The sequence below is a fragment of the Microcebus murinus genome, unplaced genomic scaffold (assembly GCF_040939455.1).
Source record: "Microcebus murinus isolate Inina unplaced genomic scaffold, M.murinus_Inina_mat1.0 scaf064_hap2_Mmur4.0, whole genome shotgun sequence".
Classification (NCBI taxonomy): domain Eukaryota; kingdom Metazoa; phylum Chordata; class Mammalia; order Primates; family Cheirogaleidae; genus Microcebus; species Microcebus murinus.
Genome location: NW_027439010.1, coordinates 2335 through 69758, shown reverse-complemented (window position 1 = coordinate 69758; position 67424 = coordinate 2335). Strand labels below are relative to the sequence as shown.

The 67424-nt window shown below is 63.7% G+C and overlaps 19 pseudogenes; all 19 read left to right on the top strand.

The window, feature by feature from the left end:
* Nucleotides 1-1294: 1294 nt before the first annotated feature.
* Nucleotides 1295-1413, top strand: LOC142869222 (uncharacterized; annotated as a pseudogene).
* A 3420-nt stretch (nt 1414-4833) lies between these two features.
* Nucleotides 4834-4952, top strand: LOC142869229 (uncharacterized; annotated as a pseudogene).
* Nucleotides 4953-8371: 3419 nt separating this feature from the next.
* On the top strand, nt 8372-8490 carry LOC142869221 (uncharacterized; annotated as a pseudogene).
* Nucleotides 8491-11911: 3421 nt separating this feature from the next.
* LOC142869220 (uncharacterized) lies at nt 11912-12030 on the top strand (annotated as a pseudogene).
* Nucleotides 12031-15427: 3397 nt separating this feature from the next.
* Nucleotides 15428-15546, top strand: LOC142869219 (uncharacterized; annotated as a pseudogene).
* Nucleotides 15547-18966: 3420 nt separating this feature from the next.
* Nucleotides 18967-19085, top strand: LOC142869228 (uncharacterized; annotated as a pseudogene).
* A 3397-nt stretch (nt 19086-22482) lies between these two features.
* Nucleotides 22483-22601, top strand: LOC142869232 (uncharacterized; annotated as a pseudogene).
* Nucleotides 22602-25999: 3398 nt separating this feature from the next.
* Nucleotides 26000-26118, top strand: LOC142869218 (uncharacterized; annotated as a pseudogene).
* A 3402-nt stretch (nt 26119-29520) lies between these two features.
* On the top strand, nt 29521-29639 carry LOC142869227 (uncharacterized; annotated as a pseudogene).
* A 3397-nt stretch (nt 29640-33036) lies between these two features.
* LOC142869231 (uncharacterized) lies at nt 33037-33155 on the top strand (annotated as a pseudogene).
* A 3419-nt stretch (nt 33156-36574) lies between these two features.
* LOC142869217 (uncharacterized) lies at nt 36575-36693 on the top strand (annotated as a pseudogene).
* A 3421-nt stretch (nt 36694-40114) lies between these two features.
* LOC142869216 (uncharacterized) lies at nt 40115-40233 on the top strand (annotated as a pseudogene).
* A 3397-nt stretch (nt 40234-43630) lies between these two features.
* On the top strand, nt 43631-43749 carry LOC142869235 (uncharacterized; annotated as a pseudogene).
* A 3418-nt stretch (nt 43750-47167) lies between these two features.
* Nucleotides 47168-47286, top strand: LOC142869225 (uncharacterized; annotated as a pseudogene).
* A 3423-nt stretch (nt 47287-50709) lies between these two features.
* On the top strand, nt 50710-50828 carry LOC142869234 (uncharacterized; annotated as a pseudogene).
* Nucleotides 50829-54225: 3397 nt separating this feature from the next.
* LOC142869233 (uncharacterized) lies at nt 54226-54344 on the top strand (annotated as a pseudogene).
* Nucleotides 54345-57764: 3420 nt separating this feature from the next.
* On the top strand, nt 57765-57883 carry LOC142869224 (uncharacterized; annotated as a pseudogene).
* Nucleotides 57884-61280: 3397 nt separating this feature from the next.
* Nucleotides 61281-61399, top strand: LOC142869230 (uncharacterized; annotated as a pseudogene).
* A 3398-nt stretch (nt 61400-64797) lies between these two features.
* LOC142869226 (uncharacterized) lies at nt 64798-64916 on the top strand (annotated as a pseudogene).
* Nucleotides 64917-67424: the final 2508 nt, after the last annotated feature.

The following is a 67424-nucleotide window of genomic DNA, read 5'->3' as shown; positions in this document are numbered from 1 at the left end:
GTAGAGGAGCAGGAAGGGGAAGGGGGTGGCCAGGCGAGGGGACACTTTGAGGCCAAGTCCAAGCTTCAGCCTGATCCTCCTGGGAACCCCGGGGTGTACATCACACCTCCTGGTTGTCCTGCTCTGAGACCGGGACCCGGGCTTCGCATTTTCACAGCAGCCAGTCGTGGGCTGAGGACACCTGGGGCGTTGGGAACTCCCTGGCTTCTCCTTGGTTTAACATCTGAGCTGCTTGTGAATCGTGCTGCCACACACGCCCGAGTGCAGGTGTCTTCTGCACAGACTGCGGGCCTCGCTCTTCTGAATGCCGCTAGCTCGCCACCCACCCACGGGTGAACCTGGTCAGGGTACTTTCTCTAAGGAGCAGACTCTGACCCCGGCGGGCTACCGGTGTTTTCATTTGCTCCTTTCTTTCTTCCATTTCGGGAAAGGCTTCCTTACTGGGTTTGGAAATCTCCTGTGCCTTTCCTCGCCTATTCTGTCAGCTTTAAATTTCTCTTTCAGTTGCCACCCTCACAGATGTATTAGGAAACTCTTTTCGGAGCATTCATTAGTGAAATGACCCAGATGAAGCTCGAATCCAATAGCTCATCGCCGATTTTTAGCAAGTCCACACCCCGGGGTGGTTGGGGTCCAATCCACCCCGGGCCAGGCCCAGGCCCCTTGGACCGGGCCAGAGAAGGACACAGAGCAGGGTCCGGCCCCCACGGTAGCGGTGCCCGCAGTTCTCCAAGGGCTTGGGGGTTTTCCAGAGGGAGGAGACAGAGGGGATTGATTTCTTCAGAGCCCCCCAAACCACCCCACCCCACCCCACCCCACCCCACCCCACCCCACCCATGGGACACATCCCGAGAGACGCCCCTACACTCGCTCCCCTCCCCCATGCGCTGTGCCCCAGCCCTGGCCCTGGGGAATAGGCGGCAGCCCACGCACAGGGCGGGGGGCACAGCTGAAAGGGTTTGTGGGGGAGGGCGGCCCCTGGCTGGGGGCAAAGGTCGAGCGCCCCGCGCGCGCGTGCGCAGTCAGCAGCGGCGGCGCGCTGGGGGTGGGGGGCGGGTAGGTGAAGGAGGCGAGGCGAGGAGAGGAGGGGGGCTGGAAGGTCTCCACCTTGGCGGGTCCACCCGTGGAGGCCCATCTCGCGCGCGCGCGCACGCGTGTGTGTGTGTGTGTGTGTGGACAGCCCCCCACGCCGCCCCGCCCCTCTCCCCAGTCCCGCGGAGCCCGCCGGACCCGGCCGGCGAGGGGAAGCGCAGAGAGGCTCGGCTTCTTGAGCGGGGCAGGGGCGCCCTCCACCGTCTCCGGCCAAGCCGGCCTGAACGCGCCCGGTCTCGTCTGATCTCCGAAGCTAAGCAGGGTCGGGCCTGGTTAGTACTTGGATGGGAGACCGCCCGGGAATACCGGGTGCCGTAGGCTTTTGTTTTTTTTGTTTTTTGCCTCTTGTTCTGTCCCCTTTCTGGGAGCGCGGCGGCGGTCCGGGGGATCACCCCCACCCTCAGCGCCCGTCGCGGTGCCTGGCGCCCCAGCCCGCACCGTGGGGCCTCCTCTTGTCCCGAGCCGTGACACCGCCGCCACGCGGCAGCATGCGTGGCATCTGGACTGTCAGGTGTCAGACCAAAGGTCTGGTCTGTGGGAACCGACACGCTGGAGGAAACCTTGAGAGGCTGAGAGGGGAGGGAGTTCCAGGAGAATTCCAGGACGTCATTTTGAGCGAGTATGTGACCAGAACTCGTCCCGTTGCTTTTGGGGTTCTACGGGCTACACGTAGGAATCTTTGGTGGTGGCACTGGATGTTGGGGGATCCGGAGTCACACGCAGACCTGCTCCACAGGCCTCATTTTACTTTTCTTTTCGGATTCATTTTCTGAAAAGGTGTCTCTTATCTCTATGATTACATTTCCTTTTCTCTCTCTCTCCGAGCAGATCATGGGAGTCCACGTATTGAGGTGACATGTATTGCCCGTGCCCCCCTCCCCCCCGTTTTCTGATTCATTTATTTCTCATTTTCTCCCAGCGTATGGTGGGGGTACCAATGTTAAGGTCAGCTGCATCGCCCTGTCCCCGCCTCCCCCCTCGGGTCAGAGCTTCAAGTGCGCCCATGCCCCGGTTGGTGCGCACCCACCCCATTCCTAATGGATGTGCACGCCCATCCCCTCCCCACGCCCGCCCGACACCCACCCGATGAAGGCGATTCCTCTGTGTCCACTTAGGTGTCCATCGGTTCCTACCAATCTGCCGGCGAGCGCGCGCACGTGGCGCTCTTGTGTCCGTTCTTGGGACACTTGGCTTACTGGAACGGGTTCCAGCTCTGGCCGGGAGAACACGAGAGGTGCCCTCTCACCGCTGTTCCTCATAGCTGAACGGCACTCCGTGGTGTCCACGCGCCACATTTCATTAATGCACCCGTGGATCGATGGGCACTCGGGGCGCTTCCACATCTTTGCGATTGTGAATGGCGCCCTAACTGTAACCCTGACCCCTACCCAGCCCAGTCTCCTCTGCCCCAGCCTGAGGCGCTCCTCCCCCGCCAGGCCCGTCACTGTCCTGGTCCCCTGCCTGACCGGCTCCTTCCCGCCCGGCCTGTCACCGTCCTCTGCCCCTGCGTGACACGCTCCTCCCCGCCCGGCCCATCACCTTGGCCCCTGCCTGACTCGCTCCTCCCCACCTCGGGCTCCTCCGTCGCCTGGGCCTTCCAAGGGCTTGGTGTGGACGCTGCTTCCAGGAAGCCCTCCAGGAACCCGGCAGCAGGGCGGCCGCAGCAGTCTCGCGCGGGGCACGTGCCCCCACTGTGCCGCGGGGGCCCAGCCTGGTGTCTTCTCTGAGGCCCTGCGGCTGCCGCTCCCCGCGAGGGGAGAGCCGTGGAGGTGGGGACCGCCTCCTGGTGGGGACGTACACCCAGCTCTCCGCCGCGTCGGATTCCGGGGCTCTCTGTCCTGCCTGCCCGGAGGCCCAGCTGGCCTGCGGGTCCTTAGAGTGGCAGAAACGTCCTCAAGCTGATATTGCCAGTCAGGTGGGTGTCTGCACTTTTGTGCCGGGCACCCCGGGGAGGCCCAGGGGCTGGCTGGACAACGCGGCCTGCTGGGGGTCGGGGGTGCGCTTTGGAGGAGCAACCGATGCCCTTTGGACTTTGCTAGCAGCGTCTGAGGTGTCTCTGAGCCCTGCTCCATGTCGGGGAGAGGAGGAGGAGCAGGAGGAGGAGGAGGAGGAGGAGGAGGTGGCAGGGGCCGTGACCTACAGTCGTGTTCCCGGGGTGGCACGGCATGTGGCTTCTTCCACAGGCTGCTTGGCCTGGGCTCCCTGCACCTGGGCCTTTGGAGGACTGGCCCTGTTCTTGCCGACACTTCCTGCAGGGACCCAGAGCTGGGAGGTTGCATCTCCCAGACCTGGGTCGGGCAGAGCCCCAGCGGGCCATGCCCACAACCTCTCTCAGCACGGGTCCCCCAGAAGGCTTCTTTGGGACCAGGATTCTCTTGCGGGTGACTGTTTAAGGTCTGGCCCCTGGGTGGAGGGGCACCAGGAGTAGAGGAGCAGGAAGGGGAAGGGGGTGGCCAGGCGAGGGGACACTTTGAGGCCAAGTCCAAGCTTCAGCCTGATCCTCCTGGGAACCCCGGGGTGTACATCACACCTCCTGGTTGTCCTGCTCTGAGACCGGGACCCGGGCTTCGCATTTTCACAGCAGCCAGTCGTGGGCTGAGGACACCTGGGGCGTTGGGAACTCCCTGGCTTCTCCTTGGTTTAACATCTGAGCTGCTTGTGAATCGAGCCGCCACACACGCCCGAGTGCAGGTGTCTTCTGCACAGACTGTGGGCCTCGCTCTTCTGAATGCCGCTAGCTCGCCACCCACCCACGGGTGAACCTGGTCAGGGTACTTTCTCTAATGAGCAGACTCTGACCCCGGCGGGCTACCGGTGTTTTCATTTGCTCCTTTCTTTCTTCCATTTCGGGAAAGGCTTCCTTACTGGGTTTGGAAATCTCCTGTGCCTTTCCTCGCCTATTCTGTCAGCTTTAAATTTCTCTTTCAGTTGCCACCCTCACAGATGTATTAGGAAACTCTTTTCGGTGCATTCATTAGTGAAATGACCCAGATGAAGCTCGAATCCAATAGCTAATCGCCGATTTTTAGCAAGTCCACACCCCGGGGTGGTTGGGGTCCAATCCACCCCGGGCCAGGCCCAGGCCCCTTGGACCGGGCCAGAGAAGGACACAGAGCAGGGTCCGGCCCCCACGGTAGCGGTGCCCGCAGTTCTCCAAGGGCTTGGGGGTTTTCCAGAGGGAGGAGACAGAGGGGATTGATTTCTTCAGAGCCCCCCAAACCACCCCACCCCACCCCACCCCACCCCACCCCACCCATGGGACACATCCCGAGAGACGCCCCTACACTCGCTCCCCTCCCCCATGCGCTGTGCCCCAGCCCTGGCCCTGGGGAATAGGCGGCAGCCCACGCACAGGGCGGGGGGCACAGCTGAAAGGGTTTGTGGGGGAGGGCGGCCCCTGGCTGGGGGCAAAGGTCGAGCGCCCCGCGCGCGCGCGCGCGCGCGCGCGCGCGTGCGCAGTCAGCAGCGGCGGCGCGCTGGGGGTGGGGGGCGGGTAGGTGAAGGAGGCGAGGCGAGGAGAGGAGGGGGGCTGGAAGGTCTCCACCTTGGCGGGTCCACCCGTGGAGGCCCATCTCGCGCGCGCGCGCACGCGTGTGTGTGTGTGTGTGTGTGTGTGTGTGTGGACAGCCCCCCACGCCGCCCCGCCCCTCTCCCCAGTCCCGCGTTGCCCGCCGGACCCGGCCGGCGAGGGGAAGCGCAGAGAGGCTCGGCTTCTTGAGCGGGGCAGGGGCGCCCTCCACCGTCTCCGGCCAAGCCGGCCTGAACGCGCCCGGTCTCGTCTGATCTCCGAAGCTAAGCAGGGTCGGGCCTGGTTAGTACTTGGATGGGAGCCCGCCCGGGAATACCGGGTGCCGTAGGCTTTTGTTTTTTTTGTTTTTTGCCTCTTGTTCTGTCCCCTTTCTGGGAGCGCGGCGGCGGTCCGGGGGATCACCCCCACCCTCAGCGCCCGTCGCGGTGCCTGGCGCCCCAGCCCGCACCGTGGGGCCTCCTCTTGTCCCGAGCCGTGACACCGCCGCCACGCGGCAGCATGCGTGGCATCTGGACTGTCAGGTGTCAGACCAAAGGTCTGGTCTGTGGGAACCGACACGCTGGAGGAAACCTTGAGAGGCTGAGAGGGGAGGGAGTTCCAGGAGAATTCCAGGACGTCATTTTGAGCGAGTATGTGACCAGAACTCGTCCCGTTGCTTTTGGGGTTCTACGGGCTACACGTAGGAATCTTTGGTGGTGGCACTGGATGTTGGGGGATCCGGAGTCACACGCAGACCTGCTCCACAGGCCTCATTTTACTTTTCTTTTCGGATTCATTTTCTGAAAAGGTGTCTCTTATCTCTATGATTACATTTCCTTTTCTCTCTCTCTCCGAGCAGATCATGGGAGTCCACGTATTGAGGTGACATGTATTGCCCGTGCCCCCCTCCCCCCCGTTTTCTGATTCATTTATTTCTCATTTTCTCCCAGCGTATGGTGGGGGTACCAATGTTAAGGTCAGCTGCATCGCCCTGTCCCCGCCTCCCCCCTCGGGTCAGAGCTTCAAGTGCGCCCATGCCCCGGTTGGTGCGCACCCACCCCATTCCTAATGGATGTGCACGCCCATCCCCTCCCCACGCCCGCCCGACACCCACCCGATGAAGGCGATTCCTCTGTGTCCACTTAGGTGTCCATCGGTTCCTACCAATCTGCCGGCGAGCGCGCGCACGTGGCGCTCTTGTGTCCGTTCTTGGGACACTTGGCTTACTGGAACGGGTTCCAGCTCTGGCCGGGAGAACACGAGAGGTGCCCTCTCACCGCTGTTCCTCATAGCTGAACGGCACTCCGTGGTGTCCACGCGCCACATTTCATTAATGCACCCGTGGATCGATGGGCACTCGGGGCGCTTCCACATCTTTGCGATTGTGAATGGCGCCCTAACTGTAACCCTGACCCCTACCCAGCCCAGTCTCCTCTGCCCCAGCCTGAGGCGCTCCTCCCCCGCCAGGCCCGTCACTGTCCTGGTCCCCTGCCTGACCGGCTCCTTCCCGCCCGGCCTGTCACCGTCCTCTGCCCCTGCGTGACACGCTCCTCCCCGCCCGGCCCATCACCTTGGCCCCTGCCTGACTCGCTCCTCCCCACCTCGGGCTCCTCCGTCGCCTGGGCCTTCCAAGGGCTTGGTGTGGACGCTGCTTCCAGGAAGCCCTCCAGGAACCCGGCAGCAGGGCGGCCGCAGCAGTCTCGCGCGGGGCACGTGCCCCCACTGTGCCGCGGGGGCCCAGCCTGGTGTCTTCTCTGAGGCCCTGCGGCTGCCGCTCCCCGCGAGGGGAGAGCCGTGGAGGTGGGGACCGCCTCCTGGTGGGGACGTACACCCAGCTCTCCGCCGCGTCGGATTCCGGGGCTCTCTGTCCTGCCTGCCCGGAGGCCCAGCTGGCCTGCGGGTCCTTAGAGTGGCAGAAACGTCCTCAAGCTGATATTGCCAGTCAGGTGGGTGTCTGCACTTTTGTGCCGGGCACCCCGGGGAGGCCCAGGGGCTGGCTGGACAACGCGGCCTGCTGGGGGTCGGGGGTGCGCTTTGGAGGAGCAACCGATGCCCTTTGGACTTTGCTAGCAGCGTCTGAGGTGTCTCTGAGCCCTGCTCCATGTCGGGGAGAGGAGGAGGAGCAGGAGGAGGAGGAGGAGGAGGAGGAGGTGGCAGGGGCCGTGACCTACAGTCGTGTTCCCGGGGTGGCACGGCATGTGGCTTCTTCCACAGGCTGCTTGGCCTGGGCTCCCTGCACCTGGGCCTTTGGAGGACTGGCCCTGTTCTTGCCGACACTTCCTGCAGGGACCCAGAGCTGGGAGGTTGCATCTCCCAGACCTGGGTCGGGCAGAGCCCCAGCGGGCCATGCCCACAACCTCTCTCAGCACGGGTCCCCCAGAAGGCTTCTTTGGGACCAGGATTCTCTTGCGGGTGACTGTTTAAGGTCTGGCCCCTGGGTGGAGGGGCACCAGGAGTAGAGGAGCAGGAAGGGGAAGGGGGTGGCCAGGCGAGGGGACACTTTGAGGCCAAGTCCAAGCTTCAGCCTGATCCTCCTGGGAACCCCGGGGTGTACATCACACCTCCTGGTTGTCCTGCTCTGAGACCGGGACCCGGGCTTCGCATTTTCACAGCAGCCAGTCGTGGGCTGAGGACACCTGGGGCGTTGGGAACTCCCTGGCTTCTCCTTGGTTTAACATCTGAGCTGCTTGTGAATCGTGCCGCCACACACGCCCGAGTGCAGGTGTCTTCTGCACAGACTGCGGGCCTCGCTCTTCTGAATGCCGCTAGCTCGCCACCCACCCACGGGTGAACCTGGTCAGGGTACTTTCTCTAAGGAGCAGACTCTGACCCCGGCGGGCTACCGGTGTTTTCATTTGCTCCTTTCTTTCTTCCATTTCGGGAAAGGCTTCCTTACTGGGTTTGGAAATCTCCTGTGCCTTTCCTCGCCTATTCTGTCAGCTTTAAATTTCTCTTTCAGTTGCCACCCTCACAGATGTATTAGGAAACTCTTTTCGGAGCATTCATTAGTGAAATGACCCAGATGAAGCTCGAATCCAATAGCTCATCGCCGATTTTTAGCAAGTCCACACCCCGGGGTGGTTGGGGTCCAATCCACCCCGGGCCAGGCCCAGGCCCCTTGGACCGGGCCAGAGAAGGACACAGAGCAGGGTCCGGCCCCCACGGTAGCGGTGCCCGCAGTTCTCCAAGGGCTTGGGGGTTTTCCAGAGGGAGGAGACAGAGGGGATTGATTTCTTCAGAGCCCCCCAAACCACCCCACCCCACCCCACCCCACCCCACCCCACCCCACCCATGGGACACATCCCGAGAGACGCCCCTACACTCGCTCCCCTCCCCCATGCGCTGTGCCCCAGCCCTGGCCCTGGGGAATAGGCGGCAGCCCACGCACAGGGCGGGGGGCACAGCTGAAAGGGTTTGTGGGGGAGGGCGGCCCCTGGCTGGGGGCAAAGGTCGAGCGCCCCGCGCGCGCGTGCGCAGTCAGCAGCGGCGGCGCGCTGGGGGTGGGGGGCGGGTAGGTGAAGGAGGCGAGGCGAGGAGAGGAGGGGGGCTGGAAGGTCTCCACCTTGGCGGGTCCACCCGTGGAGGCCCATCTCGCGCGCGCGCGCACGCGTGTGTGTGTGTGTGTGTGTGTGTGTGTGTGTGTGTGTGTGTGTACAGCCCCCCACGCCGCCCCGCCCCTCTCCCCAGTCCCGCGGAGCCCGCCGGACCCGGCCGGCGAGGGGAAGCGCAGAGAGGCTCGGCTTCTTGAGCGGGGCAGGGGCGCCCTCCACCGTCTCCGGCCAAGCCGGCCTGAACGCGCCCGGTCTCGTCTGATCTCCGAAGCTAAGCAGGGTCGGGCCTGGTTAGTACTTGGATGGGAGACCGCCCGGGAATACCGGGTGCCGTAGGCTTTTGTTTTTTTTGTTTTTTGCCTCTTGTTCTGTCCCCTTTCTGGGAGCGCGGCGGCGGTCCGGGGGATCACCCCCACCCTCAGCGCCCGTCGCGGTGCCTGGCGCCCCAGCCCGCACCGTGGGGCCTCCTCTTGTCCCGAGCCGTGACACCGCCGCCACGCGGCAGCATGCGTGGCATCTGGACTGTCAGGTGTCAGACCAAAGGTCTGGTCTGTGGGAACCGACACGCTGGAGGAAACCTTGAGAGGCTGAGAGGGGAGGGAGTTCCAGGAGAATTCCAGGACGTCATTTTGAGCGAGTATGTGACCAGAACTCGTCCCGTTGCTTTTGGGGTTCTACGGGCTACACGTAGGAATCTTTGGTGGTGGCACTGGATGTTGGGGGATCCGGAGTCACACGCAGACCTGCTCCACAGGCCTCATTTTACTTTTCTTTTCGGATTCATTTTCTGAAAAGGTGTCTCTTATCTCTATGATTACATTTCCTTTTCTCTCTCTCTCCGAGCAGATCATGGGAGTCCACGTATTGAGGTGACATGTATTGCCCGTGCCCCCCTCCCCCCCGTTTTCTGATTCATTTATTTCTCATTTTCTCCCAGCGTATGGTGGGGGTACCAATGTTAAGGTCAGCTGCATCGCCCTGTCCCCGCCTCCCCCCTCGGGTCAGAGCTTCAAGTGCGCCCATGCCCCGGTTGGTGCGCACCCACCCCATTCCTAATGGATGTGCACGCCCATCCCCTCCCCACGCCCGCCCGACACCCACCCGATGAAGGCGATTCCTCTGTGTCCACTTAGGTGTCCATCGGTTCCTACCAATCTGCCGGCGAGCGCGCGCACGTGGCGCTCTTGTGTCCGTTCTTGGGACACTTGGCTTACTGGAACGGGTTCCAGCTCTGGCCGGGAGAACACGAGAGGTGCCCTCTCACCGCTGTTCCTCATAGCTGAACGGCACTCCGTGGTGTCCACGCGCCACATTTCATTAATGCACCCGTGGATCGATGGGCACTCGGGGCGCTTCCACATCTTTGCGATTGTGAATGGCGCCCTAACTGTAACCCTGACCCCTACCCAGCCCAGTCTCCTCTGCCCCAGCCTGAGGCGCTCCTCCCCCGCCAGGCCCGTCACTGTCCTGGTCCCCTGCCTGACCGGCTCCTTCCCGCCCGGCCTGTCACCGTCCTCTGCCCCTGCGTGACACGCTCCTCCCCGCCCGGCCCATCACCTTGGCCCCTGCCTGACTCGCTCCTCCCCACCTCGGGCTCCTCCGTCGCCTGGGCCTTCCAAGGGCTTGGTGTGGACGCTGCTTCCAGGAAGCCCTCCAGGAACCCGGCAGCAGGGCGGCCGCAGCAGTCTCGCGCGGGGCACGTGCCCCCACTGTGCCGCGGGGGCCCAGCCTGGTGTCTTCTCTGAGGCCCTGCGGCTGCCGCTCCCCGCGAGGGGAGAGCCGTGGAGGTGGGGACCGCCTCCTGGTGGGGACGTACACCCAGCTCTCCGCCGCGTCGGATTCCGGGGCTCTCTGTCCTGCCTGCCCGGAGGCCCAGCTGGCCTGCGGGTCCTTAGAGTGGCAGAAACGTCCTCAAGCTGATATTGCCAGTCAGGTGGGTGTCTGCACTTTTGTGCCGGGCACCCCGGGGAGGCCCAGGGGCTGGCTGGACAACGCGGCCTGCTGGGGGTCGGGGGTGCGCTTTGGAGGAGCAACCGATGCCCTTTGGACTTTGCTAGCAGCGTCTGAGGTGTCTCTGAGCCCTGCTCCATGTCGGGGAGAGGAGGAGGAGCAGGAGGAGGAGGAGGAGGAGGAGGAGGTGGCAGGGGCCGTGACCTACAGTCGTGTTCCCGGGGTGGCACGGCATGTGGCTTCTTCCACAGGCTGCTTGGCCTGGGCTCCCTGCACCTGGGCCTTTGGAGGACTGGCCCTGTTCTTGCCGACACTTCCTGCAGGGACCCAGAGCTGGGAGGTTGCATCTCCCAGACCTGGGTCGGGCAGAGCCCCAGCGGGCCATGCCCACAACCTCTCTCAGCACGGGTCCCCCAGAAGGCTTCTTTGGGACCAGGATTCTCTTGCGGGTGACTGTTTAAGGTCTGGCCCCTGGGTGGAGGGGCACCAGGAGTAGAGGAGCAGGAAGGGGAAGGGGGTGGCCAGGCGAGGGGACACTTTGAGGCCAAGTCCAAGCTTCAGCCTGATCCTCCTGGGAACCCCGGGGTGTACATCACACCTCCTGGTTGTCCTGCTCTGAGACCGGGACCCGGGCTTCGCATTTTCACAGCAGCCAGTCGTGGGCTGAGGACACCTGGGGCGTTGGGAACTCCCTGGCTTCTCCTTGGTTTAACATCTGAGCTGCTTGTGAATCGTGCCGCCACACACGCCCGAGTGCAGGTGTCTTCTGCACAGACTGCGGGCCTCGCTCTTCTGAATGCCGCTAGCTCGCCACCCACCCACGGGTGAACCTGGTCAGGGTACTTTCTCTAAGGAGCAGACTCTGACCCCGGCGGGCTACCGGTGTTTTCATTTGCTCCTTTCTTTCTTCCATTTCGGGAAAGGCTTCCTTACTGGGTTTGGAAATCTCCTGTGCCTTTCCTCGCCTATTCTGTCAGCTTTAAATTTCTCTTTCAGTTGCCACCCTCACAGATGTATTAGGAAACTCTTTTCGGAGCATTCATTAGTGAAATGACCCAGATGAAGCTCGAATCCAATAGCTCATCGCCGATTTTTAGCAAGTCCACACCCCGGGGTGGTTGGGGTCCAATCCACCCCGGGCCAGGCCCAGGCCCCTTGGACCGGGCCAGAGAAGGACACAGAGCAGGGTCCGGCCCCCACGGTAGCGGTGCCCGCAGTTCTCCAAGGGCTTGGGGGTTTTCCAGAGGGAGGAGACAGAGGGGATTGATTTCTTCAGAGCCCCCCAAACCACCCCACCCCACCCCACCCCACCCCACCCCACCCCACCCATGGGACACATCCCGAGAGACGCCCCTACACTCGCTCCCCTCCCCCATGCGCTGTGCCCCAGCCCTGGCCCTGGGGAATAGGCGGCAGCCCACGCACAGGGCGGGGGGCACAGCTGAAAGGGTTTGTGGGGGAGGGCGGCCCCTGGCTGGGGGCAAAGGTCGAGCGCCCCGCGCGCGCGTGCGCAGTCAGCAGCGGCGGCGCGCTGGGGGTGGGGGGCGGGTAGGTGAAGGAGGCGAGGCGAGGAGAGGAGGGGGGCTGGAAGGTCTCCACCTTGGCGGGTCCACCCGTGGAGGCCCATCTCGCGCGCGCGCGCACGCGTGTGTGTGTGTGTGTGTGTGTGTGTGTGTGTGTGTGTGTGTGTGTACAGCCCCCCACGCCGCCCCGCCCCTCTCCCCAGTCCCGCGGAGCCCGCCGGACCCGGCCGGCGAGGGGAAGCGCAGAGAGGCTCGGCTTCTTGAGCGGGGCAGGGGCGCCCTCCACCGTCTCCGGCCAAGCCGGCCTGAACGCGCCCGGTCTCGTCTGATCTCCGAAGCTAAGCAGGGTCGGGCCTGGTTAGTACTTGGATGGGAGACCGCCCGGGAATACCGGGTGCCGTAGGCTTTTGTTTTTTTTGTTTTTTGCCTCTTGTTCTGTCCCCTTTCTGGGAGCGCGGCGGCGGTCCGGGGGATCACCCCCACCCTCAGCGCCCGTCGCGGTGCCTGGCGCCCCAGCCCGCACCGTGGGGCCTCCTCTTGTCCCGAGCCGTGACACCGCCGCCACGCGGCAGCATGCGTGGCATCTGGACTGTCAGGTGTCAGACCAAAGGTCTGGTCTGTGGGAACCGACACGCTGGAGGAAACCTTGAGAGGCTGAGAGGGGAGGGAGTTCCAGGAGAATTCCAGGACGTCATTTTGAGCGAGTATGTGACCAGAACTCGTCCCGTTGCTTTTGGGGTTCTACGGGCTACACGTAGGAATCTTTGGTGGTGGCACTGGATGTTGGGGGATCCGGAGTCACACGCAGACCTGCTCCACAGGCCTCATTTTACTTTTCTTTTCGGATTCATTTTCTGAAAAGGTGTCTCTTATCTCTATGATTACATTTCCTTTTCTCTCTCTCTCCGAGCAGATCATGGGAGTCCACGTATTGAGGTGACATGTATTGCCCGTGCCCCCCTCCCCCCCGTTTTCTGATTCATTTATTTCTCATTTTCTCCCAGCGTATGGTGGGGGTACCAATGTTAAGGTCAGCTGCATCGCCCTGTCCCCGCCTCCCCCCTCGGGTCAGAGCTTCAAGTGCGCCCATGCCCCGGTTGGTGCGCACCCACCCCATTCCTAATGGATGTGCACGCCCATCCCCTCCCCACGCCCGCCCGACACCCACCCGATGAAGGCGATTCCTCTGTGTCCACTTAGGTGTCCATCGGTTCCTACCAATCTGCCGGCGAGCGCGCGCACGTGGCGCTCTTGTGTCCGTTCTTGGGACACTTGGCTTACTGGAACGGGTTCCAGCTCTGGCCGGGAGAACACGAGAGGTGCCCTCTCACCGCTGTTCCTCATAGCTGAACGGCACTCCGTGGTGTCCACGCGCCACATTTCATTAATGCACCCGTGGATCGATGGGCACTCGGGGCGCTTCCACATCTTTGCGATTGTGAATGGCGCCCTAACTGTAACCCTGACCCCTACCCAGCCCAGTCTCCTCTGCCCCAGCCTGAGGCGCTCCTCCCCCGCCAGGCCCGTCACTGTCCTGGTCCCCTGCCTGACCGGCTCCTTCCCGCCCGGCCTGTCACCGTCCTCTGCCCCTGCGTGACACGCTCCTCCCCGCCCGGCCCATCACCTTGGCCCCTGCCTGACTCGCTCCTCCCCACCTCGGGCTCCTCCGTCGCCTGGGCCTTCCAAGGGCTTGGTGTGGACGCTGCTTCCAGGAAGCCCTCCAGGAACCCGGCAGCAGGGCGGCCGCAGCAGTCTCGCGCGGGGCACGTGCCCCCACTGTGCCGCGGGGGCCCAGCCTGGTGTCTTCTCTGAGGCCCTGCGGCTGCCGCTCCCCGCGAGGGGAGAGCCGTGGAGGTGGGGACCGCCTCCTGGTGGGGACGTACACCCAGCTCTCCGCCGCGTCGGATTCCGGGGCTCTCTGTCCTGCCTGCCCGGAGGCCCAGCTGGCCTGCGGGTCCTTAGAGTGGCAGAAACGTCCTCAAGCTGATATTGCCAGTCAGGTGGGTGTCTGCACTTTTGTGCCGGGCACCCCGGGGAGGCCCAGGGGCTGGCTGGACAACGCGGCCTGCTGGGGGTCGGGGGTGCGCTTTGGAGGAGCAACCGATGCCCTTTGGACTTTGCTAGCAGCGTCTGAGGTGTCTCTGAGCCCTGCTCCATGTCGGGGAGAGGAGGAGGAGCAGGAGGAGGAGGAGGAGGAGGAGGAGGTGGCAGGGGCCGTGACCTACAGTCGTGTTCCCGGGGTGGCACGGCATGTGGCTTCTTCCACAGGCTGCTTGGCCTGGGCTCCCTGCACCTGGGCCTTTGGAGGACTGGCCCTGTTCTTGCCGACACTTCCTGCAGGGACCCAGAGCTGGGAGGTTGCATCTCCCAGACCTGGGTCGGGCAGAGCCCCAGCGGGCCATGCCCACAACCTCTCTCAGCACGGGTCCCCCAGAAGGCTTCTTTGGGACCAGGATTCTCTTGCGGGTGACTGTTTAAGGTCTGGCCCCTGGGTGGAGGGGCACCAGGAGTAGAGGAGCAGGAAGGGGAAGGGGGTGGCCAGGCGAGGGGACACTTTGAGGCCAAGTCCAAGCTTCAGCCTGATCCTCCTGGGAACCCCGGGGTGTACATCACACCTCCTGGTTGTCCTGCTCTGAGACCGGGACCCGGGCTTCGCATTTTCACAGCAGCCAGTCGTGGGCTGAGGACACCTGGGGCGTTGGGAACTCCCTGGCTTCTCCTTGGTTTAACATCTGAGCTGCTTGTGAATCGTGCCGCCACACACGCCCGAGTGCAGGTGTCTTCTGCACAGACTGCGGGCCTCGCTCTTCTGAATGCCGCTAGCTCGCCACCCACCCACGGGTGAACCTGGTCAGGGTACTTTCTCTAAGGAGCAGACTCTGACCCCGGCGGGCTACCGGTGTTTTCATTTGCTCCTTTCTTTCTTCCATTTCGGGAAAGGCTTCCTTACTGGGTTTGGAAATCTCCTGTGCCTTTCCTCGCCTATTCTGTCAGCTTTAAATTTCTCTTTCAGTTGCCACCCTCACAGATGTATTAGGAAACTCTTTTCGGAGCATTCATTAGTGAAATGACCCAGATGAAGCTCGAATCCAATAGCTCATCGCCGATTTTTAGCAAGTCCACACCCCGGGGTGGTTGGGGTCCAATCCACCCCGGGCCAGGCCCAGGCCCCTTGGACCGGGCCAGAGAAGGACACAGAGCAGGGTCCGGCCCCCACGGTAGCGGTGCCCGCAGTTCTCCAAGGGCTTGGGGGTTTTCCAGAGGGAGGAGACAGAGGGGATTGATTTCTTCAGAGCCCCCCAAACCACCCCACCCCACCCCACCCCACCCCACCCCACCCCACCCATGGGACACATCCCGAGAGACGCCCCTACACTCGCTCCCCTCCCCCATGCGCTGTGCCCCAGCCCTGGCCCTGGGGAATAGGCGGCAGCCCACGCACAGGGCGGGGGGCACAGCTGAAAGGGTTTGTGGGGGAGGGCGGCCCCTGGCTGGGGGCAAAGGTCGAGCGCCCCGCGCGCGCGTGCGCAGTCAGCAGCGGCGGCGCGCTGGGGGTGGGGGGCGGGTAGGTGAAGGAGGCGAGGCGAGGAGAGGAGGGGGGCTGGAAGGTCTCCACCTTGGCGGGTCCACCCGTGGAGGCCCATCTCGCGCGCGCGCGCACGCGTGTGTGTGTGTGTGTGTGTGGACAGCCCCCCACGCCGCCCCGCCCCTCTCCCCAGTCCCGCGGAGCCCGCCGGACCCGGCCGGCGAGGGGAAGCGCAGAGAGGCTCGGCTTCTTGAGCGGGGCAGGGGCGCCCTCCACCGTCTCCGGCCAAGCCGGCCTGAACGCGCCCGGTCTCGTCTGATCTCCGAAGCTAAGCAGGGTCGGGCCTGGTTAGTACTTGGATGGGAGACCGCCCGGGAATACCGGGTGCCGTAGGCTTTTGTTTTTTTTGTTTTTTGCCTCTTGTTCTGTCCCCTTTCTGGGAGCGCGGCGGCGGTCCGGGGGATCACCCCCACCCTCAGCGCCCGTCGCGGTGCCTGGCGCCCCAGCCCGCACCGTGGGGCCTCCTCTTGTCCCGAGCCGTGACACCGCCGCCACGCGGCAGCATGCGTGGCATCTGGACTGTCAGGTGTCAGACCAAAGGTCTGGTCTGTGGGAACCGACACGCTGGAGGAAACCTTGAGAGGCTGAGAGGGGAGGGAGTTCCAGGAGAATTCCAGGACGTCATTTTGAGCGAGTATGTGACCAGAACTCGTCCCGTTGCTTTTGGGGTTCTACGGGCTACACGTAGGAATCTTTGGTGGTGGCACTGGATGTTGGGGGATCCGGAGTCACACGCAGACCTGCTCCACAGGCCTCATTTTACTTTTCTTTTCGGATTCATTTTCTGAAAAGGTGTCTCTTATCTCTATGATTACATTTCCTTTTCTCTCTCTCTCCGAGCAGATCATGGGAGTCCACGTATTGAGGTGACATGTATTGCCCGTGCCCCCCTCCCCCCCGTTTTCTGATTCATTTATTTCTCATTTTCTCCCAGCGTATGGTGGGGGTACCAATGTTAAGGTCAGCTGCATCGCCCTGTCCCCGCCTCCCCCCTCGGGTCAGAGCTTCAAGTGCGCCCATGCCCCGGTTGGTGCGCACCCACCCCATTCCTAATGGATGTGCACGCCCATCCCCTCCCCACGCCCGCCCGACACCCACCCGATGAAGGCGATTCCTCTGTGTCCACTTAGGTGTCCATCGGTTCCTACCAATCTGCCGGCGAGCGCGCGCACGTGGCGCTCTTGTGTCCGTTCTTGGGACACTTGGCTTACTGGAACGGGTTCCAGCTCTGGCCGGGAGAACACGAGAGGTGCCCTCTCACCGCTGTTCCTCATAGCTGAACGGCACTCCGTGGTGTCCACGCGCCACATTTCATTAATGCACCCGTGGATCGATGGGCACTCGGGGCGCTTCCACATCTTTGCGATTGTGAATGGCGCCCTAACTGTAACCCTGACCCCTACCCAGCCCAGTCTCCTCTGCCCCAGCCTGAGGCGCTCCTCCCCCGCCAGGCCCGTCACTGTCCTGGTCCCCTGCCTGACCGGCTCCTTCCCGCCCGGCCTGTCACCGTCCTCTGCCCCTGCGTGACACGCTCCTCCCCGCCCGGCCCATCACCTTGGCCCCTGCCTGACTCGCTCCTCCCCACCTCGGGCTCCTCCGTCGCCTGGGCCTTCCAAGGGCTTGGTGTGGACGCTGCTTCCAGGAAGCCCTCCAGGAACCCGGCAGCAGGGCGGCCGCAGCAGTCTCGCGCGGGGCACGTGCCCCCACTGTGCCGCGGGGGCCCAGCCTGGTGTCTTCTCTGAGGCCCTGCGGCTGCCGCTCCCCGCGAGGGGAGAGCCGTGGAGGTGGGGACCGCCTCCTGGTGGGGACGTACACCCAGCTCTCCGCCGCGTCGGATTCCGGGGCTCTCTGTCCTGCCTGCCCGGAGGCCCAGCTGGCCTGCGGGTCCTTAGAGTGGCAGAAACGTCCTCAAGCTGATATTGCCAGTCAGGTGGGTGTCTGCACTTTTGTGCCGGGCACCCCGGGGAGGCCCAGGGGCTGGCTGGACAACGCGGCCTGCTGGGGGTCGGGGGTGCGCTTTGGAGGAGCAACCGATGCCCTTTGGACTTTGCTAGCAGCGTCTGAGGTGTCTCTGAGCCCTGCTCCATGTCGGGGAGAGGAGGAGGAGCAGGAGGAGGAGGAGGAGGAGGAGGAGGTGGCAGGGGCCGTGACCTACAGTCGTGTTCCCGGGGTGGCACGGCATGTGGCTTCTTCCACAGGCTGCTTGGCCTGGGCTCCCTGCACCTGGGCCTTTGGAGGACTGGCCCTGTTCTTGCCGACACTTCCTGCAGGGACCCAGAGCTGGGAGGTTGCATCTCCCAGACCTGGGTCGGGCAGAGCCCCAGCGGGCCATGCCCACAACCTCTCTCAGCACGGGTCCCCCAGAAGGCTTCTTTGGGACCAGGATTCTCTTGCGGGTGACTGTTTAAGGTCTGGCCCCTGGGTGGAGGGGCACCAGGAGTAGAGGAGCAGGAAGGGGAAGGGGGTGGCCAGGCGAGGGGACACTTTGAGGCCAAGTCCAAGCTTCAGCCTGATCCTCCTGGGAACCCCGGGGTGTACATCACACCTCCTGGTTGTCCTGCTCTGAGACCGGGACCCGGGCTTCGCATTTTCACAGCAGCCAGTCGTGGGCTGAGGACACCTGGGGCGTTGGGAACTCCCTGGCTTCTCCTTGGTTTAACATCTGAGCTGCTTGTGAATCGAGCCGCCACACACGCCCGAGTGCAGGTGTCTTCTGCACAGACTGTGGGCCTCGCTCTTCTGAATGCCGCTAGCTCGCCACCCACCCACGGGTGAACCTGGTCAGGGTACTTTCTCTAATGAGCAGACTCTGACCCCGGCGGGCTACCGGTGTTTTCATTTGCTCCTTTCTTTCTTCCATTTCGGGAAAGGCTTCCTTACTGGGTTTGGAAATCTCCTGTGCCTTTCCTCGCCTATTCTGTCAGCTTTAAATTTCTCTTTCAGTTGCCACCCTCACAGATGTATTAGGAAACTCTTTTCGGTGCATTCATTAGTGAAATGACCCAGATGAAGCTCGAATCCAATAGCTAATCGCCGATTTTTAGCAAGTCCACACCCCGGGGTGGTTGGGGTCCAATCCACCCCGGGCCAGGCCCAGGCCCCTTGGACCGGGCCAGAGAAGGACACAGAGCAGGGTCCGGCCCCCACGGTAGCGGTGCCCGCAGTTCTCCAAGGGCTTGGGGGTTTTCCAGAGGGAGGAGACAGAGGGGATTGATTTCTTCAGAGCCCCCCAAACCACCCCACCCCACCCCACCCCACCCCACCCCACCCATGGGACACATCCCGAGAGACGCCCCTACACTCGCTCCCCTCCCCCATGCGCTGTGCCCCAGCCCTGGCCCTGGGGAATAGGCGGCAGCCCACGCACAGGGCGGGGGGCACAGCTGAAAGGGTTTGTGGGGGAGGGCGGCCCCTGGCTGGGGGCAAAGGTCGAGCGCCCCGCGCGCGCGCGCGCGCGCGCGCGCGCGTGCGCAGTCAGCAGCGGCGGCGCGCTGGGGGTGGGGGGCGGGTAGGTGAAGGAGGCGAGGCGAGGAGAGGAGGGGGGCTGGAAGGTCTCCACCTTGGCGGGTCCACCCGTGGAGGCCCATCTCGCGCGCGCGCGCACGCGTGTGTGTGTGTGTGTGTGTGTGTGTGTGTGGACAGCCCCCCACGCCGCCCCGCCCCTCTCCCCAGTCCCGCGTTGCCCGCCGGACCCGGCCGGCGAGGGGAAGCGCAGAGAGGCTCGGCTTCTTGAGCGGGGCAGGGGCGCCCTCCACCGTCTCCGGCCAAGCCGGCCTGAACGCGCCCGGTCTCGTCTGATCTCCGAAGCTAAGCAGGGTCGGGCCTGGTTAGTACTTGGATGGGAGCCCGCCCGGGAATACCGGGTGCCGTAGGCTTTTGTTTTTTTTGTTTTTTGCCTCTTGTTCTGTCCCCTTTCTGGGAGCGCGGCGGCGGTCCGGGGGATCACCCCCACCCTCAGCGCCCGTCGCGGTGCCTGGCGCCCCAGCCCGCACCGTGGGGCCTCCTCTTGTCCCGAGCCGTGACACCGCCGCCACGCGGCAGCATGCGTGGCATCTGGACTGTCAGGTGTCAGACCAAAGGTCTGGTCTGTGGGAACCGACACGCTGGAGGAAACCTTGAGAGGCTGAGAGGGGAGGGAGTTCCAGGAGAATTCCAGGACGTCATTTTGAGCGAGTATGTGACCAGAACTCGTCCCGTTGCTTTTGGGGTTCTACGGGCTACACGTAGGAATCTTTGGTGGTGGCACTGGATGTTGGGGGATCCGGAGTCACACGCAGACCTGCTCCACAGGCCTCATTTTACTTTTCTTTTCGGATTCATTTTCTGAAAAGGTGTCTCTTATCTCTATGATTACATTTCCTTTTCTCTCTCTCTCCGAGCAGATCATGGGAGTCCACGTATTGAGGTGACATGTATTGCCCGTGCCCCCCTCCCCCCCGTTTTCTGATTCATTTATTTCTCATTTTCTCCCAGCGTATGGTGGGGGTACCAATGTTAAGGTCAGCTGCATCGCCCTGTCCCCGCCTCCCCCCTCGGGTCAGAGCTTCAAGTGCGCCCATGCCCCGGTTGGTGCGCACCCACCCCATTCCTAATGGATGTGCACGCCCATCCCCTCCCCACGCCCGCCCGACACCCACCCGATGAAGGCGATTCCTCTGTGTCCACTTAGGTGTCCATCGGTTCCTACCAATCTGCCGGCGAGCGCGCGCACGTGGCGCTCTTGTGTCCGTTCTTGGGACACTTGGCTTACTGGAACGGGTTCCAGCTCTGGCCGGGAGAACACGAGAGGTGCCCTCTCACCGCTGTTCCTCATAGCTGAACGGCACTCCGTGGTGTCCACGCGCCACATTTCATTAATGCACCCGTGGATCGATGGGCACTCGGGGCGCTTCCACATCTTTGCGATTGTGAATGGCGCCCTAACTGTAACCCTGACCCCTACCCAGCCCAGTCTCCTCTGCCCCAGCCTGAGGCGCTCCTCCCCCGCCAGGCCCGTCACTGTCCTGGTCCCCTGCCTGACCGGCTCCTTCCCGCCCGGCCTGTCACCGTCCTCTGCCCCTGCGTGACACGCTCCTCCCCGCCCGGCCCATCACCTTGGCCCCTGCCTGACTCGCTCCTCCCCACCTCGGGCTCCTCCGTCGCCTGGGCCTTCCAAGGGCTTGGTGTGGACGCTGCTTCCAGGAAGCCCTCCAGGAACCCGGCAGCAGGGCGGCCGCAGCAGTCTCGCGCGGGGCACGTGCCCCCACTGTGCCGCGGGGGCCCAGCCTGGTGTCTTCTCTGAGGCCCTGCGGCTGCCGCTCCCCGCGAGGGGAGAGCCGTGGAGGTGGGGACCGCCTCCTGGTGGGGACGTACACCCAGCTCTCCGCCGCGTCGGATTCCGGGGCTCTCTGTCCTGCCTGCCCGGAGGCCCAGCTGGCCTGCGGGTCCTTAGAGTGGCAGAAACGTCCTCAAGCTGATATTGCCAGTCAGGTGGGTGTCTGCACTTTTGTGCCGGGCACCCCGGGGAGGCCCAGGGGCTGGCTGGACAACGCGGCCTGCTGGGGGTCGGGGGTGCGCTTTGGAGGAGCAACCGATGCCCTTTGGACTTTGCTAGCAGCGTCTGAGGTGTCTCTGAGCCCTGCTCCATGTCGGGGAGAGGAGGAGGAGCAGGAGGAGGAGGAGGAGGAGGAGGAGGTGGCAGGGGCCGTGACCTACAGTCGTGTTCCCGGGGTGGCACGGCATGTGGCTTCTTCCACAGGCTGCTTGGCCTGGGCTCCCTGCACCTGGGCCTTTGGAGGACTGGCCCTGTTCTTGCCGACACTTCCTGCAGGGACCCAGAGCTGGGAGGTTGCATCTCCCAGACCTGGGTCGGGCAGAGCCCCAGCGGGCCATGCCCACAACCTCTCTCAGCACGGGTCCCCCAGAAGGCTTCTTTGGGACCAGGATTCTCTTGCGGGTGACTGTTTAAGGTCTGGCCCCTGGGTGGAGGGGCACCAGGAGTAGAGGAGCAGGAAGGGGAAGGGGGTGGCCAGGCGAGGGGACACTTTGAGGCCAAGTCCAAGCTTCAGCCTGATCCTCCTGGGAACCCCGGGGTGTACATCACACCTCCTGGTTGTCCTGCTCTGAGACCGGGACCCGGGCTTCGCATTTTCACAGCAGCCAGTCGTGGGCTGAGGACACCTGGGGCGTTGGGAACTCCCTGGCTTCTCCTTGGTTTAACATCTGAGCTGCTTGTGAATCGAGCCGCCACACACGCCCGAGTGCAGGTGTCTTCTGCACAGACTGTGGGCCTCGCTCTTCTGAATGCCGCTAGCTCGCCACCCACCCACGGGTGAACCTGGTCAGGGTACTTTCTCTAATGAGCAGACTCTGACCCCGGCGGGCTACCGGTGTTTTCATTTGCTCCTTTCTTTCTTCCATTTCGGGAAAGGCTTCCTTACTGGGTTTGGAAATCTCCTGTGCCTTTCCTCGCCTATTCTGTCAGCTTTAAATTTCTCTTTCAGTTGCCACCCTCACAGATGTATTAGGAAACTCTTTTCGGTGCATTCATTAGTGAAATGACCCAGATGAAGCTCGAATCCAATAGCTAATCGCCGATTTTTAGCAAGTCCACACCCCGGGGTGGTTGGGGTCCAATCCACCCCGGGCCAGGCCCAGGCCCCTTGGACCGGGCCAGAGAAGGACACAGAGCAGGGTCCGGCCCCCACGGTAGCGGTGCCCGCAGTTCTCCAAGGGCTTGGGGGTTTTCCAGAGGGAGGAGACAGAGGGGATTGATTTCTTCAGAGCCCCCCAAACCACCCCACCCCACCCCACCCCACCCCACCCCACCCCACCCATGGGACACATCCCGAGAGACGCCCCTACACTCGCTCCCCTCCCCCATGCGCTGTGCCCCAGCCCTGGCCCTGGGGAATAGGCGGCAGCCCACGCACAGGGCGGGGGGCACAGCTGAAAGGGTTTGTGGGGGAGGGCGGCCCCTGGCTGGGGGCAAAGGTCGAGCGCCCCGCGCGCGCGTGCGCAGTCAGCAGCGGCGGCGCGCTGGGGGTGGGGGGCGGGTAGGTGAAGGAGGCGAGGCGAGGAGAGGAGGGGGGCTGGAAGGTCTCCACCTTGGCGGGTCCACCCGTGGAGGCCCATCTCGCGCGCGCGCGCACGCGTGTGTGTGTGTGTGTGTGTGGACAGCCCCCCACGCCGCCCCGCCCCTCTCCCCAGTCCCGCGGAGCCCGCCGGACCCGGCCGGCGAGGGGAAGCGCAGAGAGGCTCGGCTTCTTGAGCGGGGCAGGGGCGCCCTCCACCGTCTCCGGCCAAGCCGGCCTGAACGCGCCCGGTCTCGTCTGATCTCCGAAGCTAAGCAGGGTGGGGCCTGGTTAGTACTTGGATGGGAGCCCGCCCGGGAATACCGGGTGCCGTAGGCTTTTGTTTTTTTTGTTTTTTGCCTCTTGTTCTGTCCCCTTTCTGGGAGCGCGGCGGCGGTCCGGGGGATCACCCCCACCCTCAGCGCCCGTCGCGGTGCCTGGCGCCCCAGCCCGCACCGTGGGGCCTCCTCTTGTCCCGAGCCGTGACACCGCCGCCACGCGGCAGCATGCGTGGCATCTGGACTGTCAGGTGTCAGACCAAAGGTCTGGTCTGTGGGAACCGACACGCTGGAGGAAACCTTGAGAGGCTGAGAGGGGAGGGAGTTCCAGGAGAATTCCAGGACGTCATTTTGAGCGAGTATGTGACCAGAACTCGTCCCGTTGCTTTTGGGGTTCTACGGGCTACACGTAGGAATCTTTGGTGGTGGCACTGGATGTTGGGGGATCCGGAGTCACACGCAGACCTGCTCCACAGGCCTCATTTTACTTTTCTTTTCGGATTCATTTTCTGAAAAGGTGTCTCTTATCTCTATGATTACATTTCCTTTTCTCTCTCTCTCCGAGCAGATCATGGGAGTCCACGTATTGAGGTGACATGTATTGCCCGTGCCCCCCTCCCCCCCGTTTTCTGATTCATTTATTTCTCATTTTCTCCCAGCGTATGGTGGGGGTACCAATGTTAAGGTCAGCTGCATCGCCCTGTCCCCGCCTCCCCCCTCGGGTCAGAGCTTCAAGTGCGCCCATGCCCCGGTTGGTGCGCACCCACCCCATTCCTAATGGATGTGCACGCCCATCCCCTCCCCACGCCCGCCCGACACCCACCCGATGAAGGCGATTCCTCTGTGTCCACTTAGGTGTCCATCGGTTCCTACCAATCTGCCGGCGAGCGCGCGCACGTGGCGCTCTTGTGTCCGTTCTTGGGACACTTGGCTTACTGGAACGGGTTCCAGCTCTGGCCGGGAGAACACGAGAGGTGCCCTCTCACCGCTGTTCCTCATAGCTGAACGGCACTCCGTGGTGTCCACGCGCCACATTTCATTAATGCACCCGTGGATCGATGGGCACTCGGGGCGCTTCCACATCTTTGCGATTGTGAATGGCGCCCTAACTGTAACCCTGACCCCTACCCAGCCCAGTCTCCTCTGCCCCAGCCTGAGGCGCTCCTCCCCCGCCAGGCCCGTCACTGTCCTGGTCCCCTGCCTGACCGGCTCCTTCCCGCCCGGCCTGTCACCGTCCTCTGCCCCTGCGTGACACGCTCCTCCCCGCCCGGCCCATCACCTTGGCCCCTGCCTGACTCGCTCCTCCCCACCTCGGGCTCCTCCGTCGCCTGGGCCTTCCAAGGGCTTGGTGTGGACGCTGCTTCCAGGAAGCCCTCCAGGAACCCGGCAGCAGGGCGGCCGCAGCAGTCTCGCGCGGGGCACGTGCCCCCACTGTGCCGCGGGGGCCCAGCCTGGTGTCTTCTCTGAGGCCCTGCGGCTGCCGCTCCCCGCGAGGGGAGAGCCGTGGAGGTGGGGACCGCCTCCTGGTGGGGACGTACACCCAGCTCTCCGCCGCGTCGGATTCCGGGGCTCTCTGTCCTGCCTGCCCGGAGGCCCAGCTGGCCTGCGGGTCCTTAGAGTGGCAGAAACGTCCTCAAGCTGATATTGCCAGTCAGGTGGGTGTCTGCACTTTTGTGCCGGGCACCCCGGGGAGGCCCAGGGGCTGGCTGGACAACGCGGCCTGCTGGGGGTCGGGGGTGCGCTTTGGAGGGAGCAACCGATGCCCTTTGGACTTTGCTAGCAGCGTCTGAGGTGTCTCTGAGCCCTGCTCCATGTCGGGGAGAGGAGGAGGAGCAGGAGGAGGAGGAGGAGGAGGAGGAGGTGGCAGGGGCCGTGACCTACAGTCGTGTTCCCGGGGTGGCACGGCATGTGGCTTCTTCCACAGGCTGCTTGGCCTGGGCTCCCTGCACCTGGGCCTTTGGAGGACTGGCCCTGTTCTTGCCGACACTTCCTGCAGGGACCCAGAGCTGGGAGGTTGCATCTCCCAGACCTGGGTCGGGCAGAGCCCCAGCGGGCCATGCCCACAACCTCTCTCAGCACGGGTCCCCCAGAAGGCTTCTTTGGGACCAGGATTCTCTTGCGGGTGACTGTTTAAGGTCTGGCCCCTGGGTGGAGGGGCACCAGGAGTAGAGGAGCAGGAAGGGGAAGGGGGTGGCCAGGCGAGGGGACACTTTGAGGCCAAGTCCAAGCTTCAGCCTGATCCTCCTGGGAACCCCGGGGTGTACATCACACCTCCTGGTTGTCCTGCTCTGAGACCGGGACCCGGGCTTCGCATTTTCACAGCAGCCAGTCGTGGGCTGAGGACACCTGGGGCGTTGGGAACTCCCTGGCTTCTCCTTGGTTTAACATCTGAGCTGCTTGTGAATCGTGCCGCCACACACGCCCGAGTGCAGGTGTCTTCTGCACAGACTGCGGGCCTCGCTCTTCTGAATGCCGCTAGCTCGCCACCCACCCACGGGTGAACCTGGTCAGGGTACTTTCTCTAAGGAGCAGACTCTGACCCCGGCGGGCTACCGGTGTTTTCATTTGCTCCTTTCTTTCTTCCATTTCGGGAAAGGCTTCCTTACTGGGTTTGGAAATCTCCTGTGCCTTTCCTCGCCTATTCTGTCAGCTTTAAATTTCTCTTTCAGTTGCCACCCTCACAGATGTATTAGGAAACTCTTTTCGGAGCATTCATTAGTGAAATGACCCAGATGAAGCTCGAATCCAATAGCTCATCGCCGATTTTTAGCAAGTCCACACCCCGGGGTGGTTGGGGTCCAATCCACCCCGGGCCAGGCCCAGGCCCCTTGGACCGGGCCAGAGAAGGACACAGAGCAGGGTCCGGCCCCCACGGTAGCGGTGCCCGCAGTTCTCCAAGGGCTTGGGGGTTTTCCAGAGGGAGGAGACAGAGGGGATTGATTTCTTCAGAGCCCCCCAAACCACCCCACCCCACCCCACCCCACCCCACCCCACCCCACCCATGGGACACATCCCGAGAGACGCCCCTACACTCGCTCCCCTCCCCCATGCGCTGTGGCCCAGCCCTGGCCCTGGGGAATAGGCGGCAGCCCACGCACAGGGCGGGGGGCACAGCTGAAAGGGTTTGTGGGGGAGGGCGGCCCCTGGCTGGGGGCAAAGGTCGAGCGCCCCGCGCGCGCGTGCGCAGTCAGCAGCGGCGGCGCGCTGGGGGTGGGGGGCGGGTAGGTGAAGGAGGCGAGGCGAGGAGAGGAGGGGGGCTGGAAGGTCTCCACCTTGGCGGGTCCACCCGTGGAGGCCCATCTCGCGCGCGCGCGCACGCGTGTGTGTGTGTGTGTGTGTGGACAGCCCCCCACGCCGCCCCGCCCCTCTCCCCAGTCCCGCGGAGCCCGCCGGACCCGGCCGGCGAGGGGAAGCGCAGAGAGGCTCGGCTTCTTGAGCGGGGCAGGGGCGCCCTCCACCGTCTCCGGCCAAGCCGGCCTGAACGCGCCCGGTCTCGTCTGATCTCCGAAGCTAAGCAGGGTCGGGCCTGGTTAGTACTTGGATGGGAGACCGCCCGGGAATACCGGGTGCCGTAGGCTTTTGTTTTTTTTGTTTTTTGCCTCTTGTTCTGTCCCCTTTCTGGGAGCGCGGCGGCGGTCCGGGGGATCACCCCCACCCTCAGCGCCCGTCGCGGTGCCTGGCGCCCCAGCCCGCACCGTGGGGCCTCCTCTTGTCCCGAGCCGTGACACCGCCGCCACGCGGCAGCATGCGTGGCATCTGGACTGTCAGGTGTCAGACCAAAGGTCTGGTCTGTGGGAACCGACACGCTGGAGGAAACCTTGAGAGGCTGAGAGGGGAGGGAGTTCCAGGAGAATTCCAGGACGTCATTTTGAGCGAGTATGTGACCAGAACTCGTCCCGTTGCTTTTGGGGTTCTACGGGCTACACGTAGGAATCTTTGGTGGTGGCACTGGATGTTGGGGGATCCGGAGTCACACGCAGACCTGCTCCACAGGCCTCATTTTACTTTTCTTTTCGGATTCATTTTCTGAAAAGGTGTCTCTTATCTCTATGATTACATTTCCTTTTCTCTCTCTCTCCGAGCAGATCATGGGAGTCCACGTATTGAGGTGACATGTATTGCCCGTGCCCCCCTCCCCCCCGTTTTCTGATTCATTTATTTCTCATTTTCTCCCAGCGTATGGTGGGGGTACCAATGTTAAGGTCAGCTGCATCGCCCTGTCCCCGCCTCCCCCCTCGGGTCAGAGCTTCAAGTGCGCCCATGCCCCGGTTGGTGCGCACCCACCCCATTCCTAATGGATGTGCACGCCCATCCCCTCCCCACGCCCGCCCGACACCCACCCGATGAAGGCGATTCCTCTGTGTCCACTTAGGTGTCCATCGGTTCCTACCAATCTGCCGGCGAGCGCGCGCACGTGGCGCTCTTGTGTCCGTTCTTGGGACACTTGGCTTACTGGAACGGGTTCCAGCTCTGGCCGGGAGAACACGAGAGGTGCCCTCTCACCGCTGTTCCTCATAGCTGAACGGCACTCCGTGGTGTCCACGCGCCACATTTCATTAATGCACCCGTGGATCGATGGGCACTCGGGGCGCTTCCACATCTTTGCGATTGTGAATGGCGCCCTAACTGTAACCCTGACCCCTACCCAGCCCAGTCTCCTCTGCCCCAGCCTGAGGCGCTCCTCCCCCGCCAGGCCCGTCACTGTCCTGGTCCCCTGCCTGACCGGCTCCTTCCCGCCCGGCCTGTCACCGTCCTCTGCCCCTGCGTGACACGCTCCTCCCCGCCCGGCCCATCACCTTGGCCCCTGCCTGACTCGCTCCTCCCCACCTCGGGCTCCTCCGTCGCCTGGGCCTTCCAAGGGCTTGGTGTGGACGCTGCTTCCAGGAAGCCCTCCAGGAACCCGGCAGCAGGGCGGCCGCAGCAGTCTCGCGCGGGGCACGTGCCCCCACTGTGCCGCGGGGGCCCAGCCTGGTGTCTTCTCTGAGGCCCTGCGGCTGCCGCTCCCCGCGAGGGGAGAGCCGTGGAGGTGGGGACCGCCTCCTGGTGGGGACGTACACCCAGCTCTCCGCCGCGTCGGATTCCGGGGCTCTCTGTCCTGCCTGCCCGGAGGCCCAGCTGGCCTGCGGGTCCTTAGAGTGGCAGAAACGTCCTCAAGCTGATATTGCCAGTCAGGTGGGTGTCTGCACTTTTGTGCCGGGCACCCCGGGGAGGCCCAGGGGCTGGCTGGACAACGCGGCCTGCTGGGGGTCGGGGGTGCGCTTTGGAGGAGCAACCGATGCCCTTTGGACTTTGCTAGCAGCGTCTGAGGTGTCTCTGAGCCCTGCTCCATGTCGGGGAGAGGAGGAGGAGCAGGAGGAGGAGGAGGAGGAGGAGGAGGTGGCAGGGGCCGTGACCTACAGTCGTGTTCCCGGGGTGGCACGGCATGTGGCTTCTTCCACAGGCTGCTTGGCCTGGGCTCCCTGCACCTGGGCCTTTGGAGGACTGGCCCTGTTCTTGCCGACACTTCCTGCAGGGACCCAGAGCTGGGAGGTTGCATCTCCCAGACCTGGGTCGGGCAGAGCCCCAGCGGGCCATGCCCACAACCTCTCTCAGCACGGGTCCCCCAGAAGGCTTCTTTGGGACCAGGATTCTCTTGCGGGTGACTGTTTAAGGTCTGGCCCCTGGGTGGAGGGGCACCAGGAGTAGAGGAGCAGGAAGGGGAAGGGGGTGGCCAGGCGAGGGGACACTTTGAGGCCAAGTCCAAGCTTCAGCCTGATCCTCCTGGGAACCCCGGGGTGTACATCACACCTCCTGGTTGTCCTGCTCTGAGACCGGGACCCGGGCTTCGCATTTTCACAGCAGCCAGTCGTGGGCTGAGGACACCTGGGGCGTTGGGAACTCCCTGGCTTCTCCTTGGTTTAACATCTGAGCTGCTTGTGAATCGAGCCGCCACACACGCCCGAGTGCAGGTGTCTTCTGCACAGACTGTGGGCCTCGCTCTTCTGAATGCCGCTAGCTCGCCACCCACCCACGGGTGAACCTGGTCAGGGTACTTTCTCTAATGAGCAGACTCTGACCCCGGCGGGCTACCGGTGTTTTCATTTGCTCCTTTCTTTCTTCCATTTCGGGAAAGGCTTCCTTACTGGGTTTGGAAATCTCCTGTGCCTTTCCTCGCCTATTCTGTCAGCTTTAAATTTCTCTTTCAGTTGCCACCCTCACAGATGTATTAGGAAACTCTTTTCGGTGCATTCATTAGTGAAATGACCCAGATGAAGCTCGAATCCAATAGCTAATCGCCGATTTTTAGCAAGTCCACACCCCGGGGTGGTTGGGGTCCAATCCACCCCGGGCCAGGCCCAGGCCCCTTGGACCGGGCCAGAGAAGGACACAGAGCAGGGTCCGGCCCCCACGGTAGCGGTGCCCGCAGTTCTCCAAGGGCTTGGGGGTTTTCCAGAGGGAGGAGACAGAGGGGATTGATTTCTTCAGAGCCCCCCAAACCACCCCACCCCACCCCACCCCACCCCACCCCACCCATGGGACACATCCCGAGAGACGCCCCTACACTCGCTCCCCTCCCCCATGCGCTGTGCCCCAGCCCTGGCCCTGGGGAATAGGCGGCAGCCCACGCACAGGGCGGGGGGCACAGCTGAAAGGGTTTGTGGGGGAGGGCGGCCCCTGGCTGGGGGCAAAGGTCGAGCGCCCCGCGCGCGCGTGCGCAGTCAGCAGCGGCGGCGCGCTGGGGGTGGGGGGCGGGTAGGTGAAGGAGGCGAGGCGAGGAGAGGAGGGGGGCTGGAAGGTCTCCACCTTGGCGGGTCCACCCGTGGAGGCCCATCTCGCGCGCGCGCGCACGCGTGTGTGTGTGTGTGTGTGTGTGTGTGTGTGGACAGCCCCCCACGCCGCCCCGCCCCTCTCCCCAGTCCCGCGTTGCCCGCCGGACCCGGCCGGCGAGGGGAAGCGCAGAGAGGCTCGGCTTCTTGAGCGGGGCAGGGGCGCCCTCCACCGTCTCCGGCCAAGCCGGCCTGAACGCGCCCGGTCTCGTCTGATCTCCGAAGCTAAGCAGGGTCGGGCCTGGTTAGTACTTGGATGGGAGCCCGCCCGGGAATACCGGGTGCCGTAGGCTTTTGTTTTTTTTGTTTTTTGCCTCTTGTTCTGTCCCCTTTCTGGGAGCGCGGCGGCGGTCCGGGGGATCACCCCCACCCTCAGCGCCCGTCGCGGTGCCTGGCGCCCCAGCCCGCACCGTGGGGCCTCCTCTTGTCCCGAGCCGTGACACCGCCGCCACGCGGCAGCATGCGTGGCATCTGGACTGTCAGGTGTCAGACCAAAGGTCTGGTCTGTGGGAACCGACACGCTGGAGGAAACCTTGAGAGGCTGAGAGGGGAGGGAGTTCCAGGAGAATTCCAGGACGTCATTTTGAGCGAGTATGTGACCAGAACTCGTCCCGTTGCTTTTGGGGTTCTACGGGCTACACGTAGGAATCTTTGGTGGTGGCACTGGATGTTGGGGGATCCGGAGTCACACGCAGACCTGCTCCACAGGCCTCATTTTACTTTTCTTTTCGGATTCATTTTCTGAAAAGGTGTCTCTTATCTCTATGATTACATTTCCTTTTCTCTCTCTCTCCGAGCAGATCATGGGAGTCCACGTATTGAGGTGACATGTATTGCCCGTGCCCCCCTCCCCCCCGTTTTCTGATTCATTTATTTCTCATTTTCTCCCAGCGTATGGTGGGGGTACCAATGTTAAGGTCAGCTGCATCGCCCTGTCCCCGCCTCCCCCCTCGGGTCAGAGCTTCAAGTGCGCCCATGCCCCGGTTGGTGCGCACCCACCCCATTCCTAATGGATGTGCACGCCCATCCCCTCCCCACGCCCGCCCGACACCCACCCGATGAAGGCGATTCCTCTGTGTCCACTTAGGTGTCCATCGGTTCCTACCAATCTGCCGGCGAGCGCGCGCACGTGGCGCTCTTGTGTCCGTTCTTGGGACACTTGGCTTACTGGAACGGGTTCCAGCTCTGGCCGGGAGAACACGAGAGGTGCCCTCTCACCGCTGTTCCTCATAGCTGAACGGCACTCCGTGGTGTCCACGCGCCACATTTCATTAATGCACCCGTGGATCGATGGGCACTCGGGGCGCTTCCACATCTTTGCGATTGTGAATGGCGCCCTAACTGTAACCCTGACCCCTACCCAGCCCAGTCTCCTCTGCCCCAGCCTGAGGCGCTCCTCCCCCGCCAGGCCCGTCACTGTCCTGGTCCCCTGCCTGACCGGCTCCTTCCCGCCCGGCCTGTCACCGTCCTCTGCCCCTGCGTGACACGCTCCTCCCCGCCCGGCCCATCACCTTGGCCCCTGCCTGACTCGCTCCTCCCCACCTCGGGCTCCTCCGTCGCCTGGGCCTTCCAAGGGCTTGGTGTGGACGCTGCTTCCAGGAAGCCCTCCAGGAACCCGGCAGCAGGGCGGCCGCAGCAGTCTCGCGCGGGGCACGTGCCCCCACTGTGCCGCGGGGGCCCAGCCTGGTGTCTTCTCTGAGGCCCTGCGGCTGCCGCTCCCCGCGAGGGGAGAGCCGTGGAGGTGGGGACCGCCTCCTGGTGGGGACGTACACCCAGCTCTCCGCCGCGTCGGATTCCGGGGCTCTCTGTCCTGCCTGCCCGGAGGCCCAGCTGGCCTGCGGGTCCTTAGAGTGGCAGAAACGTCCTCAAGCTGATATTGCCAGTCAGGTGGGTGTCTGCACTTTTGTGCCGGGCACCCCGGGGAGGCCCAGGGGCTGGCTGGACAACGCGGCCTGCTGGGGGTCGGGGGTGCGCTTTGGAGGAGCAACCGATGCCCTTTGGACTTTGCTAGCAGCGTCTGAGGTGTCTCTGAGCCCTGCTCCATGTCGGGGAGAGGAGGAGGAGCAGGAGGAGGAGGAGGAGGAGGAGGAGGTGGCAGGGGCCGTGACCTACAGTCGTGTTCCCGGGGTGGCACGGCATGTGGCTTCTTCCACAGGCTGCTTGGCCTGGGCTCCCTGCACCTGGGCCTTTGGAGGACTGGCCCTGTTCTTGCCGACACTTCCTGCAGGGACCCAGAGCTGGGAGGTTGCATCTCCCAGACCTGGGTCGGGCAGAGCCCCAGCGGGCCATGCCCACAACCTCTCTCAGCACGGGTCCCCCAGAAGGCTTCTTTGGGACCAGGATTCTCTTGCGGGTGACTGTTTAAGGTCTGGCCCCTGGGTGGAGGGGCACCAGGAGTAGAGGAGCAGGAAGGGGAAGGGGGTGGCCAGGCGAGGGGACACTTTGAGGCCAAGTCCAAGCTTCAGCCTGATCCTCCTGGGAACCCCGGGGTGTACATCACACCTCCTGGTTGTCCTGCTCTGAGACCGGGACCCGGGCTTCGCATTTTCACAGCAGCCAGTCGTGGGCTGAGGACACCTGGGGCGTTGGGAACTCCCTGGCTTCTCCTTGGTTTAACATCTGAGCTGCTTGTGAATCGTGCCGCCACACACGCCCGAGTGCAGGTGTCTTCTGCACAGACTGCGGGCCTCGCTCTTCTGAATGCCGCTAGCTCGCCACCCACCCACGGGTGAACCTGGTCAGGGTACTTTCTCTAAGGAGCAGACTCTGACCCCGGCGGGCTACCGGTGTTTTCATTTGCTCCTTTCTTTCTTCCATTTCGGGAAAGGCTTCCTTACTGGGTTTGGAAATCTCCTGTGCCTTTCCTCGCCTATTCTGTCAGCTTTAAATTTCTCTTTCAGTTGCCACCCTCACAGATGTATTAGGAAACTCTTTTCGGAGCATTCATTAGTGAAATGACCCAGATGAAGCTCGAATCCAATAGCTCATCGCCGATTTTTAGCAAGTCCACACCCCGGGGTGGTTGGGGTCCAATCCACCCCGGGCCAGGCCCAGGCCCCTTGGACCGGGCCAGAGAAGGACACAGAGCAGGGTCCGGCCCCCACGGTAGCGGTGCCCGCAGTTCTCCAAGGGCTTGGGGGTTTTCCAGAGGGAGGAGACAGAGGGGATTGATTTCTTCAGAGCCCCCCAAACCACCCCACCCCACCCCACCCCACCCCACCCCACCCCACCCATGGGACACATCCCGAGAGACGCCCCTACACTCGCTCCCCTCCCCCATGCGCTGTGCCCCAGCCCTGGCCCTGGGGAATAGGCGGCAGCCCACGCACAGGGCGGGGGGCACAGCTGAAAGGGTTTGTGGGGGAGGGCGGCCCCTGGCTGGGGGCAAAGGTCGAGCGCCCCGCGCGCGCGTGCGCAGTCAGCAGCGGCGGCGCGCTGGGGGTGGGGGGCGGGTAGGTGAAGGAGGCGAGGCGAGGAGAGGAGGGGGGCTGGAAGGTCTCCACCTTGGCGGGTCCACCCGTGGAGGCCCATCTCGCGCGCGCGCGCACGCGTGTGTGTGTGTGTGTGTGTGGACAGCCCCCCACGCCGCCCCGCCCCTCTCCCCAGTCCCGCGGAGCCCGCCGGACCCGGCCGGCGAGGGGAAGCGCAGAGAGGCTCGGCTTCTTGAGCGGGGCAGGGGCGCCCTCCACCGTCTCCGGCCAAGCCGGCCTGAACGCGCCCGGTCTCGTCTGATCTCCGAAGCTAAGCAGGGTGGGGCCTGGTTAGTACTTGGATGGGAGCCCGCCCGGGAATACCGGGTGCCGTAGGCTTTTGTTTTTTTTGTTTTTTGCCTCTTGTTCTGTCCCCTTTCTGGGAGCGCGGCGGCGGTCCGGGGGATCACCCCCACCCTCAGCGCCCGTCGCGGTGCCTGGCGCCCCAGCCCGCACCGTGGGGCCTCCTCTTGTCCCGAGCCGTGACACCGCCGCCACGCGGCAGCATGCGTGGCATCTGGACTGTCAGGTGTCAGACCAAAGGTCTGGTCTGTGGGAACCGACACGCTGGAGGAAACCTTGAGAGGCTGAGAGGGGAGGGAGTTCCAGGAGAATTCCAGGACGTCATTTTGAGCGAGTATGTGACCAGAACTCGTCCCGTTGCTTTTGGGGTTCTACGGGCTACACGTAGGAATCTTTGGTGGTGGCACTGGATGTTGGGGGATCCGGAGTCACACGCAGACCTGCTCCACAGGCCTCATTTTACTTTTCTTTTCGGATTCATTTTCTGAAAAGGTGTCTCTTATCTCTATGATTACATTTCCTTTTCTCTCTCTCTCCGAGCAGATCATGGGAGTCCACGTATTGAGGTGACATGTATTGCCCGTGCCCCCCTCCCCCCCGTTTTCTGATTCATTTATTTCTCATTTTCTCCCAGCGTATGGTGGGGGTACCAATGTTAAGGTCAGCTGCATCGCCCTGTCCCCGCCTCCCCCCTCGGGTCAGAGCTTCAAGTGCGCCCATGCCCCGGTTGGTGCGCACCCACCCCATTCCTAATGGATGTGCACGCCCATCCCCTCCCCACGCCCGCCCGACACCCACCCGATGAAGGCGATTCCTCTGTGTCCACTTAGGTGTCCATCGGTTCCTACCAATCTGCCGGCGAGCGCGCGCACGTGGCGCTCTTGTGTCCGTTCTTGGGACACTTGGCTTACTGGAACGGGTTCCAGCTCTGGCCGGGAGAACACGAGAGGTGCCCTCTCACCGCTGTTCCTCATAGCTGAACGGCACTCCGTGGTGTCCACGCGCCACATTTCATTAATGCACCCGTGGATCGATGGGCACTCGGGGCGCTTCCACATCTTTGCGATTGTGAATGGCGCCCTAACTGTAACCCTGACCCCTACCCAGCCCAGTCTCCTCTGCCCCAGCCTGAGGCGCTCCTCCCCCGCCAGGCCCGTCACTGTCCTGGTCCCCTGCCTGACCGGCTCCTTCCCGCCCGGCCTGTCACCGTCCTCTGCCCCTGCGTGACACGCTCCTCCCCGCCCGGCCCATCACCTTGGCCCCTGCCTGACTCGCTCCTCCCCACCTCGGGCTCCTCCGTCGCCTGGGCCTTCCAAGGGCTTGGTGTGGACGCTGCTTCCAGGAAGCCCTCCAGGAACCCGGCAGCAGGGCGGCCGCAGCAGTCTCGCGCGGGGCACGTGCCCCCACTGTGCCGCGGGGGCCCAGCCTGGTGTCTTCTCTGAGGCCCTGCGGCTGCCGCTCCCCGCGAGGGGAGAGCCGTGGAGGTGGGGACCGCCTCCTGGTGGGGACGTACACCCAGCTCTCCGCCGCGTCGGATTCCGGGGCTCTCTGTCCTGCCTGCCCGGAGGCCCAGCTGGCCTGCGGGTCCTTAGAGTGGCAGAAACGTCCTCAAGCTGATATTGCCAGTCAGGTGGGTGTCTGCACTTTTGTGCCGGGCACCCCGGGGAGGCCCAGGGGCTGGCTGGACAACGCGGCCTGCTGGGGGTCGGGGGTGCGCTTTGGAGGAGCAACCGATGCCCTTTGGACTTTGCTAGCAGCGTCTGAGGTGTCTCTGAGCCCTGCTCCATGTCGGGGAGAGGAGGAGGAGCAGGAGGAGGAGGAGGAGGAGGAGGAGGTGGCAGGGGCCGTGACCTACAGTCGTGTTCCCGGGGTGGCACGGCATGTGGCTTCTTCCACAGGCTGCTTGGCCTGGGCTCCCTGCACCTGGGCCTTTGGAGGACTGGCCCTGTTCTTGCCGACACTTCCTGCAGGGACCCAGAGCTGGGAGGTTGCATCTCCCAGACCTGGGTCGGGCAGAGCCCCAGCGGGCCATGCCCACAACCTCTCTCAGCACGGGTCCCCCAGAAGGCTTCTTTGGGACCAGGATTCTCTTGCGGGTGACTGTTTAAGGTCTGGCCCCTGGGTGGAGGGGCACCAGGAGTAGAGGAGCAGGAAGGGGAAGGGGGTGGCCAGGCGAGGGGACACTTTGAGGCCAAGTCCAAGCTTCAGCCTGATCCTCCTGGGAACCCCGGGGTGTACATCACACCTCCTGGTTGTCCTGCTCTGAGACCGGGACCCGGGCTTCGCATTTTCACAGCAGCCAGTCGTGGGCTGAGGACACCTGGGGCGTTGGGAACTCCCTGGCTTCTCCTTGGTTTAACATCTGAGCTGCTTGTGAATCGTGCCGCCACACACGCCCGAGTGCAGGTGTCTTCTGCACAGACTGCGGGCCTCGCTCTTCTGAATGCCGCTAGCTCGCCACCCACCCACGGGTGAACCTGGTCAGGGTACTTTCTCTAAGGAGCAGACTCTGACCCCGGCGGGCTACCGGTGTTTTCATTTGCTCCTTTCTTTCTTCCATTTCGGGAAAGGCTTCCTTACTGGGTTTGGAAATCTCCTGTGCCTTTCCTCGCCTATTCTGTCAGCTTTAAATTTCTCTTTCAGTTGCCACCCTCACAGATGTATTAGGAAACTCTTTTCGGAGCATTCATTAGTGAAATGACCCAGATGAAGCTCGAATCCAATAGCTCATCGCCGATTTTTAGCAAGTCCACACCCCGGGGTGGTTGGGGTCCAATCCACCCCGGGCCAGGCCCAGGCCCCTTGGACCGGGCCAGAGAAGGACACAGAGCAGGGTCCGGCCCCCACGGTAGCGGTGCCCGCAGTTCTCCAAGGGCTTGGGGGTTTTCCAGAGGGAGGAGACAGAGGGGATTGATTTCTTCAGAGCCCCCCAAACCACCCCACCCCACCCCACCCCACCCCACCCCACCCCACCCATGGGACACATCCCGAGAGACGCCCCTACACTCGCTCCCCTCCCCCATGCGCTGTGCCCCAGCCCTGGCCCTGGGGAATAGGCGGCAGCCCACGCACAGGGCGGGGGGCACAGCTGAAAGGGTTTGTGGGGGAGGGCGGCCCCTGGCTGGGGGCAAAGGTCGAGCGCCCCGCGCGCGCGTGCGCAGTCAGCAGCGGCGGCGCGCTGGGGGTGGGGGGCGGGTAGGTGAAGGAGGCGAGGCGAGGAGAGGAGGGGGGCTGGAAGGTCTCCACCTTGGCGGGTCCACCCGTGGAGGCCCATCTCGCGCGCGCGCGCACGCGTGTGTGTGTGTGTGTGTGTGTGTGTGTGTGTGTGTGTGTGTGTACAGCCCCCCACGCCGCCCCGCCCCTCTCCCCAGTCCCGCGGAGCCCGCCGGACCCGGCCGGCGAGGGGAAGCGCAGAGAGGCTCGGCTTCTTGAGCGGGGCAGGGGCGCCCTCCACCGTCTCCGGCCAAGCCGGCCTGAACGCGCCCGGTCTCGTCTGATCTCCGAAGCTAAGCAGGGTCGGGCCTGGTTAGTACTTGGATGGGAGACCGCCCGGGAATACCGGGTGCCGTAGGCTTTTGTTTTTTTTGTTTTTTGCCTCTTGTTCTGTCCCCTTTCTGGGAGCGCGGCGGCGGTCCGGGGGATCACCCCCACCCTCAGCGCCCGTCGCGGTGCCTGGCGCCCCAGCCCGCACCGTGGGGCCTCCTCTTGTCCCGAGCCGTGACACCGCCGCCACGCGGCAGCATGCGTGGCATCTGGACTGTCAGGTGTCAGACCAAAGGTCTGGTCTGTGGGAACCGACACGCTGGAGGAAACCTTGAGAGGCTGAGAGGGGAGGGAGTTCCAGGAGAATTCCAGGACGTCATTTTGAGCGAGTATGTGACCAGAACTCGTCCCGTTGCTTTTGGGGTTCTACGGGCTACACGTAGGAATCTTTGGTGGTGGCACTGGATGTTGGGGGATCCGGAGTCACACGCAGACCTGCTCCACAGGCCTCATTTTACTTTTCTTTTCGGATTCATTTTCTGAAAAGGTGTCTCTTATCTCTATGATTACATTTCCTTTTCTCTCTCTCTCCGAGCAGATCATGGGAGTCCACGTATTGAGGTGACATGTATTGCCCGTGCCCCCCTCCCCCCCGTTTTCTGATTCATTTATTTCTCATTTTCTCCCAGCGTATGGTGGGGGTACCAATGTTAAGGTCAGCTGCATCGCCCTGTCCCCGCCTCCCCCCTCGGGTCAGAGCTTCAAGTGCGCCCATGCCCCGGTTGGTGCGCACCCACCCCATTCCTAATGGATGTGCACGCCCATCCCCTCCCCACGCCCGCCCGACACCCACCCGATGAAGGCGATTCCTCTGTGTCCACTTAGGTGTCCATCGGTTCCTACCAATCTGCCGGCGAGCGCGCGCACGTGGCGCTCTTGTGTCCGTTCTTGGGACACTTGGCTTACTGGAACGGGTTCCAGCTCTGGCCGGGAGAACACGAGAGGTGCCCTCTCACCGCTGTTCCTCATAGCTGAACGGCACTCCGTGGTGTCCACGCGCCACATTTCATTAATGCACCCGTGGATCGATGGGCACTCGGGGCGCTTCCACATCTTTGCGATTGTGAATGGCGCCCTAACTGTAACCCTGACCCCTACCCAGCCCAGTCTCCTCTGCCCCAGCCTGAGGCGCTCCTCCCCCGCCAGGCCCGTCACTGTCCTGGTCCCCTGCCTGACCGGCTCCTTCCCGCCCGGCCTGTCACCGTCCTCTGCCCCTGCGTGACACGCTCCTCCCCGCCCGGCCCATCACCTTGGCCCCTGCCTGACTCGCTCCTCCCCACCTCGGGCTCCTCCGTCGCCTGGGCCTTCCAAGGGCTTGGTGTGGACGCTGCTTCCAGGAAGCCCTCCAGGAACCCGGCAGCAGGGCGGCCGCAGCAGTCTCGCGCGGGGCACGTGCCCCCACTGTGCCGCGGGGGCCCAGCCTGGTGTCTTCTCTGAGGCCCTGCGGCTGCCGCTCCCCGCGAGGGGAGAGCCGTGGAGGTGGGGACCGCCTCCTGGTGGGGACGTACACCCAGCTCTCCGCCGCGTCGGATTCCGGGGCTCTCTGTCCTGCCTGCCCGGAGGCCCAGCTGGCCTGCGGGTCCTTAGAGTGGCAGAAACGTCCTCAAGCTGATATTGCCAGTCAGGTGGGTGTCTGCACTTTTGTGCCGGGCACCCCGGGGAGGCCCAGGGGCTGGCTGGACAACGCGGCCTGCTGGGGGTCGGGGGTGCGCTTTGGAGGAGCAACCGATGCCCTTTGGACTTTGCTAGCAGCGTCTGAGGTGTCTCTGAGCCCTGCTCCATGTCGGGGAGAGGAGGAGGAGCAGGAGGAGGAGGAGGAGGAGGAGGAGGTGGCAGGGGCCGTGACCTACAGTCGTGTTCCCGGGGTGGCACGGCATGTGGCTTCTTCCACAGGCTGCTTGGCCTGGGCTCCCTGCACCTGGGCCTTTGGAGGACTGGCCCTGTTCTTGCCGACACTTCCTGCAGGGACCCAGAGCTGGGAGGTTGCATCTCCCAGACCTGGGTCGGGCAGAGCCCCAGCGGGCCATGCCCACAACCTCTCTCAGCACGGGTCCCCCAGAAGGCTTCTTTGGGACCAGGATTCTCTTGCGGGTGACTGTTTAAGGTCTGGCCCCTGGGTGGAGGGGCACCAGGAGTAGAGGAGCAGGAAGGGGAAGGGGGTGGCCAGGCGAGGGGACACTTTGAGGCCAAGTCCAAGCTTCAGCCTGATCCTCCTGGGAACCCCGGGGTGTACATCACACCTCCTGGTTGTCCTGCTCTGAGACCGGGACCCGGGCTTCGCATTTTCACAGCAGCCAGTCGTGGGCTGAGGACACCTGGGGCGTTGGGAACTCCCTGGCTTCTCCTTGGTTTAACATCTGAGCTGCTTGTGAATCGTGCCGCCACACACGCCCGAGTGCAGGTGTCTTCTGCACAGACTGCGGGCCTCGCTCTTCTGAATGCCGCTAGCTCGCCACCCACCCACGGGTGAACCTGGTCAGGGTACTTTCTCTAAGGAGCAGACTCTGACCCCGGCGGGCTACCGGTGTTTTCATTTGCTCCTTTCTTTCTTCCATTTCGGGAAAGGCTTCCTTACTGGGTTTGGAAATCTCCTGTGCCTTTCCTCGCCTATTCTGTCAGCTTTAAATTTCTCTTTCAGTTGCCACCCTCACAGATGTATTAGGAAACTCTTTTCGGAGCATTCATTAGTGAAATGACCCAGATGAAGCTCGAATCCAATAGCTCATCGCCGATTTTTAGCAAGTCCACACCCCGGGGTGGTTGGGGTCCAATCCACCCCGGGCCAGGCCCAGGCCCCTTGGACCGGGCCAGAGAAGGACACAGAGCAGGGTCCGGCCCCCACGGTAGCGGTGCCCGCAGTTCTCCAAGGGCTTGGGGGTTTTCCAGAGGGAGGAGACAGAGGGGATTGATTTCTTCAGAGCCCCCCAAACCACCCCACCCCACCCCACCCCACCCCACCCCACCCCACCCATGGGACACATCCCGAGAGACGCCCCTACACTCGCTCCCCTCCCCCATGCGCTGTGCCCCAGCCCTGGCCCTGGGGAATAGGCGGCAGCCCACGCACAGGGCGGGGGGCACAGCTGAAAGGGTTTGTGGGGGAGGGCGGCCCCTGGCTGGGGGCAAAGGTCGAGCGCCCCGCGCGCGCGTGCGCAGTCAGCAGCGGCGGCGCGCTGGGGGTGGGGGGCGGGTAGGTGAAGGAGGCGAGGCGAGGAGAGGAGGGGGGCTGGAAGGTCTCCACCTTGGCGGGTCCACCCGTGGAGGCCCATCTCGCGCGCGCGCGCACGCGTGTGTGTGTGTGTGTGTGTGTGTGTGTGTGTGTGTGTGTGTGTGTACAGCCCCCCACGCCGCCCCGCCCCTCTCCCCAGTCCCGCGGAGCCCGCCGGACCCGGCCGGCGAGGGGAAGCGCAGAGAGGCTCGGCTTCTTGAGCGGGGCAGGGGCGCCCTCCACCGTCTCCGGCCAAGCCGGCCTGAACGCGCCCGGTCTCGTCTGATCTCCGAAGCTAAGCAGGGTCGGGCCTGGTTAGTACTTGGATGGGAGACCGCCCGGGAATACCGGGTGCCGTAGGCTTTTGTTTTTTTTGTTTTTTGCCTCTTGTTCTGTCCCCTTTCTGGGAGCGCGGCGGCGGTCCGGGGGATCACCCCCACCCTCAGCGCCCGTCGCGGTGCCTGGCGCCCCAGCCCGCACCGTGGGGCCTCCTCTTGTCCCGAGCCGTGACACCGCCGCCACGCGGCAGCATGCGTGGCATCTGGACTGTCAGGTGTCAGACCAAAGGTCTGGTCTGTGGGAACCGACACGCTGGAGGAAACCTTGAGAGGCTGAGAGGGGAGGGAGTTCCAGGAGAATTCCAGGACGTCATTTTGAGCGAGTATGTGACCAGAACTCGTCCCGTTGCTTTTGGGGTTCTACGGGCTACACGTAGGAATCTTTGGTGGTGGCACTGGATGTTGGGGGATCCGGAGTCACACGCAGACCTGCTCCACAGGCCTCATTTTACTTTTCTTTTCGGATTCATTTTCTGAAAAGGTGTCTCTTATCTCTATGATTACATTTCCTTTTCTCTCTCTCTCCGAGCAGATCATGGGAGTCCACGTATTGAGGTGACATGTATTGCCCGTGCCCCCCTCCCCCCCGTTTTCTGATTCATTTATTTCTCATTTTCTCCCAGCGTATGGTGGGGGTACCAATGTTAAGGTCAGCTGCATCGCCCTGTCCCCGCCTCCCCCCTCGGGTCAGAGCTTCAAGTGCGCCCATGCCCCGGTTGGTGCGCACCCACCCCATTCCTAATGGATGTGCACGCCCATCCCCTCCCCACGCCCGCCCGACACCCACCCGATGAAGGCGATTCCTCTGTGTCCACTTAGGTGTCCATCGGTTCCTACCAATCTGCCGGCGAGCGCGCGCACGTGGCGCTCTTGTGTCCGTTCTTGGGACACTTGGCTTACTGGAACGGGTTCCAGCTCTGGCCGGGAGAACACGAGAGGTGCCCTCTCACCGCTGTTCCTCATAGCTGAACGGCACTCCGTGGTGTCCACGCGCCACATTTCATTAATGCACCCGTGGATCGATGGGCACTCGGGGCGCTTCCACATCTTTGCGATTGTGAATGGCGCCCTAACTGTAACCCTGACCCCTACCCAGCCCAGTCTCCTCTGCCCCAGCCTGAGGCGCTCCTCCCCCGCCAGGCCCGTCACTGTCCTGGTCCCCTGCCTGACCGGCTCCTTCCCGCCCGGCCTGTCACCGTCCTCTGCCCCTGCGTGACACGCTCCTCCCCGCCCGGCCCATCACCTTGGCCCCTGCCTGACTCGCTCCTCCCCACCTCGGGCTCCTCCGTCGCCTGGGCCTTCCAAGGGCTTGGTGTGGACGCTGCTTCCAGGAAGCCCTCCAGGAACCCGGCAGCAGGGCGGCCGCAGCAGTCTCGCGCGGGGCACGTGCCCCCACTGTGCCGCGGGGGCCCAGCCTGGTGTCTTCTCTGAGGCCCTGCGGCTGCCGCTCCCCGCGAGGGGAGAGCCGTGGAGGTGGGGACCGCCTCCTGGTGGGGACGTACACCCAGCTCTCCGCCGCGTCGGATTCCGGGGCTCTCTGTCCTGCCTGCCCGGAGGCCCAGCTGGCCTGCGGGTCCTTAGAGTGGCAGAAACGTCCTCAAGCTGATATTGCCAGTCAGGTGGGTGTCTGCACTTTTGTGCCGGGCACCCCGGGGAGGCCCAGGGGCTGGCTGGACAACGCGGCCTGCTGGGGGTCGGGGGTGCGCTTTGGAGGAGCAACCGATGCCCTTTGGACTTTGCTAGCAGCGTCTGAGGTGTCTCTGAGCCCTGCTCCATGTCGGGGAGAGGAGGAGGAGCAGGAGGAGGAGGAGGAGGAGGAGGAGGTGGCAGGGGCCGTGACCTACAGTCGTGTTCCCGGGGTGGCACGGCATGTGGCTTCTTCCACAGGCTGCTTGGCCTGGGCTCCCTGCACCTGGGCCTTTGGAGGACTGGCCCTGTTCTTGCCGACACTTCCTGCAGGGACCCAGAGCTGGGAGGTTGCATCTCCCAGACCTGGGTCGGGCAGAGCCCCAGCGGGCCATGCCCACAACCTCTCTCAGCACGGGTCCCCCAGAAGGCTTCTTTGGGACCAGGATTCTCTTGCGGGTGACTGTTTAAGGTCTGGCCCCTGGGTGGAGGGGCACCAGGAGTAGAGGAGCAGGAAGGGGAAGGGGGTGGCCAGGCGAGGGGACACTTTGAGGCCAAGTCCAAGCTTCAGCCTGATCCTCCTGGGAACCCCGGGGTGTACATCACACCTCCTGGTTGTCCTGCTCTGAGACCGGGACCCGGGCTTCGCATTTTCACAGCAGCCAGTCGTGGGCTGAGGACACCTGGGGCGTTGGGAACTCCCTGGCTTCTCCTTGGTTTAACATCTGAGCTGCTTGTGAATCGTGCCGCCACACACGCCCGAGTGCAGGTGTCTTCTGCACAGACTGCGGGCCTCGCTCTTCTGAATGCCGCTAGCTCGCCACCCACCCACGGGTGAACCTGGTCAGGGTACTTTCTCTAAGGAGCAGACTCTGACCCCGGCGGGCTACCGGTGTTTTCATTTGCTCCTTTCTTTCTTCCATTTCGGGAAAGGCTTCCTTACTGGGTTTGGAAATCTCCTGTGCCTTTCCTCGCCTATTCTGTCAGCTTTAAATTTCTCTTTCAGTTGCCACCCTCACAGATGTATTAGGAAACTCTTTTCGGAGCATTCATTAGTGAAATGACCCAGATGAAGCTCGAATCCAATAGCTCATCGCCGATTTTTAGCAAGTCCACACCCCGGGGTGGTTGGGGTCCAATCCACCCCGGGCCAGGCCCAGGCCCCTTGGACCGGGCCAGAGAAGGACACAGAGCAGGGTCCGGCCCCCACGGTAGCGGTGCCCGCAGTTCTCCAAGGGCTTGGGGGTTTTCCAGAGGGAGGAGACAGAGGGGATTGATTTCTTCAGAGCCCCCCAAACCACCCCACCCCACCCCACCCCACCCCACCCCACCCCACCCATGGGACACATCCCGAGAGACGCCCCTACACTCGCTCCCCTCCCCCATGCGCTGTGCCCCAGCCCTGGCCCTGGGGAATAGGCGGCAGCCCACGCACAGGGCGGGGGGCACAGCTGAAAGGGTTTGTGGGGGAGGGCGGCCCCTGGCTGGGGGCAAAGGTCGAGCGCCCCGCGCGCGCGTGCGCAGTCAGCAGCGGCGGCGCGCTGGGGGTGGGGGGCGGGTAGGTGAAGGAGGCGAGGCGAGGAGAGGAGGGGGGCTGGAAGGTCTCCACCTTGGCGGGTCCACCCGTGGAGGCCCATCTCGCGCGCGCGCGCACGCGTGTGTGTGTGTGTGTGTGTGGACAGCCCCCCACGCCGCCCCGCCCCTCTCCCCAGTCCCGCGGAGCCCGCCGGACCCGGCCGGCGAGGGGAAGCGCAGAGAGGCTCGGCTTCTTGAGCGGGGCAGGGGCGCCCTCCACCGTCTCCGGCCAAGCCGGCCTGAACGCGCCCGGTCTCGTCTGATCTCCGAAGCTAAGCAGGGTCGGGCCTGGTTAGTACTTGGATGGGAGACCGCCCGGGAATACCGGGTGCCGTAGGCTTTTGTTTTTTTTGTTTTTTGCCTCTTGTTCTGTCCCCTTTCTGGGAGCGCGGCGGCGGTCCGGGGGATCACCCCCACCCTCAGCGCCCGTCGCGGTGCCTGGCGCCCCAGCCCGCACCGTGGGGCCTCCTCTTGTCCCGAGCCGTGACACCGCCGCCACGCGGCAGCATGCGTGGCATCTGGACTGTCAGGTGTCAGACCAAAGGTCTGGTCTGTGGGAACCGACACGCTGGAGGAAACCTTGAGAGGCTGAGAGGGGAGGGAGTTCCAGGAGAATTCCAGGACGTCATTTTGAGCGAGTATGTGACCAGAACTCGTCCCGTTGCTTTTGGGGTTCTACGGGCTACACGTAGGAATCTTTGGTGGTGGCACTGGATGTTGGGGGATCCGGAGTCACACGCAGACCTGCTCCACAGGCCTCATTTTACTTTTCTTTTCGGATTCATTTTCTGAAAAGGTGTCTCTTATCTCTATGATTACATTTCCTTTTCTCTCTCTCTCCGAGCAGATCATGGGAGTCCACGTATTGAGGTGACATGTATTGCCCGTGCCCCCCTCCCCCCCGTTTTCTGATTCATTTATTTCTCATTTTCTCCCAGCGTATGGTGGGGGTACCAATGTTAAGGTCAGCTGCATCGCCCTGTCCCCGCCTCCCCCCTCGGGTCAGAGCTTCAAGTGCGCCCATGCCCCGGTTGGTGCGCACCCACCCCATTCCTAATGGATGTGCACGCCCATCCCCTCCCCACGCCCGCCCGACACCCACCCGATGAAGGCGATTCCTCTGTGTCCACTTAGGTGTCCATCGGTTCCTACCAATCTGCCGGCGAGCGCGCGCACGTGGCGCTCTTGTGTCCGTTCTTGGGACACTTGGCTTACTGGAACGGGTTCCAGCTCTGGCCGGGAGAACACGAGAGGTGCCCTCTCACCGCTGTTCCTCATAGCTGAACGGCACTCCGTGGTGTCCACGCGCCACATTTCATTAATGCACCCGTGGATCGATGGGCACTCGGGGCGCTTCCACATCTTTGCGATTGTGAATGGCGCCCTAACTGTAACCCTGACCCCTACCCAGCCCAGTCTCCTCTGCCCCAGCCTGAGGCGCTCCTCCCCCGCCAGGCCCGTCACTGTCCTGGTCCCCTGCCTGACCGGCTCCTTCCCGCCCGGCCTGTCACCGTCCTCTGCCCCTGCGTGACACGCTCCTCCCCGCCCGGCCCATCACCTTGGCCCCTGCCTGACTCGCTCCTCCCCACCTCGGGCTCCTCCGTCGCCTGGGCCTTCCAAGGGCTTGGTGTGGACGCTGCTTCCAGGAAGCCCTCCAGGAACCCGGCAGCAGGGCGGCCGCAGCAGTCTCGCGCGGGGCACGTGCCCCCACTGTGCCGCGGGGGCCCAGCCTGGTGTCTTCTCTGAGGCCCTGCGGCTGCCGCTCCCCGCGAGGGGAGAGCCGTGGAGGTGGGGACCGCCTCCTGGTGGGGACGTACACCCAGCTCTCCGCCGCGTCGGATTCCGGGGCTCTCTGTCCTGCCTGCCCGGAGGCCCAGCTGGCCTGCGGGTCCTTAGAGTGGCAGAAACGTCCTCAAGCTGATATTGCCAGTCAGGTGGGTGTCTGCACTTTTGTGCCGGGCACCCCGGGGAGGCCCAGGGGCTGGCTGGACAACGCGGCCTGCTGGGGGTCGGGGGTGCGCTTTGGAGGAGCAACCGATGCCCTTTGGACTTTGCTAGCAGCGTCTGAGGTGTCTCTGAGCCCTGCTCCATGTCGGGGAGAGGAGGAGGAGCAGGAGGAGGAGGAGGAGGAGGAGGAGGTGGCAGGGGCCGTGACCTACAGTCGTGTTCCCGGGGTGGCACGGCATGTGGCTTCTTCCACAGGCTGCTTGGCCTGGGCTCCCTGCACCTGGGCCTTTGGAGGACTGGCCCTGTTCTTGCCGACACTTCCTGCAGGGACCCAGAGCTGGGAGGTTGCATCTCCCAGACCTGGGTCGGGCAGAGCCCCAGCGGGCCATGCCCACAACCTCTCTCAGCACGGGTCCCCCAGAAGGCTTCTTTGGGACCAGGATTCTCTTGCGGGTGACTGTTTAAGGTCTGGCCCCTGGGTGGAGGGGCACCAGGAGTAGAGGAGCAGGAAGGGGAAGGGGGTGGCCAGGCGAGGGGACACTTTGAGGCCAAGTCCAAGCTTCAGCCTGATCCTCCTGGGAACCCCGGGGTGTACATCACACCTCCTGGTTGTCCTGCTCTGAGACCGGGACCCGGGCTTCGCATTTTCACAGCAGCCAGTCGTGGGCTGAGGACACCTGGGGCGTTGGGAACTCCCTGGCTTCTCCTTGGTTTAACATCTGAGCTGCTTGTGAATCGAGCCGCCACACACGCCCGAGTGCAGGTGTCTTCTGCACAGACTGTGGGCCTCGCTCTTCTGAATGCCGCTAGCTCGCCACCCACCCACGGGTGAACCTGGTCAGGGTACTTTCTCTAATGAGCAGACTCTGACCCCGGCGGGCTACCGGTGTTTTCATTTGCTCCTTTCTTTCTTCCATTTCGGGAAAGGCTTCCTTACTGGGTTTGGAAATCTCCTGTGCCTTTCCTCGCCTATTCTGTCAGCTTTAAATTTCTCTTTCAGTTGCCACCCTCACAGATGTATTAGGAAACTCTTTTCGGTGCATTCATTAGTGAAATGACCCAGATGAAGCTCGAATCCAATAGCTAATCGCCGATTTTTAGCAAGTCCACACCCCGGGGTGGTTGGGGTCCAATCCACCCCGGGCCAGGCCCAGGCCCCTTGGACCGGGCCAGAGAAGGACACAGAGCAGGGTCCGGCCCCCACGGTAGCGGTGCCCGCAGTTCTCCAAGGGCTTGGGGGTTTTCCAGAGGGAGGAGACAGAGGGGATTGATTTCTTCAGAGCCCCCCAAACCACCCCACCCCACCCCACCCCACCCCACCCCACCCATGGGACACATCCCGAGAGACGCCCCTACACTCGCTCCCCTCCCCCATGCGCTGTGCCCCAGCCCTGGCCCTGGGGAATAGGCGGCAGCCCACGCACAGGGCGGGGGGCACAGCTGAAAGGGTTTGTGGGGGAGGGCGGCCCCTGGCTGGGGGCAAAGGTCGAGCGCCCCGCGCGCGCGCGCGCGCGCGCGCGCGTGCGCAGTCAGCAGCGGCGGCGCGCTGGGGGTGGGGGGCGGGTAGGTGAAGGAGGCGAGGCGAGGAGAGGAGGGGGGCTGGAAGGTCTCCACCTTGGCGGGTCCACCCGTGGAGGCCCATCTCGCGCGCGCGCGCACGCGTGTGTGTGTGTGTGTGTGTGTGTGTGTGTGGACAGCCCCCCACGCCGCCCCGCCCCTCTCCCCAGTCCCGCGTTGCCCGCCGGACCCGGCCGGCGAGGGGAAGCGCAGAGAGGCTCGGCTTCTTGAGCGGGGCAGGGGCGCCCTCCACCGTCTCCGGCCAAGCCGGCCTGAACGCGCCCGGTCTCGTCTGATCTCCGAAGCTAAGCAGGGTCGGGCCTGGTTAGTACTTGGATGGGAGCCCGCCCGGGAATACCGGGTGCCGTAGGCTTTTGTTTTTTTTGTTTTTTGCCTCTTGTTCTGTCCCCTTTCTGGGAGCGCGGCGGCGGTCCGGGGGATCACCCCCACCCTCAGCGCCCGTCGCGGTGCCTGGCGCCCCAGCCCGCACCGTGGGGCCTCCTCTTGTCCCGAGCCGTGACACCGCCGCCACGCGGCAGCATGCGTGGCATCTGGACTGTCAGGTGTCAGACCAAAGGTCTGGTCTGTGGGAACCGACACGCTGGAGGAAACCTTGAGAGGCTGAGAGGGGAGGGAGTTCCAGGAGAATTCCAGGACGTCATTTTGAGCGAGTATGTGACCAGAACTCGTCCCGTTGCTTTTGGGGTTCTACGGGCTACACGTAGGAATCTTTGGTGGTGGCACTGGATGTTGGGGGATCCGGAGTCACACGCAGACCTGCTCCACAGGCCTCATTTTACTTTTCTTTTCGGATTCATTTTCTGAAAAGGTGTCTCTTATCTCTATGATTACATTTCCTTTTCTCTCTCTCTCCGAGCAGATCATGGGAGTCCACGTATTGAGGTGACATGTATTGCCCGTGCCCCCCTCCCCCCCGTTTTCTGATTCATTTATTTCTCATTTTCTCCCAGCGTATGGTGGGGGTACCAATGTTAAGGTCAGCTGCATCGCCCTGTCCCCGCCTCCCCCCTCGGGTCAGAGCTTCAAGTGCGCCCATGCCCCGGTTGGTGCGCACCCACCCCATTCCTAATGGATGTGCACGCCCATCCCCTCCCCACGCCCGCCCGACACCCACCCGATGAAGGCGATTCCTCTGTGTCCACTTAGGTGTCCATCGGTTCCTACCAATCTGCCGGCGAGCGCGCGCACGTGGCGCTCTTGTGTCCGTTCTTGGGACACTTGGCTTACTGGAACGGGTTCCAGCTCTGGCCGGGAGAACACGAGAGGTGCCCTCTCACCGCTGTTCCTCATAGCTGAACGGCACTCCGTGGTGTCCACGCGCCACATTTCATTAATGCACCCGTGGATCGATGGGCACTCGGGGCGCTTCCACATCTTTGCGATTGTGAATGGCGCCCTAACTGTAACCCTGACCCCTACCCAGCCCAGTCTCCTCTGCCCCAGCCTGAGGCGCTCCTCCCCCGCCAGGCCCGTCACTGTCCTGGTCCCCTGCCTGACCGGCTCCTTCCCGCCCGGCCTGTCACCGTCCTCTGCCCCTGCGTGACACGCTCCTCCCCGCCCGGCCCATCACCTTGGCCCCTGCCTGACTCGCTCCTCCCCACCTCGGGCTCCTCCGTCGCCTGGGCCTTCCAAGGGCTTGGTGTGGACGCTGCTTCCAGGAAGCCCTCCAGGAACCCGGCAGCAGGGCGGCCGCAGCAGTCTCGCGCGGGGCACGTGCCCCCACTGTGCCGCGGGGGCCCAGCCTGGTGTCTTCTCTGAGGCCCTGCGGCTGCCGCTCCCCGCGAGGGGAGAGCCGTGGAGGTGGGGACCGCCTCCTGGTGGGGACGTACACCCAGCTCTCCGCCGCGTCGGATTCCGGGGCTCTCTGTCCTGCCTGCCCGGAGGCCCAGCTGGCCTGCGGGTCCTTAGAGTGGCAGAAACGTCCTCAAGCTGATATTGCCAGTCAGGTGGGTGTCTGCACTTTTGTGCCGGGCACCCCGGGGAGGCCCAGGGGCTGGCTGGACAACGCGGCCTGCTGGGGGTCGGGGGTGCGCTTTGGAGGAGCAACCGATGCCCTTTGGACTTTGCTAGCAGCGTCTGAGGTGTCTCTGAGCCCTGCTCCATGTCGGGGAGAGGAGGAGGAGCAGGAGGAGGAGGAGGAGGAGGAGGAGGTGGCAGGGGCCGTGACCTACAGTCGTGTTCCCGGGGTGGCACGGCATGTGGCTTCTTCCACAGGCTGCTTGGCCTGGGCTCCCTGCACCTGGGCCTTTGGAGGACTGGCCCTGTTCTTGCCGACACTTCCTGCAGGGACCCAGAGCTGGGAGGTTGCATCTCCCAGACCTGGGTCGGGCAGAGCCCCAGCGGGCCATGCCCACAACCTCTCTCAGCACGGGTCCCCCAGAAGGCTTCTTTGGGACCAGGATTCTCTTGCGGGTGACTGTTTAAGGTCTGGCCCCTGGGTGGAGGGGCACCAGGAGTAGAGGAGCAGGAAGGGGAAGGGGGTGGCCAGGCGAGGGGACACTTTGAGGCCAAGTCCAAGCTTCAGCCTGATCCTCCTGGGAACCCCGGGGTGTACATCACACCTCCTGGTTGTCCTGCTCTGAGACCGGGACCCGGGCTTCGCATTTTCACAGCAGCCAGTCGTGGGCTGAGGACACCTGGGGCGTTGGGAACTCCCTGGCTTCTCCTTGGTTTAACATCTGAGCTGCTTGTGAATCGTGCCGCCACACACGCCCGAGTGCAGGTGTCTTCTGCACAGACTGCGGGCCTCGCTCTTCTGAATGCCGCTAGCTCGCCACCCACCCACGGGTGAACCTGGTCAGGGTACTTTCTCTAAGGAGCAGACTCTGACCCCGGCGGGCTACCGGTGTTTTCATTTGCTCCTTTCTTTCTTCCATTTCGGGAAAGGCTTCCTTACTGGGTTTGGAAATCTCCTGTGCCTTTCCTCGCCTATTCTGTCAGCTTTAAATTTCTCTTTCAGTTGCCACCCTCACAGATGTATTAGGAAACTCTTTTCGGAGCATTCATTAGTGAAATGACCCAGATGAAGCTCGAATCCAATAGCTCATCGCCGATTTTTAGCAAGTCCACACCCCGGGGTGGTTGGGGTCCAATCCACCCCGGGCCAGGCCCAGGCCCCTTGGACCGGGCCAGAGAAGGACACAGAGCAGGGTCCGGCCCCCACGGTAGCGGTGCCCGCAGTTCTCCAAGGGCTTGGGGGTTTTCCAGAGGGAGGAGACAGAGGGGATTGATTTCTTCAGAGCCCCCCAAACCACCCCACCCCACCCCACCCCACCCCACCCCACCCCACCCATGGGACACATCCCGAGAGACGCCCCTACACTCGCTCCCCTCCCCCATGCGCTGTGCCCCAGCCCTGGCCCTGGGGAATAGGCGGCAGCCCACGCACAGGGCGGGGGGCACAGCTGAAAGGGTTTGTGGGGGAGGGCGGCCCCTGGCTGGGGGCAAAGGTCGAGCGCCCCGCGCGCGCGTGCGCAGTCAGCAGCGGCGGCGCGCTGGGGGTGGGGGGCGGGTAGGTGAAGGAGGCGAGGCGAGGAGAGGAGGGGGGCTGGAAGGTCTCCACCTTGGCGGGTCCACCCGTGGAGGCCCATCTCGCGCGCGCGCGCACGCGTGTGTGTGTGTGTGTGTGTGTGTGTGTGTGTGTGTGTGTGTGTGTGTACAGCCCCCCACGCCGCCCCGCCCCTCTCCCCAGTCCCGCGGAGCCCGCCGGACCCGGCCGGCGAGGGGAAGCGCAGAGAGGCTCGGCTTCTTGAGCGGGGCAGGGGCGCCCTCCACCGTCTCCGGCCAAGCCGGCCTGAACGCGCCCGGTCTCGTCTGATCTCCGAAGCTAAGCAGGGTCGGGCCTGGTTAGTACTTGGATGGGAGACCGCCCGGGAATACCGGGTGCCGTAGGCTTTTGTTTTTTTTGTTTTTTGCCTCTTGTTCTGTCCCCTTTCTGGGAGCGCGGCGGCGGTCCGGGGGATCACCCCCACCCTCAGCGCCCGTCGCGGTGCCTGGCGCCCCAGCCCGCACCGTGGGGCCTCCTCTTGTCCCGAGCCGTGACACCGCCGCCACGCGGCAGCATGCGTGGCATCTGGACTGTCAGGTGTCAGACCAAAGGTCTGGTCTGTGGGAACCGACACGCTGGAGGAAACCTTGAGAGGCTGAGAGGGGAGGGAGTTCCAGGAGAATTCCAGGACGTCATTTTGAGCGAGTATGTGACCAGAACTCGTCCCGTTGCTTTTGGGGTTCTACGGGCTACACGTAGGAATCTTTGGTGGTGGCACTGGATGTTGGGGGATCCGGAGTCACACGCAGACCTGCTCCACAGGCCTCATTTTACTTTTCTTTTCGGATTCATTTTCTGAAAAGGTGTCTCTTATCTCTATGATTACATTTCCTTTTCTCTCTCTCTCCGAGCAGATCATGGGAGTCCACGTATTGAGGTGACATGTATTGCCCGTGCCCCCCTCCCCCCCGTTTTCTGATTCATTTATTTCTCATTTTCTCCCAGCGTATGGTGGGGGTACCAATGTTAAGGTCAGCTGCATCGCCCTGTCCCCGCCTCCCCCCTCGGGTCAGAGCTTCAAGTGCGCCCATGCCCCGGTTGGTGCGCACCCACCCCATTCCTAATGGATGTGCACGCCCATCCCCTCCCCACGCCCGCCCGACACCCACCCGATGAAGGCGATTCCTCTGTGTCCACTTAGGTGTCCATCGGTTCCTACCAATCTGCCGGCGAGCGCGCGCACGTGGCGCTCTTGTGTCCGTTCTTGGGACACTTGGCTTACTGGAACGGGTTCCAGCTCTGGCCGGGAGAACACGAGAGGTGCCCTCTCACCGCTGTTCCTCATAGCTGAACGGCACTCCGTGGTGTCCACGCGCCACATTTCATTAATGCACCCGTGGATCGATGGGCACTCGGGGCGCTTCCACATCTTTGCGATTGTGAATGGCGCCCTAACTGTAACCCTGACCCCTACCCAGCCCAGTCTCCTCTGCCCCAGCCTGAGGCGCTCCTCCCCCGCCAGGCCCGTCACTGTCCTGGTCCCCTGCCTGACCGGCTCCTTCCCGCCCGGCCTGTCACCGTCCTCTGCCCCTGCGTGACACGCTCCTCCCCGCCCGGCCCATCACCTTGGCCCCTGCCTGACTCGCTCCTCCCCACCTCGGGCTCCTCCGTCGCCTGGGCCTTCCAAGGGCTTGGTGTGGACGCTGCTTCCAGGAAGCCCTCCAGGAACCCGGCAGCAGGGCGGCCGCAGCAGTCTCGCGCGGGGCACGTGCCCCCACTGTGCCGCGGGGGCCCAGCCTGGTGTCTTCTCTGAGGCCCTGCGGCTGCCGCTCCCCGCGAGGGGAGAGCCGTGGAGGTGGGGACCGCCTCCTGGTGGGGACGTACACCCAGCTCTCCGCCGCGTCGGATTCCGGGGCTCTCTGTCCTGCCTGCCCGGAGGCCCAGCTGGCCTGCGGGTCCTTAGAGTGGCAGAAACGTCCTCAAGCTGATATTGCCAGTCAGGTGGGTGTCTGCACTTTTGTGCCGGGCACCCCGGGGAGGCCCAGGGGCTGGCTGGACAACGCGGCCTGCTGGGGGTCGGGGGTGCGCTTTGGAGGAGCAACCGATGCCCTTTGGACTTTGCTAGCAGCGTCTGAGGTGTCTCTGAGCCCTGCTCCATGTCGGGGAGAGGAGGAGGAGCAGGAGGAGGAGGAGGAGGAGGAGGAGGTGGCAGGGGCCGTGACCTACAGTCGTGTTCCCGGGGTGGCACGGCATGTGGCTTCTTCCACAGGCTGCTTGGCCTGGGCTCCCTGCACCTGGGCCTTTGGAGGACTGGCCCTGTTCTTGCCGACACTTCCTGCAGGGACCCAGAGCTGGGAGGTTGCATCTCCCAGACCTGGGTCGGGCAGAGCCCCAGCGGGCCATGCCCACAACCTCTCTCAGCACGGGTCCCCCAGAAGGCTTCTTTGGGACCAGGATTCTCTTGCGGGTGACTGTTTAAGGTCTGGCCCCTGGGTGGAGGGGCACCAGGAGTAGAGGAGCAGGAAGGGGAAGGGGGTGGCCAGGCGAGGGGACACTTTGAGGCCAAGTCCAAGCTTCAGCCTGATCCTCCTGGGAACCCCGGGGTGTACATCACACCTCCTGGTTGTCCTGCTCTGAGACCGGGACCCGGGCTTCGCATTTTCACAGCAGCCAGTCGTGGGCTGAGGACACCTGGGGCGTTGGGAACTCCCTGGCTTCTCCTTGGTTTAACATCTGAGCTGCTTGTGAATCGTGCCGCCACACACGCCCGAGTGCAGGTGTCTTCTGCACAGACTGCGGGCCTCGCTCTTCTGAATGCCGCTAGCTCGCCACCCACCCACGGGTGAACCTGGTCAGGGTACTTTCTCTAAGGAGCAGACTCTGACCCCGGCGGGCTACCGGTGTTTTCATTTGCTCCTTTCTTTCTTCCATTTCGGGAAAGGCTTCCTTACTGGGTTTGGAAATCTCCTGTGCCTTTCCTCGCCTATTCTGTCAGCTTTAAATTTCTCTTTCAGTTGCCACCCTCACAGATGTATTAGGAAACTCTTTTCGGAGCATTCATTAGTGAAATGACCCAGATGAAGCTCGAATCCAATAGCTCATCGCCGATTTTTAGCAAGTCCACACCCCGGGGTGGTTGGGGTCCAATCCACCCCGGGCCAGGCCCAGGCCCCTTGGACCGGGCCAGAGAAGGACACAGAGCAGGGTCCGGCCCCCACGGTAGCGGTGCCCGCAGTTCTCCAAGGGCTTGGGGGTTTTCCAGAGGGAGGAGACAGAGGGGATTGATTTCTTCAGAGCCCCCCAAACCACCCCACCCCACCCCACCCCACCCCACCCCACCCCACCCATGGGACACATCCCGAGAGACGCCCCTACACTCGCTCCCCTCCCCCATGCGCTGTGCCCCAGCCCTGGCCCTGGGGAATAGGCGGCAGCCCACGCACAGGGCGGGGGGCACAGCTGAAAGGGTTTGTGGGGGAGGGCGGCCCCTGGCTGGGGGCAAAGGTCGAGCGCCCCGCGCGCGCGTGCGCAGTCAGCAGCGGCGGCGCGCTGGGGGTGGGGGGCGGGTAGGTGAAGGAGGCGAGGCGAGGAGAGGAGGGGGGCTGGAAGGTCTCCACCTTGGCGGGTCCACCCGTGGAGGCCCATCTCGCGCGCGCGCGCACGCGTGTGTGTGTGTGTGTGTGTGGACAGCCCCCCACGCCGCCCCGCCCCTCTCCCCAGTCCCGCGGAGCCCGCCGGACCCGGCCGGCGAGGGGAAGCGCAGAGAGGCTCGGCTTCTTGAGCGGGGCAGGGGCGCCCTCCACCGTCTCCGGCCAAGCCGGCCTGAACGCGCCCGGTCTCGTCTGATCTCCGAAGCTAAGCAGGGTCGGGCCTGGTTAGTACTTGGATGGGAGACCGCCCGGGAATACCGGGTGCCGTAGGCTTTTGTTTTTTTTGTTTTTTGCCTCTTGTTCTGTCCCCTTTCTGGGAGCGCGGCGGCGGTCCGGGGGATCACCCCCACCCTCAGCGCCCGTCGCGGTGCCTGGCGCCCCAGCCCGCACCGTGGGGCCTCCTCTTGTCCCGAGCCGTGACACCGCCGCCACGCGGCAGCATGCGTGGCATCTGGACTGTCAGGTGTCAGACCAAAGGTCTGGTCTGTGGGAACCGACACGCTGGAGGAAACCTTGAGAGGCTGAGAGGGGAGGGAGTTCCAGGAGAATTCCAGGACGTCATTTTGAGCGAGTATGTGACCAGAACTCGTCCCGTTGCTTTTGGGGTTCTACGGGCTACACGTAGGAATCTTTGGTGGTGGCACTGGATGTTGGGGGATCCGGAGTCACACGCAGACCTGCTCCACAGGCCTCATTTTACTTTTCTTTTCGGATTCATTTTCTGAAAAGGTGTCTCTTATCTCTATGATTACATTTCCTTTTCTCTCTCTCTCCGAGCAGATCATGGGAGTCCACGTATTGAGGTGACATGTATTGCCCGTGCCCCCCTCCCCCCCGTTTTCTGATTCATTTATTTCTCATTTTCTCCCAGCGTATGGTGGGGGTACCAATGTTAAGGTCAGCTGCATCGCCCTGTCCCCGCCTCCCCCCTCGGGTCAGAGCTTCAAGTGCGCCCATGCCCCGGTTGGTGCGCACCCACCCCATTCCTAATGGATGTGCACGCCCATCCCCTCCCCACGCCCGCCCGACACCCACCCGATGAAGGCGATTCCTCTGTGTCCACTTAGGTGTCCATCGGTTCCTACCAATCTGCCGGCGAGCGCGCGCACGTGGCGCTCTTGTGTCCGTTCTTGGGACACTTGGCTTACTGGAACGGGTTCCAGCTCTGGCCGGGAGAACACGAGAGGTGCCCTCTCACCGCTGTTCCTCATAGCTGAACGGCACTCCGTGGTGTCCACGCGCCACATTTCATTAATGCACCCGTGGATCGATGGGCACTCGGGGCGCTTCCACATCTTTGCGATTGTGAATGGCGCCCTAACTGTAACCCTGACCCCTACCCAGCCCAGTCTCCTCTGCCCCAGCCTGAGGCGCTCCTCCCCCGCCAGGCCCGTCACTGTCCTGGTCCCCTGCCTGACCGGCTCCTTCCCGCCCGGCCTGTCACCGTCCTCTGCCCCTGCGTGACACGCTCCTCCCCGCCCGGCCCATCACCTTGGCCCCTGCCTGACTCGCTCCTCCCCACCTCGGGCTCCTCCGTCGCCTGGGCCTTCCAAGGGCTTGGTGTGGACGCTGCTTCCAGGAAGCCCTCCAGGAACCCGGCAGCAGGGCGGCCGCAGCAGTCTCGCGCGGGGCACGTGCCCCCACTGTGCCGCGGGGGCCCAGCCTGGTGTCTTCTCTGAGGCCCTGCGGCTGCCGCTCCCCGCGAGGGGAGAGCCGTGGAGGTGGGGACCGCCTCCTGGTGGGGACGTACACCCAGCTCTCCGCCGCGTCGGATTCCGGGGCTCTCTGTCCTGCCTGCCCGGAGGCCCAGCTGGCCTGCGGGTCCTTAGAGTGGCAGAAACGTCCTCAAGCTGATATTGCCAGTCAGGTGGGTGTCTGCACTTTTGTGCCGGGCACCCCGGGGAGGCCCAGGGGCTGGCTGGACAACGCGGCCTGCTGGGGGTCGGGGGTGCGCTTTGGAGGAGCAACCGATGCCCTTTGGACTTTGCTAGCAGCGTCTGAGGTGTCTCTGAGCCCTGCTCCATGTCGGGGAGAGGAGGAGGAGCAGGAGGAGGAGGAGGAGGAGGAGGAGGTGGCAGGGGCCGTGACCTACAGTCGTGTTCCCGGGGTGGCACGGCATGTGGCTTCTTCCACAGGCTGCTTGGCCTGGGCTCCCTGCACCTGGGCCTTTGGAGGACTGGCCCTGTTCTTGCCGACACTTCCTGCAGGGACCCAGAGCTGGGAGGTTGCATCTCCCAGACCTGGGTCGGGCAGAGCCCCAGCGGGCCATGCCCACAACCTCTCTCAGCACGGGTCCCCCAGAAGGCTTCTTTGGGACCAGGATTCTCTTGCGGGTGACTGTTTAAGGTCTGGCCCCTGGGTGGAGGGGCACCAGGAGTAGAGGAGCAGGAAGGGGAAGGGGGTGGCCAGGCGAGGGGACACTTTGAGGCCAAGTCCAAGCTTCAGCCTGATCCTCCTGGGAACCCCGGGGTGTACATCACACCTCCTGGTTGTCCTGCTCTGAGACCGGGACCCGGGCTTCGCATTTTCACAGCAGCCAGTCGTGGGCTGAGGACACCTGGGGCGTTGGGAACTCCCTGGCTTCTCCTTGGTTTAACATCTGAGCTGCTTGTGAATCGAGCCGCCACACACGCCCGAGTGCAGGTGTCTTCTGCACAGACTGTGGGCCTCGCTCTTCTGAATGCCGCTAGCTCGCCACCCACCCACGGGTGAACCTGGTCAGGGTACTTTCTCTAATGAGCAGACTCTGACCCCGGCGGGCTACCGGTGTTTTCATTTGCTCCTTTCTTTCTTCCATTTCGGGAAAGGCTTCCTTACTGGGTTTGGAAATCTCCTGTGCCTTTCCTCGCCTATTCTGTCAGCTTTAAATTTCTCTTTCAGTTGCCACCCTCACAGATGTATTAGGAAACTCTTTTCGGTGCATTCATTAGTGAAATGACCCAGATGAAGCTCGAATCCAATAGCTAATCGCCGATTTTTAGCAAGTCCACACCCCGGGGTGGTTGGGGTCCAATCCACCCCGGGCCAGGCCCAGGCCCCTTGGACCGGGCCAGAGAAGGACACAGAGCAGGGTCCGGCCCCCACGGTAGCGGTGCCCGCAGTTCTCCAAGGGCTTGGGGGTTTTCCAGAGGGAGGAGACAGAGGGGATTGATTTCTTCAGAGCCCCCCAAACCACCCCACCCCACCCCACCCCACCCCACCCCACCCATGGGACACATCCCGAGAGACGCCCCTACACTCGCTCCCCTCCCCCATGCGCTGTGCCCCAGCCCTGGCCCTGGGGAATAGGCGGCAGCCCACGCACAGGGCGGGGGGCACAGCTGAAAGGGTTTGTGGGGGAGGGCGGCCCCTGGCTGGGGGCAAAGGTCGAGCGCCCCGCGCGCGCGCGCGCGCGCGCGCGCGCGTGCGCAGTCAGCAGCGGCGGCGCGCTGGGGGTGGGGGGCGGGTAGGTGAAGGAGGCGAGGCGAGGAGAGGAGGGGGGCTGGAAGGTCTCCACCTTGGCGGGTCCACCCGTGGAGGCCCATCTCGCGCGCGCGCGCACGCGTGTGTGTGTGTGTGTGTGTGTGTGTGTGTGGACAGCCCCCCACGCCGCCCCGCCCCTCTCCCCAGTCCCGCGTTGCCCGCCGGACCCGGCCGGCGAGGGGAAGCGCAGAGAGGCTCGGCTTCTTGAGCGGGGCAGGGGCGCCCTCCACCGTCTCCGGCCAAGCCGGCCTGAACGCGCCCGGTCTCGTCTGATCTCCGAAGCTAAGCAGGGTCGGGCCTGGTTAGTACTTGGATGGGAGCCCGCCCGGGAATACCGGGTGCCGTAGGCTTTTGTTTTTTTTGTTTTTTGCCTCTTGTTCTGTCCCCTTTCTGGGAGCGCGGCGGCGGTCCGGGGGATCACCCCCACCCTCAGCGCCCGTCGCGGTGCCTGGCGCCCCAGCCCGCACCGTGGGGCCTCCTCTTGTCCCGAGCCGTGACACCGCCGCCACGCGGCAGCATGCGTGGCATCTGGACTGTCAGGTGTCAGACCAAAGGTCTGGTCTGTGGGAACCGACACGCTGGAGGAAACCTTGAGAGGCTGAGAGGGGAGGGAGTTCCAGGAGAATTCCAGGACGTCATTTTGAGCGAGTATGTGACCAGAACTCGTCCCGTTGCTTTTGGGGTTCTACGGGCTACACGTAGGAATCTTTGGTGGTGGCACTGGATGTTGGGGGATCCGGAGTCACACGCAGACCTGCTCCACAGGCCTCATTTTACTTTTCTTTTCGGATTCATTTTCTGAAAAGGTGTCTCTTATCTCTATGATTACATTTCCTTTTCTCTCTCTCTCCGAGCAGATCATGGGAGTCCACGTATTGAGGTGACATGTATTGCCCGTGCCCCCCTCCCCCCCGTTTTCTGATTCATTTATTTCTCATTTTCTCCCAGCGTATGGTGGGGGTACCAATGTTAAGGTCAGCTGCATCGCCCTGTCCCCGCCTCCCCCCTCGGGTCAGAGCTTCAAGTGCGCCCATGCCCCGGTTGGTGCGCACCCACCCCATTCCTAATGGATGTGCACGCCCATCCCCTCCCCACGCCCGCCCGACACCCACCCGATGAAGGCGATTCCTCTGTGTCCACTTAGGTGTCCATCGGTTCCTACCAATCTGCCGGCGAGCGCGCGCACGTGGCGCTCTTGTGTCCGTTCTTGGGACACTTGGCTTACTGGAACGGGTTCCAGCTCTGGCCGGGAGAACACGAGAGGTGCCCTCTCACCGCTGTTCCTCATAGCTGAACGGCACTCCGTGGTGTCCACGCGCCACATTTCATTAATGCACCCGTGGATCGATGGGCACTCGGGGCGCTTCCACATCTTTGCGATTGTGAATGGCGCCCTAACTGTAACCCTGACCCCTACCCAGCCCAGTCTCCTCTGCCCCAGCCTGAGGCGCTCCTCCCCCGCCAGGCCCGTCACTGTCCTGGTCCCCTGCCTGACCGGCTCCTTCCCGCCCGGCCTGTCACCGTCCTCTGCCCCTGCGTGACACGCTCCTCCCCGCCCGGCCCATCACCTTGGCCCCTGCCTGACTCGCTCCTCCCCACCTCGGGCTCCTCCGTCGCCTGGGCCTTCCAAGGGCTTGGTGTGGACGCTGCTTCCAGGAAGCCCTCCAGGAACCCGGCAGCAGGGCGGCCGCAGCAGTCTCGCGCGGGGCACGTGCCCCCACTGTGCCGCGGGGGCCCAGCCTGGTGTCTTCTCTGAGGCCCTGCGGCTGCCGCTCCCCGCGAGGGGAGAGCCGTGGAGGTGGGGACCGCCTCCTGGTGGGGACGTACACCCAGCTCTCCGCCGCGTCGGATTCCGGGGCTCTCTGTCCTGCCTGCCCGGAGGCCCAGCTGGCCTGCGGGTCCTTAGAGTGGCAGAAACGTCCTCAAGCTGATATTGCCAGTCAGGTGGGTGTCTGCACTTTTGTGCCGGGCACCCCGGGGAGGCCCAGGGGCTGGCTGGACAACGCGGCCTGCTGGGGGTCGGGGGTGCGCTTTGGAGGAGCAACCGATGCCCTTTGGACTTTGCTAGCAGCGTCTGAGGTGTCTCTGAGCCCTGCTCCATGTCGGGGAGAGGAGGAGGAGCAGGAGGAGGAGGAGGAGGAGGAGGAGGTGGCAGGGGCCGTGACCTACAGTCGTGTTCCCGGGGTGGCACGGCATGTGGCTTCTTCCACAGGCTGCTTGGCCTGGGCTCCCTGCACCTGGGCCTTTGGAGGACTGGCCCTGTTCTTGCCGACACTTCCTGCAGGGACCCAGAGCTGGGAGGTTGCATCTCCCAGACCTGGGTCGGGCAGAGCCCCAGCGGGCCATGCCCACAACCTCTCTCAGCACGGGTCCCCCAGAAGGCTTCTTTGGGACCAGGATTCTCTTGCGGGTGACTGTTTAAGGTCTGGCCCCTGGGTGGAGGGGCACCAGGAGTAGAGGAGCAGGAAGGGGAAGGGGGTGGCCAGGCGAGGGGACACTTTGAGGCCAAGTCCAAGCTTCAGCCTGATCCTCCTGGGAACCCCGGGGTGTACATCACACCTCCTGGTTGTCCTGCTCTGAGACCGGGACCCGGGCTTCGCATTTTCACAGCAGCCAGTCGTGGGCTGAGGACACCTGGGGCGTTGGGAACTCCCTGGCTTCTCCTTGGTTTAACATCTGAGCTGCTTGTGAATCGAGCCGCCACACACGCCCGAGTGCAGGTGTCTTCTGCACAGACTGTGGGCCTCGCTCTTCTGAATGCCGCTAGCTCGCCACCCACCCACGGGTGAACCTGGTCAGGGTACTTTCTCTAATGAGCAGACTCTGACCCCGGCGGGCTACCGGTGTTTTCATTTGCTCCTTTCTTTCTTCCATTTCGGGAAAGGCTTCCTTACTGGGTTTGGAAATCTCCTGTGCCTTTCCTCGCCTATTCTGTCAGCTTTAAATTTCTCTTTCAGTTGCCACCCTCACAGATGTATTAGGAAACTCTTTTCGGTGCATTCATTAGTGAAATGACCCAGATGAAGCTCGAATCCAATAGCTAATCGCCGATTTTTAGCAAGTCCACACCCCGGGGTGGTTGGGGTCCAATCCACCCCGGGCCAGGCCCAGGCCCCTTGGACCGGGCCAGAGAAGGACACAGAGCAGGGTCCGGCCCCCACGGTAGCGGTGCCCGCAGTTCTCCAAGGGCTTGGGGGTTTTCCAGAGGGAGGAGACAGAGGGGATTGATTTCTTCAGAGCCCCCCAAACCACCCCACCCCACCCCACCCCACCCCACCCCACCCCACCCATGGGACACATCCCGAGAGACGCCCCTACACTCGCTCCCCTCCCCCATGCGCTGTGCCCCAGCCCTGGCCCTGGGGAATAGGCGGCAGCCCACGCACAGGGCGGGGGGCACAGCTGAAAGGGTTTGTGGGGGAGGGCGGCCCCTGGCTGGGGGCAAAGGTCGAGCGCCCCGCGCGCGCGTGCGCAGTCAGCAGCGGCGGCGCGCTGGGGGTGGGGGGCGGGTAGGTGAAGGAGGCGAGGCGAGGAGAGGAGGGGGGCTGGAAGGTCTCCACCTTGGCGGGTCCACCCGTGGAGGCCCATCTCGCGCGCGCGCGCACGCGTGTGTGTGTGTGTGTGTGTGGACAGCCCCCCACGCCGCCCCGCCCCTCTCCCCAGTCCCGCGGAGCCCGCCGGACCCGGCCGGCGAGGGGAAGCGCAGAGAGGCTCGGCTTCTTGAGCGGGGCAGGGGCGCCCTCCACCGTCTCCGGCCAAGCCGGCCTGAACGCGCCCGGTCTCGTCTGATCTCCGAAGCTAAGCAGGGTGGGGCCTGGTTAGTACTTGGATGGGAGCCCGCCCGGGAATACCGGGTGCCGTAGGCTTTTGTTTTTTTTGTTTTTTGCCTCTTGTTCTGTCCCCTTTCTGGGAGCGCGGCGGCGGTCCGGGGGATCACCCCCACCCTCAGCGCCCGTCGCGGTGCCTGGCGCCCCAGCCCGCACCGTGGGGCCTCCTCTTGTCCCGAGCCGTGACACCGCCGCCACGCGGCAGCATGCGTGGCATCTGGACTGTCAGGTGTCAGACCAAAGGTCTGGTCTGTGGGAACCGACACGCTGGAGGAAACCTTGAGAGGCTGAGAGGGGAGGGAGTTCCAGGAGAATTCCAGGACGTCATTTTGAGCGAGTATGTGACCAGAACTCGTCCCGTTGCTTTTGGGGTTCTACGGGCTACACGTAGGAATCTTTGGTGGTGGCACTGGATGTTGGGGGATCCGGAGTCACACGCAGACCTGCTCCACAGGCCTCATTTTACTTTTCTTTTCGGATTCATTTTCTGAAAAGGTGTCTCTTATCTCTATGATTACATTTCCTTTTCTCTCTCTCTCCGAGCAGATCATGGGAGTCCACGTATTGAGGTGACATGTATTGCCCGTGCCCCCCTCCCCCCCGTTTTCTGATTCATTTATTTCTCATTTTCTCCCAGCGTATGGTGGGGGTACCAATGTTAAGGTCAGCTGCATCGCCCTGTCCCCGCCTCCCCCCTCGGGTCAGAGCTTCAAGTGCGCCCATGCCCCGGTTGGTGCGCACCCACCCCATTCCTAATGGATGTGCACGCCCATCCCCTCCCCACGCCCGCCCGACACCCACCCGATGAAGGCGATTCCTCTGTGTCCACTTAGGTGTCCATCGGTTCCTACCAATCTGCCGGCGAGCGCGCGCACGTGGCGCTCTTGTGTCCGTTCTTGGGACACTTGGCTTACTGGAACGGGTTCCAGCTCTGGCCGGGAGAACACGAGAGGTGCCCTCTCACCGCTGTTCCTCATAGCTGAACGGCACTCCGTGGTGTCCACGCGCCACATTTCATTAATGCACCCGTGGATCGATGGGCACTCGGGGCGCTTCCACATCTTTGCGATTGTGAATGGCGCCCTAACTGTAACCCTGACCCCTACCCAGCCCAGTCTCCTCTGCCCCAGCCTGAGGCGCTCCTCCCCCGCCAGGCCCGTCACTGTCCTGGTCCCCTGCCTGACCGGCTCCTTCCCGCCCGGCCTGTCACCGTCCTCTGCCCCTGCGTGACACGCTCCTCCCCGCCCGGCCCATCACCTTGGCCCCTGCCTGACTCGCTCCTCCCCACCTCGGGCTCCTCCGTCGCCTGGGCCTTCCAAGGGCTTGGTGTGGACGCTGCTTCCAGGAAGCCCTCCAGGAACCCGGCAGCAGGGCGGCCGCAGCAGTCTCGCGCGGGGCACGTGCCCCCACTGTGCCGCGGGGGCCCAGCCTGGTGTCTTCTCTGAGGCCCTGCGGCTGCCGCTCCCCGCGAGGGGAGAGCCGTGGAGGTGGGGACCGCCTCCTGGTGGGGACGTACACCCAGCTCTCCGCCGCGTCGGATTCCGGGGCTCTCTGTCCTGCCTGCCCGGAGGCCCAGCTGGCCTGCGGGTCCTTAGAGTGGCAGAAACGTCCTCAAGCTGATATTGCCAGTCAGGTGGGTGTCTGCACTTTTGTGCCGGGCACCCCGGGGAGGCCCAGGGGCTGGCTGGACAACGCGGCCTGCTGGGGGTCGGGGGTGCGCTTTGGAGGGAGCAACCGATGCCCTTTGGACTTTGCTAGCAGCGTCTGAGGTGTCTCTGAGCCCTGCTCCATGTCGGGGAGAGGAGGAGGAGCAGGAGGAGGAGGAGGAGGAGGAGGAGGTGGCAGGGGCCGTGACCTACAGTCGTGTTCCCGGGGTGGCACGGCATGTGGCTTCTTCCACAGGCTGCTTGGCCTGGGCTCCCTGCACCTGGGCCTTTGGAGGACTGGCCCTGTTCTTGCCGACACTTCCTGCAGGGACCCAGAGCTGGGAGGTTGCATCTCCCAGACCTGGGTCGGGCAGAGCCCCAGCGGGCCATGCCCACAACCTCTCTCAGCACGGGTCCCCCAGAAGGCTTCTTTGGGACCAGGATTCTCTTGCGGGTGACTGTTTAAGGTCTGGCCCCTGGGTGGAGGGGCACCAGGAGTAGAGGAGCAGGAAGGGGAAGGGGGTGGCCAGGCGAGGGGACACTTTGAGGCCAAGTCCAAGCTTCAGCCTGATCCTCCTGGGAACCCCGGGGTGTACATCACACCTCCTGGTTGTCCTGCTCTGAGACCGGGACCCGGGCTTCGCATTTTCACAGCAGCCAGTCGTGGGCTGAGGACACCTGGGGCGTTGGGAACTCCCTGGCTTCTCCTTGGTTTAACATCTGAGCTGCTTGTGAATCGTGCCGCCACACACGCCCGAGTGCAGGTGTCTTCTGCACAGACTGCGGGCCTCGCTCTTCTGAATGCCGCTAGCTCGCCACCCACCCACGGGTGAACCTGGTCAGGGTACTTTCTCTAAGGAGCAGACTCTGACCCCGGCGGGCTACCGGTGTTTTCATTTGCTCCTTTCTTTCTTCCATTTCGGGAAAGGCTTCCTTACTGGGTTTGGAAATCTCCTGTGCCTTTCCTCGCCTATTCTGTCAGCTTTAAATTTCTCTTTCAGTTGCCACCCTCACAGATGTATTAGGAAACTCTTTTCGGAGCATTCATTAGTGAAATGACCCAGATGAAGCTCGAATCCAATAGCTCATCGCCGATTTTTAGCAAGTCCACACCCCGGGGTGGTTGGGGTCCAATCCACCCCGGGCCAGGCCCAGGCCCCTTGGACCGGGCCAGAGAAGGACACAGAGCAGGGTCCGGCCCCCACGGTAGCGGTGCCCGCAGTTCTCCAAGGGCTTGGGGGTTTTCCAGAGGGAGGAGACAGAGGGGATTGATTTCTTCAGAGCCCCCCAAACCACCCCACCCCACCCCACCCCACCCCACCCCACCCCACCCATGGGACACATCCCGAGAGACGCCCCTACACTCGCTCCCCTCCCCCATGCGCTGTGGCCCAGCCCTGGCCCTGGGGAATAGGCGGCAGCCCACGCACAGGGCGGGGGGCACAGCTGAAAGGGTTTGTGGGGGAGGGCGGCCCCTGGCTGGGGGCAAAGGTCGAGCGCCCCGCGCGCGCGTGCGCAGTCAGCAGCGGCGGCGCGCTGGGGGTGGGGGGCGGGTAGGTGAAGGAGGCGAGGCGAGGAGAGGAGGGGGGCTGGAAGGTCTCCACCTTGGCGGGTCCACCCGTGGAGGCCCATCTCGCGCGCGCGCGCACGCGTGTGTGTGTGTGTGTGTGTGGACAGCCCCCCACGCCGCCCCGCCCCTCTCCCCAGTCCCGCGGAGCCCGCCGGACCCGGCCGGCGAGGGGAAGCGCAGAGAGGCTCGGCTTCTTGAGCGGGGCAGGGGCGCCCTCCACCGTCTCCGGCCAAGCCGGCCTGAACGCGCCCGGTCTCGTCTGATCTCCGAAGCTAAGCAGGGTCGGGCCTGGTTAGTACTTGGATGGGAGACCGCCCGGGAATACCGGGTGCCGTAGGCTTTTGTTTTTTTTGTTTTTTGCCTCTTGTTCTGTCCCCTTTCTGGGAGCGCGGCGGCGGTCCGGGGGATCACCCCCACCCTCAGCGCCCGTCGCGGTGCCTGGCGCCCCAGCCCGCACCGTGGGGCCTCCTCTTGTCCCGAGCCGTGACACCGCCGCCACGCGGCAGCATGCGTGGCATCTGGACTGTCAGGTGTCAGACCAAAGGTCTGGTCTGTGGGAACCGACACGCTGGAGGAAACCTTGAGAGGCTGAGAGGGGAGGGAGTTCCAGGAGAATTCCAGGACGTCATTTTGAGCGAGTATGTGACCAGAACTCGTCCCGTTGCTTTTGGGGTTCTACGGGCTACACGTAGGAATCTTTGGTGGTGGCACTGGATGTTGGGGGATCCGGAGTCACACGCAGACCTGCTCCACAGGCCTCATTTTACTTTTCTTTTCGGATTCATTTTCTGAAAAGGTGTCTCTTATCTCTATGATTACATTTCCTTTTCTCTCTCTCTCCGAGCAGATCATGGGAGTCCACGTATTGAGGTGACATGTATTGCCCGTGCCCCCCTCCCCCCCGTTTTCTGATTCATTTATTTCTCATTTTCTCCCAGCGTATGGTGGGGGTACCAATGTTAAGGTCAGCTGCATCGCCCTGTCCCCGCCTCCCCCCTCGGGTCAGAGCTTCAAGTGCGCCCATGCCCCGGTTGGTGCGCACCCACCCCATTCCTAATGGATGTGCACGCCCATCCCCTCCCCACGCCCGCCCGACACCCACCCGATGAAGGCGATTCCTCTGTGTCCACTTAGGTGTCCATCGGTTCCTACCAATCTGCCGGCGAGCGCGCGCACGTGGCGCTCTTGTGTCCGTTCTTGGGACACTTGGCTTACTGGAACGGGTTCCAGCTCTGGCCGGGAGAACACGAGAGGTGCCCTCTCACCGCTGTTCCTCATAGCTGAACGGCACTCCGTGGTGTCCACGCGCCACATTTCATTAATGCACCCGTGGATCGATGGGCACTCGGGGCGCTTCCACATCTTTGCGATTGTGAATGGCGCCCTAACTGTAACCCTGACCCCTACCCAGCCCAGTCTCCTCTGCCCCAGCCTGAGGCGCTCCTCCCCCGCCAGGCCCGTCACTGTCCTGGTCCCCTGCCTGACCGGCTCCTTCCCGCCCGGCCTGTCACCGTCCTCTGCCCCTGCGTGACACGCTCCTCCCCGCCCGGCCCATCACCTTGGCCCCTGCCTGACTCGCTCCTCCCCACCTCGGGCTCCTCCATCGCCTGGGCCTTCCAAGGGCTTGGTGTGGACGCTGCTTCCAGGAAGCCCTCCAGGAACCCGGCAGCAGGGCGGCCGCAGCAGTCTCGCGCGGGGCACGTGCCCCCACTGTGCCGCGGGGGCCCAGCCTGGTGTCTTCTCTGAGGCCCTGCGGCTGCCGCTCCCCGCGAGGGGAGAGCCGTGGAGGTGGGGACCGCCTCCTGGTGGGGACGTACACCCAGCTCTCCGCCGCGTCGGATTCCGGGGCTCTCTGTCCTGCCTGCCCGGAGGCCCAGCTGGCCTGCGGGTCCTTAGAGTGGCAGAAACGTCCTCAAGCTGATATTGCCAGTCAGGTGGGTGTCTGCACTTTTGTGCCGGGCACCCCGGGGAGGCCCAGGGGCTGGCTGGACAACGCGGCCTGCTGGGGGTCGGGGGTGCGCTTTGGAGGAGCAACCGATGCCCTTTGGACTTTGCTAGCAGCGTCTGAGGTGTCTCTGAGCCCTGCTCCATGTCGGGGAGAGGAGGAGGAGCAGGAGGAGGAGGAGGAGGAGGAGGAGGTGGCAGGGGCCGTGACCTACAGTCGTGTTCCCGGGGTGGCACGGCATGTGGCTTCTTCCACAGGCTGCTTGGCCTGGGCTCCCTGCACCTGGGCCTTTGGAGGACTGGCCCTGTTCTTGCCGACACTTCCTGCAGGGACCCAGAGCTGGGAGGTTGCATCTCCCAGACCTGGGTCGGGCAGAGCCCCAGCGGGCCATGCCCACAACCTCTCTCAGCACGGGTCCCCCAGAAGGCTTCTTTGGGACCAGGATTCTCTTGCGGGTGACTGTTTAAGGTCTGGCCCCTGGGTGGAGGGGCACCAGGAGTAGAGGAGCAGGAAGGGGAAGGGGGTGGCCAGGCGAGGGGACACTTTGAGGCCAAGTCCAAGCTTCAGCCTGATCCTCCTGGGAACCCCGGGGTGTACATCACACCTCCTGGTTGTCCTGCTCTGAGACCGGGACCCGGGCTTCGCATTTTCACAGCAGCCAGTCGTGGGCTGAGGACACCTGGGGCGTTGGGAACTCCCTGGCTTCTCCTTGGTTTAACATCTGAGCTGCTTGTGAATCGTGCCGCCACACACGCCCGAGTGCAGGTGTCTTCTGCACAGACTGCGGGCCTCGCTCTTCTGAATGCCGCTAGCTCGCCACCCACCCACGGGTGAACCTGGTCAGGGTACTTTCTCTAAGGAGCAGACTCTGACCCCGGCGGGCTACCGGTGTTTTCATTTGCT